This window comes from Glycine soja, chromosome 6, assembly GCF_004193775.1.
Source record: "Glycine soja cultivar W05 chromosome 6, ASM419377v2, whole genome shotgun sequence".
Lineage (NCBI taxonomy): Eukaryota > Viridiplantae > Streptophyta > Magnoliopsida > Fabales > Fabaceae > Glycine > Glycine soja.
The window spans coordinates 30,309,399-30,381,487 of NC_041007.1; positions in this window are offsets into that span (position 1 = coordinate 30,309,399).

Below are 72,089 nucleotides of genomic sequence, written 5' to 3' on the forward strand. Positions count from 1 at the left end.
TACGAATGCTTGACATTTGTGGCACTTCCTCACATGGACACAACAATCACTTTCCATGGTAAGCCAGTAATAACCTGCTCTTAAGATCTTCCTGGCCATAGCATGCCCGTTGGCGTGCGTTCCAAACGAGCCCTCATGGACTTCCTCGATCATGTGATTTGCCTCCTTGGCATCCACACACCGCAGGAGTGTCATGTCGTGATTTCTCTTATACAGCGTGCTTCCGCTCATGAAGAAACTGGCTGCCAACCTCCTCAATGTCCTTTTATCGTTGTCGGCAATCTCTGGCGGGTATTCTTTGCTTACGACATATCGCTTGATGTCGTAATACCAAGGCTTTCCGTCCCGTTCCTCTTCCACTTGGCAACAATGTGCGGGTTTGCCACGACACCAAAATTCAATGTAGGGTAGATCCCCGTGCGGTGTTAGCTGGAACATAGACGCCAACGTGGCAAGTGCATCCGCCATTTGATTTTCCTCGCGGGGAACATGATGGAAGGAGATCTCATCGAAAGTCTTAGCCAATTCCTTGATATAGGCTTTGTAGGGTATCAGCTTGGGATCTCTAGTTTCCCATTCCCTCTCAGCTGATGGATTACCAACGCTGAGTCGCCGTACACCTTGAGTAGTTTGACATTGGAGTCAATTGCTGCCTGGACGGCTAGGGCACATGCTTCATATTCGGCCATGTTGTTGGTGCAGTCGAATCCTAGCCTGGCTGTGAAAGGTACACATTGATTGTCCGGAGAGACCAACACTGCCCCAACGCCCTGACCTAGAATGTTTGACGCTCCGTCAAACCATACAGTCCATTTGTCCCGATCTTCGTCCAACTTTTCCTCGAACAAGGCCATGATGTCCTCATCCGGGAATTCCGGATGCATGGGCTGGTAGTCGTTAAGAGGCTGTTGAGCCAAATAATCTGCCAAAGCGCTTCCTTTTATCGCCTTTTGGGTGACGTAGACTATATCAAACTCAGATAGCAAGACTTGCCACCGGGCGATTCGTCCTGTGAGAGCTGGCTTTTCAAAGATGTACTTAACCGGGTCCATTTTGGATATCAACCAGGTAGTATGGCTCAACATGTACTGCCTTAGGCGATGGGATGCCCATACTAAAGCACAACATGTTCTTTCGAGCAAGGAGTAATTCATCTCACAGGTCGTGAACTTCTTACTTAGGTAGTAAACAGCGCGCTCTTTCTTCCCGGATTCGTCATGTTGCCCCAGCATACACCCCATTGACTCGTCCAAGATTGTCATGTACAAAATGAGAGGCCTTCCAGGTACTGGTGGCATAAGCACGGGAGGATTCATTAGGCACTTTTTGATCCTTCCAAAAGCCTCTTGGCAATCCTCATTCCACCGATCAGTTTGGTTTTTGCGCAAGAGTTTAAACAACGGCTCACAAATGGCGGTGAGCTGCGATATGAATCTGGCAATATAATTCAAGCGCCCCAGGAAACCTCGGACTTGCCTCTCTGTACGGGGTTCTGGCATCTCAAGGATAGCCTTCACTTTTTCGGGGTCTACCTCTATCCCTTTCTGGCTTACAATGAAACCAAGCAATTTCCCTGATTTGACCCCAAAGGTACACTTAGCGGGGTTCAACCTTAATTGATATTTCTTAAGCCTTTCGAACAATTTCCGCAGGTTGACAAGGTGTTCTTCCTCGGATTTAGATTTAGCAATTATGTCGTCCACGTAGACCTCGATCTCTTGATGCATCATATCATGGAACAAAGCTACCATGGCCCGTTGATAAGTTGCCCCGGCATTCTTGAGTCCAAAGGACATCACCTTGTAACAGAACGTTCCCCACAGGGTGACGAAAGTAGTCTTTTCCATATCCTCGGGCGCCATCTTTATCTGATTGTAACCAGAGAAACCGTCCATGAAGGAAAATAAAGCGAAATTGGCCGTGTTATCTACGAGGATATCGATGTGTGGTAAAGGAAAATTGTCCTTGGGACTAGCCCGATTCAGGTCCCGATAGTCTACACACATTCGTACTTTCCCATCTTTTTTAGGAACTGGTACGATGTTGGCAACCCATTCTGGATACCGAGCGACGGCCAGAAATCCAGCGTCAAATTGCTTCTTCACTTCTTCTTTTATCTTCAAGGATGTTTCGGGCTTCATCCTTCTCAGTTTCTGTTTTACCGGGGAACACTCGGGATTTAGAGGTAATCGGTGCTGTACAATGTCAAAACTCAAACCGGGCATATCTTGGTATGACCAAGCAAAGATGTCTTGGTAGTCTTTTAGCAGGATTATTAATTCTTCACGGATAGGTGCGGTAATACCTGTACCTATCTTTACTTCCCTCTTTCCACTGCCAATTCCTAAGTCTACTAGCTCTGTTTCTTCTTGATGAGGCCCCATCTCTTGGTCCTCATGGGCGACCATTCTTTCTAGTTTTGGGGGAAGTCCCACATCCTCATTTCCTTCATCTTCCGTTTGATTCATTTCTTGCTCGAAGTCGATAGACGGGTCCCAGGTATTAGTACCTTCGGGGGACTCGTCATCGGATCTGCCGTTTCAGAAAAAGAAGTAAACATGCAAATGAATGAGAATGGGTAGAGACTAGGAACAGATGAAGAAAGATCCTTGTATTATAAATTCAAAAACAAAAGACACAAAGCCTTAACAAAAGGAAAAACTCTAAAGCCTAGGCCCAACTATAGAGCTTTTAAAACCGTAAAGGTTTACATTATGCTTGTTGCGTAAATGCCGGGGCGTTCCTCCACTCGCCAATTTCCCAGCTGGAAATCAGGAGAGCACGGTCGTACCAAATCCAAGGTACTCGGAACATCATCTTTGCATATCGCGAACACTTGACTTTTGTCTCCCAGACCCGCGCTTATAAAGCTTCTACTTATGTGGCAGGGCGGGCTTCCTTAGCTTTCTTGTCTCCAACGCGAGCTCTGACCGCTGTTCTTCCTTCCCGCGATGCTTCTTTTCATGTCCGCCTGAGTGGGCTTATAGCCCAAACCATACTTCCCACGATTTCCTTGGGTTTTTATCAGGCTAGTTATGCCGCCGTTGTCTTTGCCTAAACCCATCCCGGGTTCATAACCGTTCCCCAACATAACTCGGGCCATCATTACCGCTGCATCGGACAGACAAGGTTGCCCAAAGAGGGAGTCCACGGAGGAAATGCTGACCACCTCAAAAGACTGGAAAGCGGTTTCTAACGATTCTTCTGCGGCTTCCACATAAGGCATGGAGGATGGGCAGCTTACCAAGATATCTTCCTCGCCTGACACGATGACCAAGTGCCCCTCCACTACGAATTTCAGCTTTTGGTGGAGTGTAGATGGCACAACTCCCACTGAGTGGATCCACGGGCGCCCCAACAGGCAGCTGTAGGGGGGATTAATATCCATTATTTGGAAGGTGACTTGACAGGTGTGAGGGCCTATTTGTACAGGGAGATCGATCTCTCCCCTAACCTCTCGGCGAGTGCCGTCGAAGGCCCGAACCACCATTGAGCTTGGTTTTAAGTGGGAAGCATTGAATGGTAACTTCTCCAAAGTGCTCTTAGGCATCACGTTTAAACTGGAACCATTATCGATGAGCACCTTGGCTATGATATGGTCCATACACTTGACTGATACGTGTAAAGCCCTATTATGCCCTCTCCCCTCGGCGGGGATTTCTTCTTCGGCGAAGGCAAGATAGTTGTTGGCAGTGATATTGTTGACCAGCCCTCCGAAACCTTCTACCGAGATATCTTGGGCCACATGAGCCTCGTTTAGCACTTTTACCAGCAGAGCCCGATGAGGCTCGGAGCTCATAAGTAACTCCAACAGCGAGACCCTAGCCGGGGTTTTGTTGAGCTGTTCGATAACCTTGAATTCGCTCTGCTGAATTATCCGAAGGAACTCGCTGGCTTCCTCTAGTGACACCTCCTTTCTACCATCCTTTTTCTCCGGGGGCCCCTTTGCTGGAATATCTTTATTCGAAGCGTGGGGTGCTTCGCCATCTTGTTCCTCCACCACTTTTCCTTTTCCCTTGACGTCGGCGGGTTGGACTGGTAGGTCCGGAGGTGCGAACACACGACCACTACGGGTCACACCACTCAGTCCCGTGATATTTGTTACTTTAGCTGACAGCGAGCTGACGTCAGTGACTTCTTCTTCCTTCTTCCCCGGAGGTGTATATCTCCACGGGACCGCGTGGCTATTTTGGTACGGGAAAGGAACAGGTTTGGCTATCAAAGGGTGTCCGGGCTTTTGCGAAGCTGTGCTTTTAGTGAAGTATATCACCAAGGGTTTGGGCTTCACAACACCGCTCCCCTCCGTAGATTGCATGCATATATGCTGCTCTTCTTTTCCTGCAATGCCGACTTCCAGTCGACCTTGATCTATCATCTGCTGTAATAATTCCTCTACTTCCAAACACGTCTCCATGTCATGCATCTCGCCGGAGTGTAGCAGACAGGAATCCTCCTTACACCCACTATGGGGAATCACACCTCCTTTTTGTAGGGCCTCAAAGATAAACCTCCTAGGGGTTGCCACATCCCTTAAAGGTTTAGACCTGTGCGGCCTATCGGATTCAACTGCATTAACTGCTCCCCCTCCATGATTGGCGAGCGGGTTGGTTCTCACATTGGGCCGATCTTCTTGGAAAGTCAGCCATCCGGCATCCATTAAATGTTGGACCTTGTATTTAAGGGCCAAGCATTTTTCGACGGAATGCCCCGGGACACCCCCATGGTACTTGCAAGTTGCGTTAGGGTCATACCACTTCGGGAAAGGGGGTTCGAGGACCCTTCCGGGAGTTACCACGGCCAAATGATTGGCGATGAGGGATGGTAGAAGATCTTCGTACGTCATTGGGAGCGGGGTGAATTCCGGCAATGGCCTCGGAGGGAAGTTCCTTGTCGTGTTGGAATTACCGGCCAATCGAGTCGTGTTCGGAGTTGGAACTTGGGGAGCTTCCCTCTGAGTGGGTGCCTTAGGCTGCACGGGTGTTGAACTAGAGGCGTTCCCAGCATGAGCCGAGAAACTTGGGTGATGTTGCGCGTACTGTTGGGTACCATGAGGTGTTTGCTGGGGTTTGACCCACGCGGGTGTTGAAGAGACGGCATGGGCATCTCCTTCCTTCCTTTTTGCCCCTGTTGCCCCGATTCTTTTGGCATTCGCGCTTGTGGAGGACACGTAATCAAACTTTCCTCTTTTCAATCCAACCTCGATTCTTTCCCCGGCAAACACCAGATCCGCAAAGCTGGACGGCATGTAACCTACTAGCTTCTCATAGTAGAACACTGGCAGAGTGTCTACCATCATGGTGATCATCTCTCTCTCAACCATGGGAGGAGCTACTTGTGCCGCCAAATCCCTCCATCGCTGCGCATATTCTTTAAAGGTTTCACCCTCTTTCTTGAACATATTCTGCAGCTGAGTACGGTCAGGAGCCATATCAGAATTGTACTGATACTGCCTTAGGAAGGCGGTAATCAGATCCTTCCAAGTACGGATACGGGAAGCTTCCAAATTAGTGTACCACACTACCGCAGCTCCGGCCAAGCTATCCTGAAAGAAGTGTATCAACAGCTTTTCATCTTTAGAGTGGGCGCCCATCTTACGGCAGTACATTTTGAGATGGTTTTTGGGACAAGTCGTCCCTTTATACTTGTCGAAGTCCGGCACTTTGAACTTCGGGGGAATAACAACATCGGGTACTAAGCAAAGATCCGTCATGTCTGCAAACGGATAGTCCCCAAATCCTTCCACAGCCCTCAATCTTTCCTCAAGGAGATCGAGCTTCCTCCTTTCTTCAGTTGCCGGGGGCGGCCCTTCCATGGACAAAACTATTGGCGATGCTGCGATGTTGGGTTGAGGCAACGTGCCTGGTGCCGGCCCTTCGGGGATCGGGGGATAGAACTCGACATCCCTCCGAGCATAATCTTGAGGGTCTTTGTGGACTTCGTCGGGCTGCTGAGGAGGCTCTCTTTCATGGACGGGAGAAGCAATGTGGCCCGCATCTTCTTGCAAGACGGGTGGTGAATAGTTGGGCGGCAATCCATAAGGGTAAGCCGCTCGGTTGTATCCCAGGTGAGGGCTGCCATCGTGCCCCAGTGTGTCCCTTCCCCGTCCTACTATGTTTGAGGGAGGATGGTGCGTAGTTGCCAAGAGAGTCGGGTCTGCTTCGGCAGCCGAACTGACAGCGGCGGCAGTGGCCGCGTTCTTCTCTATGAGCTGCTTCATACTTAACATGGCCTCCATCATGGAGGCCATTTGTTCCTTCAGAGCCGACATGTCGGCTTTCATCTGTTCCTGCGTCTCCTCTTGATCACCCATCGTTCTAGATTTGGATCTGGTGCGATAGGGATCCCTTGCGGCGCGTTTAGTTATGGTGTTTTTCCCTAAAAAACCAAACGTGAGGAGTGGGTAAAGAAAGAAAATGCATGCTAGAGATGAAATGTAGGAGTGATTTGATTTGCATAAGCTTTTTGGAGTAGAAACATGGGACCAACTCATTTTATTTCAAAAAGGAAGTCGTATCCAGTCAAGGTCTGAGAGACCATACAAGTTTCCTAACGATTTCTAATTATGTGGGCCATTAAGTCTATCATATGCTGACAATAGCCGAGAAGCCCATGAATCTCTTCGGGGGTGGAATAGGTGTCTGCCATCGCCTTGGCCTTGGCTAACAAGCGGGGAAGTTCTTGACTCCCGTTCAAGGTAAGAGCAAACCGGTCCATCCACACGGTTGCCTCTTGGTGTAAAGAGTCGATCACCCTTCCTCTAGCCTCTTTTTCCGCATATACTTGAGCATATTCGTCCGCAATCCTATGCTCGTGGGCCGCGGCTAGACCTAACTCTTCTTGGTACTTGGCGATGATGGCTAGCATGTTGGTCTCCGTCTCGCATAAACGCTGAGACAAGCTTCTTTTGGACCTTGAACAGGCAACTAACTCCTCTTTCAAAACCATGCTATGTGCTCGCGACTGGTCCCTTTCTTCCCTTCGCAACTTGAGTTCACTATTGCTACCCCATAGAGCTCCGCGAAATTTGTTCCGGCCATACTCTTCCTTGCGAGCCCTCTTGGTCTCTTGTTCAAGGGCTCTTGCGGTAATTGCATTCTCTTCCCGTAACCCGGCACACTCCTTCTGAACGCGTGTAGCGGCCAACTTGAACTTCTCCTTGGCAAGTTTTGCCTTTCCTAACTCGCTTTTGAGAGCTTGGACTTCTTCATCCTCTTCCGGTGCTTCAAAACTCTCTTTGCTGACGACTTTTAACTTGGCGAGCCAATCTAAACCTCGTATATGAACCTTCAGCCATTCGTGGTACCCACCAATGATGCCATTACGAATGCCTCTAAGCTCTTGATCTTTCCTTAACGGGGTTTCCCATGCCTTATGGATTCTTTGTATAGTCTTGGAATTTTGTGCGCCGAAATCCCTCACAAGGAAAGGAGACGTGCTTTCTTCCGTCGGTGCTCCCCTCATGGGGTACCCTAGTTGTCTTATAGCGAGCGCGGGATTGTAGTTAATACAACCCCTCGTTCCTACCAGCGGAATGTTTGGGTACCCTCCACATGAGAAAAGGACTCCTTCTTTTCCTTCCTTCCATCGGGGGAACCAACTGATTGTTCTACCTCCTATCCCGGCCAAAAGCTGGTCCCAATCTATTCTCCTCTTTTCAGTACACGAACGATGGCTCAGGAGCGGACATGGATGTCTTGTGTCTTGTCGGAACAAGTGCGAAACCAACCAAACACAGAGGGCGGGTAAGCAACAGATGATCCGCGCGCTACTCTTTTCGCACCTTCGGTCAAATGTGTCAAACAGATCCGCCAAGACAGCTACCACCGGACTTTCCTTGCTATGGTGGTAGGCAAGGAAAGCATCGATTGCTGCTAGGTCTACCAAACCATCCACGTTTGGAAAGAGGACGACCCCAAAAATTAGCAAAGCTAACACATCCATAAATGGGACCCAGTCTCCTTGATTGGCCATACCCCTTGCCTTGTCTTCTAGGTACTTCTGTGGTAGGCCCGCTATGCCGTTCCGAGTCTGTTTTATGCGATCCAAACCTCTTGCTGAATCCTTGACCATAGTTGCAATTCTGCTCAAAGAGGGGAGACACCCGGAGGAAAGATATGGTTTTCTTCCCCCGAGAGGACATCCTAGAATTTCCTCAAATTCTTCAATGGTTGGTACTAATTGGAAGTCTCCGAATGTGAAGCACCTCAAAGGCTGGTCGTAGTATTGGGTAAGTGATGCGATGGCTTCTATGGACACCTCTGCTATGGTTAACTCTAAGATCTTTCCGTAAGTCTTGCGGAAGGCTTGCATTTAGAGGGGTTCCATCAACCGCCCTAATTCCTTGATGCTGGTGGTATCTAGGCTTTTGACCTTGACTTGGTAGAACCTCTTGCCGGTTTGATTTGTTCCCATGCTTACTAAAGTGAGACAGAAGCTGGTGCAAATCAAAACTCCGATATCTCATGGGTGGGATGGATGAATGCATGATGGAATGCATATGACACAGATGCAATCTAGGAATGCGGGGGTCCGGGGAATTTGTCCCCTTCTTAGATACGACGTCTAGGGGTAGCAAAATGCCCCAACGCACGTTTTTAAGAAGGCGACACGGACCCTCCGTTGGTTTGTTTACAGTAGGGATCAAGACAGAACCCATATGCAATGTCTATGCAAAAGACACAATGCGGGAATGTGCACAGTATGACAATATTTACCGAACATAAGCAAAAGGGTATATGATACTCATGCATGGTAGTGTGAAAAATGGCACGCAGCGTGTTTGCTTCGTGCCCCTATTTAAGGGACCTATAAGGGAGAGAACTAACTAGGCTTTTAGCAATAACCCCCAAGGTAGTCATATCTCTTTTGATGGTTTCTAGAGGTATCATCCCCTTCGAAGAACATATTGCAGCAGTAGGGACTACTAGCAACAATAAGTTTTCAAAGAGAAAAGCTCTAGATGAGGGTTCACTGTAATCAAGCAAGTCGGAGACCTAGCATGATCACAGATTCACCTCCACTCCTTATGTTCCCATGAACCCGGGTATAGGGCCCTTTTTCAAACTCACAGTGTGTGCAAATAGTGTTCGTGTTTGTGTGCATGAAATGAATAAATATTTACCTCATGCATACATTTTAAAACGCACTAAAAGCAACAAAGAGTTTATATACACAAGAACATAATGAAAGGAAACCAACAAAGGGGTAAGTCACGGTAAAACATTGCACAAAATTAAATGGCCTAACTCTCTAAAAACAGTCCCCAGTGGAGTCGCCAACTGTCGCAACCTACCCTTCGGCGGGAGGGCGACGCGTGACTCGCGGGATGCGTGTTCCACGAAAGGAATACGCGCGGATTCGCCACCAACGTTTATTTGAGGAAAACGTCGGAAAAACCGGAAAAGACGCGATCTACGAACTTTTAAGTGAAAGGTTCGGGAGTTGTATTTACGCACGGGGAAGGTATTAGCACCCCACACGTCCGTCCCAAGGGACGGCAGCCTTTAATCGAATGTGCAAACATGACTTTGATTTTTACGTTCCCTTTTATGTCCTTATATCCTTTTTATATTTTTCCTTTTTTGTGGTCGACAAGGGTGTTTCCCTTTGCTCCTACGTATTCCTCAATTTGGGATGAGAAAATCAGACCTACGTAGTTCTTTCTTATCAAGTGATTCTTTTTTACTTTAAGAGGTGATCATTTTAAGGCGTTGGACCTTAAAAATGATCCATTTTACTTAGTGAGAAAATGAAATGACAAACTTCAAAAGCCTATTTTTATGGACGAGCTTGACTAGGCGAATTGATTTTAGCCTTTAGTTTCACTTTAGTTATTAATCAATTCGATTAAGAATGAGAAATCCCAAAGAGAAAACGTCCGATTGATTTTCCGCTTTATTTTACTAAAAGATGTCTTTTTGATTATTATATTATTTTTTACCTCTTTTTGATTTCCAACGTGGTTACGGCACGACCGAACGGTCGGAATTTATTTTAACCGAAGTTAATGGATAATACAATTCAAACGTTCGGTGGAAAGTTATTTTATCTTTAAGTTAAGCGAGAAATGACTTAAGTAAAATGGCTTAAGCACGTCAACAGGGGGTATAAAAAGTAAACAAAACGAGAATAAAAATGCACGAAAGACAATGTGGACCACTACGGGTACATAGAATGAATCGAAAAGCTTGGTTCGAGGTATTTACCCGTTGAAGATCGAAGAACGATGAAGAACGAATGGAGAACGTCGAAGAACGGTTGAAACCTTTGCGAAATTCTTCACGGAAAACGTTACGGAAACGTTTCGGAAGCGCCTCGGCTTAGATTTTCTTCACGGAAACAATTTTTCCAAGCAAATTCGAAAGAGAGAAAAGTGCCTCAGGGGCTGAACCCCTTCCTTCTTCACTTCCTCCCCTATTTATAGCAAAATAGGGGAGGTGGTTGCCGCCCAGCTCGCCCAGGCGAGCCAGGTTGCTTCCTCCAGAAGCAACAGCCTTCTGGAGGAATCTTCTGGAGGGCCCAAGTGGGCCTGGGTGCTATTTGCACCCCCATTTTTACTAAGTACACCCCCCTTCTATTTTTTGGTGATTCTTTTTTCGTAAAGTTACGGAAACTTACGAATTTCGTAACGATACTTGTTTTCTTTCCGTAATGTTACGGAACCTTGCGGATTACATAACCATCCCCTTTTTGACTTACGGAATGTTACGGAACCTCACTTAATTATGCAACGATGCTTCCATTTGATTTCCGGTGTGTCACGGAAACTTACGGATTGTGCATCAATATTTTTTTGGTTTTTCGGCATGTCCTGGAATTTCACAAATTGCCTAATGATGGATGCCAAGCACCTCACAAGGACCAAAGAAAGGTCGCATGTCATCAAGCAAAGGTCCCCGGACGAAATTAGGGTATGACATCCTCCATCGAAGAGGAAATCAGACCTACGTAGTTCTCGCGAATGCGGTAAAGTTACATGTTGATTTTATGCTTTTGAACAGTCCATGTTATCTGATAAAAGCAAAGAGGATCGTTTAAGGCGTTGGACCCCAAAGCGGTTTTCAGTGATTTTTGCGGACAAAGCTTGATTTGTGAGTTGATTTTATCCTTAGTTTCACTTTAGTTATTGGTCAATTCAATTAAGAAAGAAAAATCCCAAAGAGAAATGTCCGATTGATTTTTTTTTGTTTTATTTTACTAAAAGATTTTTTTATTATTATATTATTATTTTACCTCTTTTTTGGTTTCCAACGCGGTTACGGCATGACCGAACGGTCGGATTTCATTTTAACAGAAATTAATGGATGTTACAATTCGAATGATCGGTGGAAATTTATTTTATTTTTTTATTACGCGAGAAAATGACTTAAATAAATGACTAAAGCACGTCAAAAGGGGGTACGAAAAGTAAATGAAATGAAAATAAAAGTACGCGAAACAAATGGGGACCAGCAAGGGTACATAGAATGAATTAAAAAGTTCGATTTCGGGAACTTACCGGTTGAAGACCGAAGAACGAACGAAAGACGGCGGGAAATCTTCACAGATTTGCTTACGGAAATGTCTCGGACGAGTTACGGAAGCGCCTCGGCTTGGATTTTCTTCACGGAAACGATTTTTTTCACTAATTTCAAGTGATCCCAAGATACGAGGAGGGCTGATCATTTTTCTCCTTCACTCCTCCCCCTATTTATAGGAAAATGAGGGAAGAGCTTGCCACTCAGCCCGCCCAGGCGAGCTAGGTTGCTTCCTCCAGAAGCAACCACCTTTTGGAGGAACATCCTGGAAGGCCCAAGTGGGCCTGGTTGCTATTTGCACCCCCCTATTTACTAAATACACCCCTTCAGAAGCAACCACCTTCCGTAACGATACTTGTTTTCCTTCCGTAATGTTACGGAACCTTACGGATCACGTAATCATCCCTTTTTTGGCTTTCAGAATGTTACGGAACCTCACGGATTGCGTAACAATGCTTCCTTTTGATTTTCGACATGTTACGGAATTTCACGGATCATGCAACAATGCTCTCTTTTGACTTCTGGCACGTTATGGAACTTTACGTATTGTGCAACAATGGGTGTCAAGTACCTCGAAGCGGTCAAGCAAAGGTTGCATGCCATTAAACAATGGTCCCCGGACGAAATTAGGGTTTGACAAAATTGATAGTGTTTGAGATTGGATCAGAGAGAGAATGGTAATGATGATGTGGAAAAAAAGTGTTTATGTTGTTAGTGACTAGGTGTGTTGACGTGGCATTCCATCTATCATGTCATCACTTAATGGATGCAGCCTGACGGCAGGTACTAAAATGAAATGCAAAAATTTTCTAGGTATCTGGGGGGAAAATGAATGTTAGGTTGATTTTTGAAAACGAGCTCTATTTAAGGTATGAAAAACTTAATTAAGCCTATTTTTATACTAAAGTTTTAAAGATGTTTTCATTCTTGGGGCGACTTCCCCTGCAACAATAAATGTATTTTCGCCCTGAAGTGCATCCTTTCTTGCATACAATTCATTTAAATATGATTGCTTTGTTAGAATATTTTTAACCTTTAATCCTTATTTTTATTCTTTATGCCAAAGTTAAAAACTCATAGGTGTATAATCTTGGACAATTCACCCAAAAGGTCTTAGGATCTACAACATGCTTGAGTATTAAAGATTAGATAAAATATCGAGATCTATAATTGATTCTTGATCAAAGCATTCATTGACATTTGTTCAATCACGAACAACCAATGACATTATGGTTTTCCTCATCTAGAGCCTCTTTATTTCTCAATAAGACCTTCATAACTCTTCAGATGGGGAGAAGAGAAACTATATGTGACAGTTCAGTATATTAGGTACCATAGCCTTCTTATAGCATTTTAACCTAAATATGATTCTTAGTATCCCCTAATGAGCCAACACTGGCATATATTCATTTAAGTCTATATCACCTTATTATTAGTCTAATGGACTCACTTAATTCGACCACATAAAATAAAACTCAATAATGACAAATAACTAATACAATTGTCTTGTACTATTAGCCCACATTAACCATGGGAATATAAAATTCCAGCATTCTCTCACTTGGGCTACATATTATAAAAATTATATCACAATTCTTTAGTCATGCGTCTGCATGCTATTTATCTCCAGACTTTCGTTTTAACAATATGGTTCATCTCATGAATCAATTATTGAACCACCACAACTTTCGTCACTACAAGAAATGTGACTAGACCCCAATGACTACCTGTCGCAACCTACCCTTTGGCGGGAGGACGACGCGAGGCTCACGGGAGCATCTTTCAAGGAGGGAAAACGCACGGAGTCGCCACCAACTTTAAGAATAAAGGTTTGGGAATTGTTTTTTATGCATGGGGAAGGTATTAGCACCCCCATGCGTCCGTCACGAGGGACGACAACATTTAATCAAATGTGCCAAATCATGACTTTTAATTCATTTATTTTTCCCTTTTTTATGTATCTTTTTCCTTTTTTATGTTTTTTACTTTTTTGGGATCAACAAAAGTAGGGCTTTTGCTCCTATGTATCCTCAATTGCGATGAGGAACTCAGACCTACGCAGTTCTTTGGAAAGGAAGAAAGTTATGCGGGGTGTTGATTTTAGACATTTAAGTGGTTTGTTTTAACCGATAAAAGTAAAAAAGGACCGTTAAGGCATTGGACCTTGAAACGGTTTCAAATGACCTTTTTGCGGGCAAAAGCTTGATTTGTGAGTTGATTTTAGCCTTAGTTTCACTTCGTTATTTCTCAACTCATTAAAAGAGAACTTTCAAAGTAAATGTTCGGTTGAAACTTGCCTTTTTGATGATTAACCGATGTTACAGCATAAATGATCGGTTGAATTTGTTTTAAAGGCGATTAAACGAGATTACAACACAAACCTTCGGTTGAAATTCATTTTTACATTGGTTAAGTGAGGTTATGGATAAAACGATCAGTCGAAACTCGCTTAAAATGAAGAAAAAGAATACCAAAAGTAGACAAGATGAAGATGAAAACATACAAAGCAAGAATGAATTCAAAGCTTCAAAATCGAAAACTACACGATTGAAGATCGACAAATGATGAAGATCGAACGAAGAACGACAATGAATGGTGAAGAACATTCACGAAATTGATCACGAAAATGTTACGGAAGCGTTACGGAAGCGTTACGGAAGTGCCTCGGCCTTGATTTTTTCCTTCTTTCTTCTTCTCCTCACTAATTTTAAGTGAAATTTGTCGCAAAATCTTATGGATCGCGCGACAATTGGCATTAAGAAGCTCAATGTGACTAGCAAGAATCCGCATGTCGACAAAGAATTGTCCCTAGACAAAATTAGGGTATGATAGTTGCCCCTTTTTACTTATCTTTTATTGGATATAAAAGGGAAGTAAAGATAAGACACTAATTTCGTTCGAGCCGAATTTTCACCTAACCAACCATTAGCTCAATCAGCGAAACCTGTCAAAAGAAAGAGCATAAAAGACATTAGGTGCATCAACAAACGCCTTGGTGCCTTGAAATTGATAAAAAAATGTATAACAGTGATGGTCTCCATATGCTATCGGACTCGCTCGTCTCGGGATAGCAGGGGAGACTTTAGTAGCTTTGGTTGATAGACATTGAATCTTTCGCCAAGGGAAGCAGACGACTATGTTTGTGCCTGCGTGCCATCGGACTTGATTGTCTTCGGATAGAAAAAGGGACTACAACAATCTCAAATGAAAACAATTAGAAACGGACGACATCATCGTCCCTGCATACCATCAGACTTGCTTGTCTCTGGATGATAGGGGACTTTGATAGTGTCGGAACAACGAGAGTGTGCAACCATTACAGTCTCCGCACGCCATCAGACTTGAATGCCTTTGGATGACGTAATGGAGACTGCAATAGTCTCGGTCAAAAGACATTGAGGGTCATCGAACGACCATATTGGTCTCTGCGTGTCATCGGACTCGCTTGCCTCTGGATGACGAGGGGAGACTTCAGTAGTCTCGGTCAACAAACATTGAGTCTTCGACAAAGGGTGTAGGCGACCATGTTGGTCTCTACGTGTCATTGAACTTGATTGCCTCTAGAAGACAAGGGGAGACTTCAGTAGTCTCAGTCAACAGACATTGAGTCTTCGACAAAGGGTGCAGATGACCATGTTGGTCTTTGCGTGTCATTGGACTTGATTTCCTCTGGATGACGTGGGGAGACTTCAGTAGTCTCGGTCAATAGATGCTGAGTCTTCGACGAAGGATGCAGATGACCATGTTAGTCTCTACGTGTCAATGGGCTCGCTTGCCTCTGGATGACGAGGGGAGACTTTAGTAGTCTTCGTCGACAGACGTTGAGTCTTCAACAAAAGGTGCAGACGACCATATTGGTCTCTGCATGTCATCGGACTTGATTGTCTCTGGAGAGGAGACTAAAGTAGTCTCGTTATTCTTTCACTAAAATGCGTACACGCGTAGCAAAGAAACAAACCTTCAAACTGGTCAGAGCAACATGTATTTTTGAAGAAAAACAATGTGTCTATTGGGGAATGGAAGCATGTTGATAAAAATTTTCTCATAACCACTGTCGCAACATACCCTTCAGCGGGAGGGCGATGTGAGGGCTCACGGGTGCTTCTTTCAAGAAAGGAAAATGCGCGGAGTCGCCACCAACGTTTATTCGAGGAAAATGTCGAAAAAACCGGAAAGGTGTGGTCTACGAACTTTAAGTGAAAGGTTCGGGAGTTATATTTACGCACGGGGAAGGTATTAGCACCCCATGCGCCCGTCACAAGGGACGGCAGCCTTTAATCAAGGGTGCAAATATGACTTCAATTTTGTTTTATGTTCCCTTTTACGACTTTATGTCTTTTTGTGCCTTTTGTATTTTTTATCCTTTTGTGGTCGACAAGGGTGTTTCCCTTGCTCCTACGATTCCTCAATTGTGATAAGGAAATCAGACCTACGTAGTTCTTTGAGAACTGAACGTTGGTTAAGTTGTTTTTTATCCTTTTTTGCAAGATATATTTTGACCAAACAAAAGGTCATTTTAAGGCGTTTAGACCATTTAAACGATCTTTTGGTTCTTTTTGAAAGGGGAGAAAACATTAAGGCATTGGACCATTAATGATCTCTTGGTTTCTTGAAAGTAGTGACAAAGTTATGCGTTGGCTTTAGGCTTTCAAAAGTTCATTTTTAACCAAATAAAAGCGAAGAGGACCATTCAAGGCGTTGGACCTTAAAATGGTTTTTAGGTGGTTTTTTATGACAAAGCTTGATTTGTGAGTTAATTTTAGCCTTAGTTTCACTTTGGTTGTTAGTCATCTCAATTAAGAAAAATCCCAAAAGAAGAACGTCCGATTGATTTTTTTTATTATTTTATTCAAAAGATATTTTTGATTATTTTATTATTATTTTGCCTCTTTTTGGTTTTAAACGTGGTTACGACGTGAAAGATCGGTTAGATTTTATTCTAACAAAGATTAACAGATATTACAACTCAAATGATCGGTGCAAAAATATTTTATTTTTGATTAGGCGAGAAAACAGCTTAAATACGTGATTAAAGCACGTCAAAAGGGGGTACGGAATGCAAACGAAATAAAAATAAAAGCACGCGAAACAAGTGGGGACCACTAAGGGCACATAGAATGAATTGAAAGGTTCGATTTTGGGAACTTACCGGTTGAAGAAAGAAGAACGACGAAGAACGAACGAAGAACGATGAAGAACTGCGGAAAACCTTCGCGAAATCGCCCATAGAAATGTCTCGGAAGCGTTACGGAAGCGCCTCGACTTGGATTTTCTTCACGGAAACAATTTTTCTCACTAATTTTAATTGAATCTCAGATACCAGGAGGGTTGAACGAATTTGTTCTGCCCTTCTTCCCCTATTTATAGGGGAAAAGAGGGAGGTGATGTGAACCTTACGGGGCGAATCGCTTGATACAGGCTACGGGATCTGGATGATGCCACTTCCAGTGAAGGAAGATAAGTCAGGGTAGACGCCACTTCCGGTGAAGGAAGATAAGTCAGGGTAAACGCTACTTCCGGTGAAGGAAGATATGTCAGGATAGACGCCACAAGGATTACCTTGATAAGTCTAATAATTAGTTCAACAAGGAACCCAGAGAGAAACTCTCACTAAATTTTATGGAAATGCCAAAAGTTTTTTTATTCAAAACAAAAACCAATACTTATAGTGTATCTGAACTAAAAGTTAAAAATAGACATGGGCCTTCTAAATAGTTTGGGCCAAACTTACAATAAATAAAAATTACAACTAAAAAACATATTTAACTTGGGCCTTCAAATTAATCTGGGCCTTCAGCAACAATTAATAGTCTTGATAGTGTCTCTGCCTCTGGGCCTTCATCCTTCTCCACTCGGGGGCTTTATCCTTCTCCACTTGGGCCTTTAGCCTGTATTTGGCCAATTTCAGGATTCTCATCAGGAGATGGTTGCCGCCCAGGCGAGCTGGGTTGCTTCCACCAGTAGGCACTGCCTTCTGTTGGAACATCCTGGAAGGCCCAAGTGGGCCTGATTGCTATTTGCATACCCCTATTTACTAAATACACCCCCTTTATTTTTTTTGCTGAATCTTTTTCTGTAACGTTATGGAACTTTGTGAACTACATAACGATACTTGTTTTCCTTCCGTAATGTTACGAAACTTTACAGACTATGCAACAACCCCTTCTTTGACTTCTGGAATGTTGCGAAACTTTACGGATTGCGCAACAATGCTTCCCTTCAACTTCCGGCATGTCGCGGAACTCCACGGATTGCCTAACGATGGGTGTTAAGTACCCCAAAGCGGTCAAGCGAGGGTCGCATGCTATCAAACAGATGGTCCCCAGACGAAATTAGGGTATGACAATTTCCCCTCTTTACTTGTCTTTTATTGGAGATAAAAGGGAAGTAAAGATAAGACACTAATTTCGTTCAAGCGGAACATCATTCGGTCGGTCGATATCCCCGCCAGCGGAACCTATCGTTCAAAAAGAAAAGAAAATGCATCAGAAGCGTCAACAAACTTCAGCGTCTTGAAAACGACAAGGTAGAACAACCACGACACTTCCCTTCGCCATCGCACTCGATCGTCCCTGCCCAGCAAAGAAGAATCTCGCGCGTCATTGAGCTTGAATGTTTCCAGACGACGAGAATGAAAACCTACAAAAAATTTGAAAATGATCAGCACCGAACGGCCAACATCATCCTGATACCGTCGAAGTCGTTCCCCTCGATTGACGAAAGGCGCCGATGACCATAAGGTATCTCCGCCTGCCACCTGACTTGATGTCCCTGGATGGCAAAGAGTGTAGAAGACGATGTCAGTCTCTTCGCGTCAACGGGCTCGTTTGCCCCCGGTTTGATGAAAGGTGCAGGTAACCATGAGGTAATCCCGCATATCACCTGACTTCATGGGTCAGGACGACAAAAGGTGCGGGAGACAATGTTAGTCTCTGTACGTCAACGGGCTCGTTTGCCCCTGGTTGACGAAAGGTGCGGGTAACCATAAGGTAACCCTGTATGTCACCTGACTTCACGAGTCAGGACGACAAAAGGTGTAGGAGACGATGTTAGTCTCTGCGCGTCAACGGGCTTGTTTGCCCCTGGTTGATGAAAGATGCGGGTAACCATAAGGTAACCCTGTATGTCACCTGACCTCACAGGTCAGGACGACAAAAGGTGCGGGAGACGATGTTAGTCTCTGCGCGTCAACGGGCTCGTTTGCCCCCGGTTGACGAAAGGTGCGGGTGTCATACCCTAATTTTGTCCGGGGACCATCCGTTGTTGGGATGCGACCCTCGTTTGACCACTTTGAGGTATTTGGCACCCATCGTTAGGCAATTTGTGAAGTTCCGAGACATACCGGAAGCCAAAACAAAAGCATTGTAGCACAATCCGTGAAGTTTCGTGACATGCCGGAAATTAAAAGGAAGTGTTAGTGCGTAATCCGTAAGGTTTCGTAACGTTCCAGAAGGTAAAAAAGGGATGATTACGTAATCCGTAAGGTTCCGCAACATTACGGAAAGAAAACAAGTATCATTACAAAATTCGTAAGTTTCCGTAACTTTACGAAAAAAGAATCACCAAAAAAAGGCAGGGGGTGTATTTAGTAAAAATGGGGGTTCAAATAGCAACCAGACCCACTTGGGCCTTCCAGAAGGCGGTTGCTTCTGGAGGAAGCAACCTAGCTCGCCTAGGCGAGCTGGGTGGCAAGCATCTCCTTCCTTTCCCTTTAAATAGGGGAAGGAGGGAAAAACAAAAATGTTCAACCCTCCTGGTATCTGAGATTCACTTAAAATTAGTGAGAAAAATTATTTCCGTGAAGAAAATCCAAGCCGAGGCGCTTCCGTAACGTTTCCGTGGGTGATTTCGCGAAGAGTTTCAACCGTTCTTCGACGTTCTTCGTTCGTTCTTTGGTCTTCAACTAGTAAGTTCCCGAAATCGAACTTTTCAATTCATTCTATGTACCCTTAGTGGTCCTCATTTGTTTTCATGTGCTTTTATTTTCATTTCATTTACTTTCCGTACCCCCTTTTGACGTGCTTTAGTCATTTACTTAAGTCATTTTCTCGCCTAATCAAAAATAAAATAAATTTCCACCGATCATTCGTATTGTAACATCTGTTAATTTCTGTTAAAATGAAATCCGGCCGTTCAGTCATGCTGTAACCTCGTTGGAAACCAAAAAGAGGTAAAATAATAATATAATAATCAAAAATATCTTTTAGTAAAATAAATCAAAAAAAATCAATCGGACGTTTTTCTTCGGGATTTCTCTTTCTTAAATCGAATCGACTAATAACCAAAGTGAAACTAAGGCTAAAATCAATTCATAAACCAAACTTTTGTGATCGCCTAAAAAAGCCAGTTTCAAAGGTCCAACGCCTTGAAATGGTCTTTTCCGCTTTTATTGGTTAAGTGTAGATTTCTAAAAAGCCTAAAATCAATATGTAACTTTGTTACCTCTTTCAAAAATAAAGAAATCATTAATGGTCCAATGCCTTAATGTTTTCTCACTTTTCAAAAGAATCGAAAGATTGTCTAATGGTCCAACGCCTTAAATGACCTTTCATTCAATAAAAACATATCTTGCAAAAAAGGATAAAAAATAACTTAACCAAAACGCTTTGTTCACAAAAGAACTACGTAGGTCTGATTTTCTCATCACAATTGAGGAATACGTAGGAGCAAAGGGAAACGCCCTTGTCGACCACAAAAAGATAAAAATATAAAAAGGCATAAAAAAGTCATAAGAACGTAAAAAGGGAAGATAACATAAATTGAAGTCATATTTGCACATTTGATTAAAGGTTGCCATCTCTTGTGACGGACGTGTGGGGTGCTAATACCTTCCCCGTGCATAAATACAACTCCCGAACCATTCACTTAAAGTTCGTAGATCACGTCTTTTCCGGTTTTTCCGACGTTTTCCTGAAATAAATGTTGGTGGTGACTCCGCGCGTATTCCTTTCTTGGAACATGCACCCGTGAGTCACGCGTCGCCCTCCCGCCAAAGGGTAGGTTGTGACAGCGGGTAACCATAAGGTAACCCTGTATGTCAGCTGACTTCACGGGTCAGGACGACAAAAAGTGCAGGAGACGATGTTAGTCTCTGCCCGTCAACGGGCTCGTTTGCCCCCGGTTGATGAAAGGTGTGGGTAACCATAAGGTAACCCTGTATGTCATCTGACTTCACGGGTCAGGACGAGAAAAGGTGCAGGAGACAATGTTAGTCTCTACAAGCTATCATGCGTTGAGTCTTACAGATAGCAAAAGAAAGTTTATACGGATAACCACTTGGGTTTCTCTGCCTGCCCCCTAACTTCACGGGTTAGTGTTTGACAAAGTTAGTCTACGCGGAAGATGATGTAAATCTCCGCGTGCCAACAGACTTGTTGGCCGTGATTGACAAAGGGTGCAGAAGAAGACGTTAGTCTCTGCGTGCTTTCATGCCTTGAGTCTTAGAGATAGCACAAGACAGTTTATACGGATAACCACTTGGGTTTCTCCGCCTGCCCCCTAACTTCATGGGTTAGTGTTTGACAGAGGTAGTCTACATCGAAGATGATGTAAATCTCCGCGTGTCAACGGGCTTGTTGGTCGTGATTGACAAAGGGTGCAGAAGATGACGTTAGTCTCTGCGTGCTATCATGCGTTGAGTCTTAGAGATAACAAAAGAAAGTTTATACAGATAACCACTTGGGTTTCTACGCCTGCCCCTAACTTCAGGGGTTAGTGTTTGACAGAGCTAGATGGTGCGGAGAAACTGCTTTTGTATCTCCGCACGTCACTTGACTTCAGGGTCAGTGTGACAGAAATTATGGGCGGCTGACAAAAGCGAGGCTCATGCTCCTACGTGTCCTCAATTTGTGATGAGGAACTCAGACCTTCGTAGTTCTTGATAACTGTGAGACTAAAAATAGTCTCGGTGTTTTCTTTCCTAAAAAGAGAACATGCTTTAGCAAAGAGACAAAACTTCCAACTAATCAGAACAACATATGCTTTTTGGATGAAAAACAACGTGTCTATCGGGGAAGGAGAGCATGCTGATGAACTTTTCTCATAACTATGAATGAGATTTTGGATGTTAGCATTTAGTTTCTAAATGACCATTTAGAGGAAACACTGGGTTCAACAAAAATAGAAGAAAATCACTCAAAGTGTATCAATCTCACATAGGTAAGTGTTTCATCCTAATTCCAAATCATAGATATGTCATGACTTGATTTTGCAAATCATTTCCTATCAAATCAAAGATTACATGTGTGATCATGGATCAATAGGACTTTTTCTTGGGAATGGTTTGTTTTTTTTTTTGTGGGAAATTTGGCTTTGAGTGTTCTTGGCCTTTTCCTTTTTTGTTTTTGTTTAGTGTGAGGTGAACAAGTCACCGACGCACAGGATTTTGGTTGGCAATCAAAGGGAGAAGACCACTTTAGGTCGTGGTTTCCTTTCTTTTCTTGTTTACTTGGTGACAATTCATGTATTGTTCAGATGTTGTCTGGTCCAAAGACCTTTCTGCATATTTCTTTTGTTTTCTTCCGATGTTTGATCGGCAATTTTCTTTCTTTTTTGCTTTCTCCCACTCTTTGATCGGGAATTTTCTTTCCTTTTTTTGCTTTCTTCCGATTCTTTTGATGAGGAATTTTCTCCTTTTCTCTCTTTTTTTTTGTTTTCTTCTGAGGGCGAGGATTGACATTCTCACCCTGGGTCAAGGTTTATGGTAAGTTGGGATTTTGGCTCAAGGCTTGTAGAACGGCTGGACATGATATATGTCAGGGTTTGGCCAGCTGTTCGGGGATAAAGGGAATGTCCCACATTATTTCCATGATACACATGCAATAATGATGATTAGGAAATTTCATGCAAAACTGGTCATGCATGCACCCATGTGGACACTCAAGCATCAAGTTTTTATGGTCACGTGATACTAGGGTTCAGGATTCATTTTTCCTATTTAAGTCAACCCAGTATTTCCAAAACATGTTCTTTTATCAATTCATGCATTCATCCGAGTCTATTTTGTGCGTTCGGGAAAATTTTCACAGCATTCACGCTTTAAGTGTATACACATTTTTTCAAAAACTGGTTATGATCAGTTAAAATTTTTTTTCAAAGAAAAGGTTGAAGCTATCTCTATTCAAAAGCACGTTGGTTTTTTCGGCCAGATAACTTATTTTCTTTTTCCTCCTTTTTTTTCTTTTTAGTTATTATCGTTTTTTTATTTCCTTTTTTTCTCTTTTACTCTTTGAAAAGGTCGTACAGATGAAGGCGTACACTACCTACTCACGCCTAATCACAAGGTAAATGAAAAACACACAATGGTAAGTTGCAATAAAAATAGTGACAAAAGAACTGAGAGCCATAACGCAAAAATTCTAACAAAAACGAAAATAGTAACAGCGACGTTAGTAATCATATAGACAATGACAGAAAACAGTAATGTCAATAGCAATATAGACAATAACAGAAAACAGTAATGTCAATAGCAAATGTGTGGTGACCTCGGTCACGTGGCTCCGCTTCCTCCCAAGAAACCGAGCAAGTCAGTCATATCTTCATCCATACGGGCCTCCTCCGCCTCATCGGGGGATCCTGTAGGCCCCTCTCCTGCCTGGGCATCGGGCCAGTCTCCAGGCCATGCGACTTCAGCCCTAAACTGCTCCGGGGTAGGGCATACAAAAGGAGTGAAACCCTGCCCCTGCTGACTGAGGCTGAACCGGTAGAGACACTCATGTATCTACACCTGCCCACGGTGGTTGGCCGCCTGCTGGCGAACCAAATGCTGTAGATAACGCTCCATGCCTAGTGATCCAGCGGGATCGGCCTACCGAGGTGGTCGTGGTCGGATTACTTTACTGGGGGTGATGGGAACTCTGAAGGACTGGCAGAGGCCCGTGATCAGTGTCAGAAACCCCAGGGCCATGTTAGACTTATCCGGGTCCAAAGGGTGCCTAGTGGGTGGCATACCAGCAAACAAATAGATGGCGTCAGCAATCACCTGGGCCACGTGGACGCTCATCCGTGTTAGGATGGCATACACCAACTGGCACTTAGGTAGAGGGAGATCGGAGTTATGATCGCTAGGCAAGACATTGCTGAGTAGCAGTGTCATCCACGTCTGGGTCAAAGTGGTCATGCTGGTGCGCATGATCCGCACCTGCCTCCCTGCAGTGGTTCGGGCAAAATCCTGCCCCGGTGTGCATAACAGCTGTGCAATAGCCTCTTCGTCGAATCCATCGGCCCTATTCCTCCTCTGGCTGAACTCACACTGCTGGCCTTCCTCCAAAACTAGCGGGTCACCCAGGAACTGGCTGAGGGCATCTGTGTCAAAGGGAATCCACTAATCCCTCACCCATGAACGCATGTCTCGCACTCCCTTCTCTGTGGGCCAAGCATTAGCATAGAACTCTAGGACTATCTCAGGGTCAAACTTGGCCATGGGAGTCACCATCGGCGTCCAACGTCTGCGAGCTATCTCCTCCTGAAAGTCCGTATACTCATCCTCCCTGAGCTGGACACGCCTCTCTCTGTGGAACGACCATCCTCTAATGGCCTCGAAGCCCTGCTGGTGCTTGGCGCTCCGGAAACGATGACTATCAAACTCGGGGGCAGCACTGGACCCTTCTGCTGCGGCATCTCTTCTAAACCTCTTCATGGAGAGTTTCTTCGGAGCCATTTCCTGCAAAGACGTTTGGAAAGTTAGTTCAAGAAAAACTTAATCAAAACGAAAGCCAGATCAAGCCAAATAGCGTACCCTTTTTCCAACAAAGCATGAGCATCCATATGAATTTGAAAGGAATGCTTACACGTTAATGTGCGGGTTCTCCTAGGATATTCATTCATTTATACCTATTTTCCCTCGATGAACGGCACCCTACAAGATGCACCTATTTTTTTGGCAAATAAATTCCTTACGCTTATGTGTCAAACTATCCATACATATTTTCCAAGGCTTTGGCTACCCACCTACACCATTCTTTTTGCTATATATGTTCATACATTTGAGAGGCAACTTCATGTTATATATTCGCACATGTTTACACTCATTTGAAAACAATTTTATGTCGCACCTTCATTGAAAAAGAAATTTTTGTACTACTCATTCACATTCTTGAAAGGCAATTTCATATCATACGTTCCTACTTTGAGAAGCACTTTCGTGCCATTTTCAACATATATGCACATTTTGCAAAGCATTTAGCTACCTATTCAACATACACATGTACATGGTGAACAACATTTTCACACTATCTAGGTACAAGGATAACATGGTGCAGCCTAAACCAAGTGCTAGCCTAAAGGGGAAACCTCACCAACATGCTCTCACTCATCATAGCTTCTTGTATTTTCAACAAACAAAGGCTTGGCCTCCCCTAGGCCTAAGTCATGTTTTGGCTTTTATCCTAATTTTCGCAAGCTGTCCGCATCCAAAAATGGTAATCATACATACAGAAATCCAATCAATTCAAAGAAATAAAGCATAAACTTGCCCTCAAATTCAAAGAAATAAAGCATAAACTTGCCTCAAATTGTCTCACGGAATTAGTCAAATTATGTACCATTCAAAGTATAAAAGGCATCAATGGAAAGCTAGAAACCAAAGGATAATGCACTTGTATGGAGTGACCAAAAACACTAAAAACGGAAGCAAAAGCGCAAAAATGGTGGCCTAGGGGCAAAAATCTGCAAAACCCGTGGGTGCTGCATTTTTTGAATGAGGGAGGGGAGTTTTGGGTGGAGAGAAACTCCCCCTCCCTCATTTTTATGTTTCCAGGTGCAGGGGTGCTCGTCCAGGCGAGCTAATCCCTTCTTTTTTTTGGGAAGACACGGGTATACGCTCTCTGTGGGTCGGCGTTCGCTTACTCGAACCCCCTTAGGGTAAATTAGGCATTCGACATTTATCTTAAAGACACAACAATAATAATTACTGGGAATTTAAAGGATACTAGGCTGCCTCCCAGCTGCGCTTCCCGCTTGTCCAGAACTGGGCATGGGACGATGATCCATCGATCATGGTCCTAGCCTCTACTCGTGTTCGTCCCTAAGTACCTGAAAGCAGGAAACGACATTGCGCAACAAACTGTGACCACGTTACCATTTACCTCGATTGGTCTCTGTCTTTGGATTTGGCCCAGTATTTGACCATCGCCTAAGACGATTCTGCTCCTATCATAAGATAACAAAATATGCATGTGTATGCGCATGAATGAGCATTTTCAAATGCAATAATCTTTTTAGCGAAAGCTGGTCAGGTTTAGTTTTAATTAAGCACTTGGGGCATCCCATGGACTGAGCGAAAAGGCTCAGGTTCATCAAATACTGCACATATTTTAAAGCACAAAGTGAGGACCGGAACCATAATCCCACATTCTTTCTTTTAAAAGACCGTGACAAGAAAATTACAGAGGACAGGAATCTCTAGGGGAAACCAAGAAGAACACACAAAAATAAAAGAACATGCAACAACATCCTCAATTGCCCCAGATCCTAAGCGTAGTATCGCTTGACAACATCGGAGTTCACAGGTGAAGGTAGCTCCTCACAATCCATGTTGGTGAGCACCAGGGCCCCTCCGGAGAAAGCCCTTTTTACAACGAAAGGCCCTTCGTAGTTCGGGGCCCACTTTCCTCTGTTGTCTTTCAGAGCTTGGGAGACTTTCTTTAGCACCAAGTCCCCTTCGCTGAACCGGCGCATGCGTACTTTTTTGTCAAAAGCATTCTTCACTCATTTCTGATATAAACGCCCATGACTCATGGCGGCCAAACTCTTGCCTTCAATGAGATTAAGCTGATTGAAACGTGCTTGGGCCCACTCCGATTCCTTTAATCCGGATTCCGCCATGATCCTTAATGACAGGACTTCCACCTCAAACGGTAGCACAACCTCCATTCCATATACCAATGAGAATGGTGTTGCCCCGGTTGACGTGCACACTGAGGTTCAGTAACCATGTAACGCGAATGGGAGCTTCTCGTGCCAATCCTTGTATGACACAATCATCTTCTGGATAATCTTCTTGATATTCTTATTGGCTACCTCCACAGCTCCGTTCATCTTTGGTCGGTAGGGTGTGGAATTGTGATGTTGGATCTTAAAATACTCGCACATCTCCCCCATCATCTTGTTATTCAAGTTGGTGCAATTGTCCGTGATAATCTTCCTCGGCAAACCATATCGGCAGATGATTTCTCTCTTGATGAACCTGACCACTACACTCCTGGTGACGCTAGCGTACGACGCGACTTCGACCCACTTAGTGAAGCAATCGATCGCCACTAGGATGAAATGATGTCCATTCACAGCCTTGGGCTTTATGGCCCCAATCACATCTATTCCCCACATGGAAAACGGCCATGGCGTGGCCAAGACATTCAGAGCAACGGTGGAGCGTTGACATTGTCTGCAAACGTCTGGCATTTGTGACATTTCCTCACATGGAGACAGCAATCGCTCTCCATGGTGAGCCAATAGTAACCCGCCCTTAAGATCTTTCTAGCCATGGCGTGCCCATTAGCGTGCGTACCAAAAGAGCCCCCATGGACCTCTCTCAACATGTTTTCAGCTTCCATAGCGTTCACGCAGCGTAGCAGAACCATGTCATGGTTTCTCTTGTATAGTATGTTTCTGCTCATGAAGAAGCCGGCCGCCAATCTCCTCAATGTACTTTTGTCATTGTCGGAAGCCTCCGATGGGTACTCTTTGCTTTCAACCTATTGCTTGATATCGAAATACCAAGGCCTACCGTCCCGTTCCTCTTCCACCAGACAACAATGTGTGGGTCTGCCATGACACCTGAACTCAATGTACGGTAGGTCCCCGTGCGGTGTTAGCTGGAACATGGAAGCTAAAGTGGCAAGCGTAGCTGCCATTTGATTTTCCTCTCGGGGAATGTGATGGAAGGAGATCTCATCGAATAAACCAGCCAATTCCTTGATATAGGCTTGGTAGGGTATCAGCTTGTGGTCTCTGGTTTCCCATTCACCTCTCAGCTGGTGAATCACCAGTGCTGAGTCCCCGTACACCTTGAGTAGCTTGACATTGAAGTCAATCGCTGCCTGGACGGCCAGGGCGCATGCTTCATACTCAGCCAAGTTTCTGGTGCAGTCGAACCCCAGCCTGGCCGTGAAAGGTATACATTGATTATCCGGAGAGACCATTGCGGCCCCAACGCCATGGCCTAGAACGTTTGACGCTCCATCAAACCACATGATCCACTTGTCCCGGTCCTCGTCTAGCTTTTCCTCAAACAAGGCCATGATGTCCTCATCCGGGAACTCGAGATGCATGGGTTGATAGTCGTTGAGAGGCTGTTGAGCCAAATAATCCGCCAAGGCGCTTCCCTTTATCGCCTTTTGGGTGACGTAGACTATATCGAACTCGGATAACAACACCTCCCACTTAGCGATTCGCCCGTTGAGGGCAGGCTTCTCAAAGATGTACTTGACCGAGTCCATTTTGGATATCAACCAGGTGGTATGGCTCAACATGTATTGTCTTAGACGGTGGGATGCCCAGACTAAAGCACAACATGTTATTTCCAGTAGGGAGTAGTTCATTTCACAAGCCGTGAACTTCTTACTCAAGTAGTAGACAACGCGCTCTCTTTTCCCAGACTCGTCATGTTGCCCCAGCATACATCCCATCGACTCGTCCAAAATCGTCATATACAAGATGAGAGGTCTTCCGGGCGTCGGCGGCATCAGCACGGGAGGGTTCATGAGACACTGTTTGATCCTTCCAAACGCCTTTTGACAATCCTTGTTCCAACGGACAAATTGGTTTTTGCGTAAGAGTTTGAACAACGGCTCACAGATAGCGGTGAGCTGTGATATGAATCTGGCAATGTAGTTCAAACGCCCCAGGAAACCTCGGACCTGCTTCTCGGTACGCGGTTCTGGCATTTCAAGGATGGTTTTCACCTTTTCGGGGTCCACCTCTATCCCTTTTTGGCTTACAATGAAACCCAAAAATTTCCCTGACTTGACCCTGAAGGTACACATAGCGGGGTTTAACCTCAATCGATACTTCCTAAGCCTTTCGAACAACTTCTGCAAGTTGACAAGGTGTTCCTCCTTGGTTTTAGACTTGGCGATCATGTCGTCCACATAGACCTCAATTTCTCGGTGCATCATATCGTGGAACAAGGCCACCATAGCCCGTTGATAAGTTGCCCCGACAGTCTTGAGCCCTAAGGACATCACCTTATAGCAGAACGTCCCCCACAAGGTGACGAAGGTAGTCTTTTCCATATCCTCTGGGGCCATCTTTATCTGATTGTAACCGGAGAACCCATCCATGAAGGAAAACAGAGCAAAATTGGTCGTATTGTCCACGAGGATATCGATGTGCGGCAGAGGAAAATTGTCCATGGGACTAGCTCGATTCAGGTCTCGATAATCTACACACATTCATACCTTCCCATCCTTCTTAGGGATAGGTACAATGTTGGAAACCCATTCCGGGTACTGAGCGACAGCCAAAAAACCAGCGTCAAATTGTTTCTTTACCTCTTCTTTTATTTTCAAGGACGTCTCGAGCTTCATCCTCCTCAGCTTTTGTTTTACCGGGGAACACTCAGGATTTAGAGGTAATTTGTGTTGTACGATGTCAGAACTCAAACGGGGCATATCTTGGTATGACCGGGCAAAGATGTCTTGGTAGTTCTTTAGCAAGGCCATCAATTCTTCACGGATGGGTGTGGTCATACTCGTGCTTATTTGTACTTCCTTTTTCCTACTATCGGTCCCTAAGTCTACTAGTTCTATCTCTTCTTGATGAGGCCCCATCTCTCGGTCCCCCTGAGCGACTATCCTCTCCAACTCTGGGGTAAGTCCCATATCCTCGTCCTCTTCACTCTCTATCTGACCCTCTTCTTGCTTGAAATCGATGGCCAGGTCCCGGGTATTAGTACCTTCGAGGGGCTCGTCATCGGATCTGGCATTTTAAGCGTAAAGAAATAAACATGCAAATGAATGAGGATGGGTAGAGGCATATGAACAAATGAGGAACAATCTTTATATTATAAATTCTGGAACAAAAGACATAATGCCTTAACAAAAGGAAACTCTAAGGCCTAGGCCCAACCGTAGAGTTTAAAAACCACAAAGGGTTACATTATGTTTGTTGCGTAAACGTCCGGGCGTTCCTCCACTCACCAATTTCCTAGTCGGAAGCTAGGAGGACATGGCTGTACCAAAAACCGATCCCCTCGGGGGGTCATCCTCGCATATCGCGGTGACTTGGCCCTCGTGTCTTAGACCCGCACTTATAAAGGTTCTACTGATGTGGCAGGGTGGGGCCCTTTCGACTTGTCGTCCCAATTGCGAACCTTGGCCTCTGCTCTTCCTTTCCGCGACACTTTTCCTTATGTCCGCTTGCGTTGGTTTATAGCCTAATCCAAACTTCTCGCTGTTTCCTCTGGTGCTTACCAGGCTGGTTCTGCCGCCGTTGTTCTTGCCTAAACCCATTCCGAGCTCGTAGCCATTCCCCAACATCACTCGGGCCACCGTCATTGCCGTATCAGACAAGCAAGGTTTCCCAGAGAGGGAATCTACAGAGGCAATGCTTACTACCTCAAAAGATTGGATGGCCGTTTCCAATGACTCCTCTGCGGCTTCCACATATGGCATAGAGGACGGGCAACTTACCAAGATGTCTTCCTCCCCCGATACAATGACCAAATGCCCTTCCACTACGAACTTCAATTTTTGGTGGAGTGTAGAGGGAACGACTCCCACCGAGTGGATCCACGGGCGTCCTAAAAGACAGTTGTAAGCCGGGTTAATATCCATTACTTGGAACGTAACCTGACAGGTTTGGGGGCCTATCTGCACAGGGAGGTCGATCTCTCCCCTCACCTCTCGACGGGTGCCGTCGAAGGCACGGACCACCATGGAACTTGGCCTTAGATGGGAAGCGTTAAACGGAAATTTCTCCAACGTGCTTTTGGGCATTACGTTTAAACTGGACCCGTTATCGATGAGTACCTTGGCCACGACGTGGCCTATGCATTTGACTGACACATGTAAAGCCCTGTTATGTCCCCTTCCCTCACCAAGGATTTCTTCTTCATCGAAAGCAAGATAGTTGTTGACGGTGATGTTATTGACGAGTCCCCCAAAGCCTTCTACAGAGATTTCCCGAGCTACATGAGCTTCGTTCAAGACCTTTACTAGCAAAGCCCAATGAGGCTCAGAGCTCATGAGCAGTTCCATAAGAGAGACTCTGGCCGGGGTTTTGTTGAGCTGCTCGATGACCTTGAACTCGCTTTGTTGAATAATGTGGAGGAACTCGCTTGCATCCTCTATCGATACTTCTTTCTTGCCACAACCCTCCTTTTTCTCCGAAAAACCTTTCATTAGAATATTCTCGTTTGGAGCAGGGATCACTTTGTCATTTTGTTCTTCTGCTATCTTCGCGCTCCCATTAGCGTTTGTGGGTTGTGTTGGCAGGTAAGGGGGCGCGAACACACGACCGCTGCGGGTCACGCCGCTCAGTCCTTGATATTGGTTACCCTAGCCGACAACGAGCTGATGTTGGTGGCTTCTTCCTTCCTTTCGCTTGGAGGCGCATACCGCCACGGAACTGCGTGGCTGTTTTGGTATGGAAACAGAAGAGGTTTAACTACCGAGGGGTATTGGGGCGTTTGGGGAGCCGCGCCTCTGGTGAAATATACCACCAAAGGCTTAGGCTTCCTTAGACCTTCTTCATTTGTGGACTACATACATATGTGCTGCTCTTCACCTCCCTCATTGTCGACTTCCAGCCAGCCTTGGTCCATCATCTGTTGCAACAGGTCCTCTACTGTTAAACATGCTTCCATGTTATGTAGCGCGTCGAGATGCATTAAACAGGAATCTTCCTCGTGCCCACCGCGGGGAAGTATGCCCCCCTCTTGTAGGGACTCGTAGATAAACCTTATGGGGGTCATCACGTCTTTCAAAGGTTTGGACCTACGCGGCCTACCCTTCTCGACGGCATTAACCGCTCCCCCTCCATGATTAGCGAGCGGGTTTGTTTTTACGTTGGGCCGATCTTCTTGAAACGTCAGCCATCCGACTTCTATCAAACTTTGGGCTTTGTGTTTAAAGGCCAGGCACTGTTCGGTTGAGTGGCCTGGGGTCTTCCCATGGTATGCACAGGTCGTGTCAGGGTTGTACCACTTTGGGAAAGGAGGCTGGTAGATCCTTCCGGGAGATATCACAGCCATCCGATTAGCGATAAGAGATGGTAAGAGGTCTTCGTACGTCATTGGGATCGGGGTAAATCCTGTTGGCCTTGGGGGAAAGTTCCTTGTCGCGTTGGAATCGACGCTGAAGTGGGTATTGCTGGCTGGGCGAGTCGGGGTTGGAGCCGGAGCTTGGGGAGGCTCCCTTTGGGTGGGTGCATGCACCCTAGTTTGTACGGGTGCTGAGTTGGAGGAGTCCCCGACATGAGCCGAGAAGCTCGGGTGATGTTGCGCGTACTGATGGGTACCGTGGGAGATCTGCGGCGGCTTGATCCATGCGGGCGTTGAAGTGACAACATGGGTATCTCCTTCCTTCTTCTTTGCCCCAGTTACTCCGATCCTCCTAGCGTTGGTACCTGTGGAGGAGACAAAATCGAACTTCCTTCTCTTCAAGCCCATTTCGATTCTTTCCCCGGCGAACATCAAGTCTGCGAAGCTGGAGGGCATGCAGCCCACCAATTTATCATAGTAAAACACCGGCAAGGTGTCTACCATCATGGTAATCATTTCCCTTTCAACCATGGGAGGGGCTACTTGCGCTACTAGATCCCTCCAACGCTGAGCGTACTCCTTAAGGGACTCGCTTTCCCTCTTAACCATGTTATGTAGTTGAGTCCGGTCAGGAGCCATATCAGAATTGTACTGATACTGCCTAAGGAAGGCGGTAATCAGATCCTTCCAAGTGCGGACATGGGAAGCTTCTAGATAGGTGTACCAGACGATCGCAGCCCCAGCCAAGCTATCTTGGAAGAAGTGCATCAACAACTTCTCATCCCTGGAATTCCCTCCCATCTTGCGACAATACATTTTGAGATGGTTCTTAGGGCAAGTTGTCCGCTTGTTCCTATCGAAGTCAGGTATCTTAAATTTCGGGGGGATGATGACGTCTGGTACTAAGCAAAGATCAGTCATGTCTGCAAACGGATAGTCGCCAAAGCCTTCAACAGCCCTTAATCTCTCTTCGATGAGATCGAGCTTCCTCCTTTCTTCGGCTGTCGGGGGTGGCCCGTCTGCGGAAAAGAATATTGGTTGTGCTGAGGGGTTTCGAGGTTCTCCCATGAGGTTGGGCTGAGGTAGTGTGTTGGGAGCCAACCCCTCGGCGGGGAACGGGGAGTGGGAATCGATGTCTCCTTGGGCATGCTCCCAACGATCCTCGTGGACCTCGTCCGACTGTTGAGGAGGTTCCCCTTCAAGGATGGGGGGAGGGATACGACCCGCGTCATCACGTATGACTGGTGGTGTGTAATTAGGTGGCAATCCATAAGGGTAAGCCACTCGGTTGTATCCCAGATAGGGGTTGCTGATGTGCCCCAGTGTGCTTCTTTCTTGTCCTACCATGTCTAGGATAGGGTGGTGCGCGATAGCTGGGAGAGTTGGGTCTGCTTTGGCAGCCAAACTAACAGCGACAGCGGTGGCCGCGTTCTTCTCCATTAGTTGCCTCATTCCTAGCATGGCATCCGTCATGGAAGCCATTTGCTCTTTCAAAGCCGACATGTCGGCAATCATCTGTTCTTGTACCTCCTCTTGGTCTCCCATCATCCTAGATTTTGATCTGGTGCGATAGGGATGCCTTGGGGCACGTTTAGTTATGGCATTTTTCTTAAAAAACCAAACATGAGGGGTATGTAAAGAAAATGAATGCATGCTACAGATAAAATGCGGGAGTGATTTGATTCGCACTAATTTTGGAGTAAAAACGTGAGATAAACTCATTTTATTCAGAAAGTTATAACTAGTCAAGATCTGAGCGACAATACAAACTTCCTAGCGGTTCCTAATTATATGGGCCATTAAGTCTATCATGTGCTGACAATAGCTGAGGAGTTTGTGGATCTCCTCGGGGGCGGAGTAGGTGTCCACCATTGCTTTGGCCCTGGCTAGCAATTGGGAAGTTCTTGACTCCCGTTCAAAGTAAGAGCAAATCGGTCCATCCACATTGTCGCCTCTTGATGTAACGAGTCTATCACTCTCCCTCTAACTTCTTTTTCCGCATACACTCAAGCATATTCGTCCGCCACTTTGTGCTCGTGGGCCATGGCTAGATTTAATTCTTCTTGGTACCTACTGATGATGGCTAACATGTTGGTCTTTGTCTCACATAAACGCTGAGACAAGCTTCTCTTGGACCTTAGGCAAACCTTTAGCTCATCCTTCAAGATCAAACTGTCTACTCGTGATTGGTCCTTTTCCTCTCTCCGGAGCTTAAGCTCGCTGTTACTGCCCCATAGAACACCTCAGAATTTTTTCCGGTCGTATTCCTCCATACGAGCCCTTTTGGTCTCTCGTTCCAAGGCCTTGGTGGTAGCTTTATTTACGTCTCTCAGTTCGGCATTCTCCTTTCGGATCTCAAGAGATGCTGATTTGAACCTTTCTTTGACTGATTGGGCTTGCTCGAGTTCTGCCCTAAGGGCCTGCACCTTTCTAAGTTTTTGAATTATCTTTAACAAATCTGAATGTTTGATAATGCTTGTGATCTATATCCTTCAATCCTTGTATAATTCTTGTTTGATATGTTTAAATTACTTGATTGATTGTTCAAAATATTTTTTATGCTTTTCAAAATTATTATATTGTATTTCAAACAAAATTATTTTGATATGATAAAACATTCTATGATAATAAAAACTCATCTTGGTAAGTGTTGATAGTCAATTAGCACTTAGTCTTAGGAAAAATGTGATTGTGTTTTAAAAACTTTATAGACACTAAAAACCAACTTGCAGATATCTTTACAAAACCACTAACCAAAGACTCTTTCTACACCATTAGAAGAGAATTAGGACTTCTAGATACAAGTGACTTAGACAAATGATTTATATTTTGATGACTTATGACTTATTTGTTATTTATGCACATATGCTTCTATTATAATGTGAGGATGATTTATTATCTTGTTTGATTTTTATAAGTTTTTCTCTCTTGTATGAATACATGTATTGTATGTTTATCCATTTTTATATAATTTGACATGATTAGATTTATGTCAAAATTATATTAATATGCTAAAATAATTGAGATAAGTAATGAGTTACCATGTATGTGTTCATAACTAATTTTTGTTACTTAGAATTAAGTTTTGATTCTCTGATAATAGATTTAGATTATAATTATATTTTGTTTTTTAAAAACCTTGTATTTGGCTGTGTTTTTATGACATTTGAACACTTAAGTTTTTTTTAATACTTGCTTAGTATGACTGAACATGATGATTATATTGACTTGCTCTTGGTTGTTTATGATTGTGTGTTTTAAACTTAATTACTTTGATAATATATGACTAGTGGTATGCACTTACATTTGATATTGTGTTTTATATTTTTTTTAATTATTCATATATGTTTTATTTGAATATTATGAATAACTTTCTGAATTATATGATATTCTATGAAGTATTATCTTTCTAAGATTGATGAATGGTTAAGTTATCTTGTTTGATTATTTTCTATTCTTTTGTATGACATTTATGTATGGTTTCTATATTTCTTACCTTTCTAAGTTTGATGAATTTATCTTGTTTAATTGTTCTCTATTCTCTTGTATGATTAGTCATTTATGTATGTTTTATATTTGTTACGCACTTTGGCTTTTTGTTGATGCCAAAGGGGGAGAGAAATGGGATTAAATCAAGAATTCACATGAGTAATCAACTTATTTTTAAGATAAGCATAAATTCAAAAACAAAGGGGGAGAATTTATGAGAGTAATCGACTAGGAAAAAGTGTGTATGTGTTTCTTGATTTCAGAAGTTGTCATCATCAAAAAGGGGGAGATTGTAGAAGCAAGGCTTCATGGTGAATATGATTCAAAGGTGTTTTGATGATAACAATGATGACAACAAAAGATGATGACAAAGGTGATGAACAAAAAGCTCAAAGATCAAAGAACAACTCAAGAGAATCAAAGAACATCTCAAGTGAATCAAGAACAAGTCAAGAGTTCAAGAATCAAGAAGAATTCAAGACTCAAGAAGAAAGCCTAGAATCAAGAATCAAGATTCAAGATTCAAGATTCAAGATCTCAAGAATCAAGATCAAGACTCAAGACTCAAGATTCAATAATGAAGAAAAGACCCAATCAAGATAAGTATTAAAAAGTTTTTTCAAAACTTTGAATAGCACATGAGTTTTTGACAAAACCTTTACCAAAGAGTTTTTTACTCTCTGGTAATCGATTACCATCTTATTGTAATCGATTACCAGTAGCAAAATGAGTTTGAAAAAGTTTTCAAACTGAATTTACAACGTTCCAAATATTTTCAAAAGGCTGTAATCAATTACAATGTTTTGGTAATCGATTACCAGTGTCCTTGATCATTGAAATTCAAATTTAATAGTGAAGTGTCACATTGTTTCACTCAAAAGCTTTGGGTAATCGATTACACTTATTTGGTAATCGATTACCTGTGACTATTTCTGAAAAAATCAAAAGATGTAACTCTTCAAAAAGGTTTTGACTTTTTCAAATGGGTTTTAAGTTTTTCTAAAAGTTATAACTCTTTTGAATGGTCTTCTTGACCAGACATGGAGAGTCTATAAAAGCAAGACTTTGTTTTGCATTTCAACATCTTGAATACTTTTCCAATCAATTCTTTACAAGCCTTGAATATCTTTGAACTTCTTCTTCTTCTTTGTACCAAAAGCTTTCTGAAGTTTTCTGGTTTTCCAAACCTCGAAAACTTGTGCTATTCATCTTTTCATTCTCTTCTCCCTTTGCCAAAAAGAATTCACCAAGGACTAACCGCCTGAATTCTTTTTGTGTCTCTCTTCTCCCTTTTCCAAAAGAACAAAGGACTAACCGCCTGAATTCTTTTGTGTCTCCCTTCTCCCTTGTCAAAGAATTCAAAACGACACAGTCTGAGAATTCTTTTGATTCTTCCCATTCCCTAATACAAAAGCGTTCAAAGGTTTAACCGCCTGAGAATTCTTTTGTATCCCTATTCACAAAGTATCAAAGGTTTAACAGCCTGAGATCTTTGTCTTAACACATTGGAGGGTACATCCTTTGTGGTACAAGTAGAGGGTACATCTACTTGGGTTTGACTGAGAACAAGAGAGGGTACATCTCTTGTGGATCAGTTCTAGTGGAGGGTACATCCACTAGGGTTTCAAAGAGAACAAGGGAGGGTACATCCCTTGTGGATCTTTGCTTGTAAAAGGTTTTTTACAAGGTTGAAAGAAAATCTCAAGGACCGCAGGTCGCTTGGAGACTGGTGGTAGGCACGGGTTATTGCCGAACCAGTATAAAAACTCTTGTGTGTTTGTTTCCTTCTTCCCTACTCTTTTACTTCCCGCTGTGCATTTATTTTTCGCTTTTACTTTCTGTTAAGTTTCTCTTCTACTCCATATTCTCTTGACAACATAAGTAAAAGCCTTAGAAGAGTAATTTTTTAATTAGTAAAGGTTTAGGAATAATTAATTCAACCCCCCCCCCTTCTTAATTATTTTGAGGCCACTCGATCCAACACTCTCTTTGCTCATCTTCGTGGTGAAGCTCCTTCCTGGCTTATTCCCTAGTGGATGGCGCCGCCTCTTACCTCTTCTCCTTTGTCTTCCGCTGCATCTCCATGGTGGAAAATCACCATTAAAGGACCTCATTGAAGCTCAAAGATCCAGCCTCCATAGAAGCTCCACAAGCAAGCTTCCATCAAAACTTATCAAAATGGGGGGGTGCAAATAGCAATTTTCAAATTTTGATTTGGGCCTTCCAGACTGTTTTTCAAAGCTCGATTGCTTATGGAGGAAGCAACCCTGCTCGCCTGGGCGAGCAGGGTGGCAACCTCCTCCCCCTTTTTCCTATAGAAAGGCAAAAGGGGGTTGTTCTAAGGGTCCCTGATACCCCTAGCTATGCATTTCAACTGTTTTGGGTGAAAAAAATTGTTTCCGTGAAGAAAATCCAAGCCGAGGTGCTTCCGTAAGCAAATCCGTGAAGGTTTTCATCCGTTCTTCACCGTTCTTCATCCGTTCTTCGTTCTTCAATGGGTAAGTTTCCAAATCTAAGACTTTTAATTTATTTCTTGTTTTTTTGGCTTTCATCTTTATTTCGTTCATTTTCGGTTTCTTTTCTTCCGTTTTTAACGTGCTTTAATGGTTTATTTAAGCCATTTTCTCACATAATAAATGATAAAATGAATTTCAACCGATCATTTGCGTTGTAAACTCGTTTAATCACTGTTAAAACAAAATCTAACGGATCATTCACGCTGTAATCTCGGTTAAACCAAAAAAAGCAAAATAAGAATAAAATAACCAAAATATCTTGAAAAATAATAATAAAATAATCAAAATATCTTTGAATAAAATAATCAAAAAAATCAATCGGACACTTTTCTTTGGAAGTTTCCTTGGATCAATTAACTAATAACCAAAGTGAAACTAAGGCTAAAATCAACTTACAAATCAAGCTTTATCCGCAAAAAATCACTGAAAACCGTTTTAAGGTCCAACGCCTTAAACAGTCATCTTTGCTTTTATCGGTTAACATGGATCGTTGAAAAGCATAAAAAATCAACACATCAATTTACTGCCTTTTGCAAAAACTACGTAGGTCTGATTTCCTCTTCGATGGAGGATACGTAGGAGCAAAAGCCCCGCTTTTGTCGACCTCGTGAGATGGTTAGAGGTCCAACGCCTTAGCTTTCTCACCAAGTAAAATGGATCATTTTAAGGTCCAACGCCTTAAATGACCCCCTTCCAAGTAAAAAGAATCACTTGATTCGCCCCTTTTGAAAGAACTACGTAGGTCTGATTTCCTCTTCAACGGAGGGTACGTAGGAGCAAGAGCCCCGCTTTTGTCGACCTCAAAAATAAAAAAGAAATAAAAGTTTAGATACATAACTTCACACAATTCTAATCTAAGGCTGTTGTCCTTTGGGACAAACGTGAGAGGTGCTAATACCTTCCTCAAACGTAAAGATAACTCCCGAATCTGGAATATTCTTCATGACCGGTTTCCTTTGGTTTTTCTAATGTTTTCCTCTCAATAAACGTTGGTGGTGACTCCGCGCATTTTCCTCCTATGGAAGACGCACCCGTGAGCCTCGCCTCGCTCTCCCGCAAAAGGGTAGGTTGCGACAGTTGGTGACTCCACTGGGGACTATTTTTGTGAGTTAGGCCTATTTTAGGAAAGTGTGGAATTATGAAACTTTGTGTGTGCGTTTTTTCTTGAACTGTATAAAAATAATAAATGTTGTCTTTTCCACATTTTTACACCGCAATCTAAGCACCCACGGGTTTGAGTAAAAAAGGGGCCATATACCCGGGTTCATAGAAATCTAAGGAGTGGAGGTGGACCTATGGTCATGCTAGGTCTCCGACTTGCTTGATAATAGTGAAACCTCGTCTAGAGCTTTCTCTCTTTATAATGTGTTGTCGCTGGTATTCCATACCGCCGCAATATGATTATCTTGAGTGATGATACATCTAGAAAGCAGCCATGTGAGATATGGATCGTTGGGAGTAGTTATTAGAGACCCCTAGATATTATCCTGTAGGTCCCTAAAATAGGGGCACGGAGCAAACACGCTGCGTGTCTTTTAAACACTATCATGCATATAACCTAAATGTCATGTACGCCTTTGCTGTATGATTATTTGAGGATATTGCCATACTATGTGCATCCCCGTGTTGTGCATTTTCGTTCGCGTCTGCATCATGTCGTCATGCACGCGTTGTATGTTGTTCTCGTCTTTTGTCATGGGAAGCCGAAAGATCCATATCACCTTCTTAACTACACACATGGGGCACTGCACCCCCAAATGTACAAGTAAGAAGAGATGATTTTCCGGGCTTTCGTGTCCGTAAATGCATTCATATCATGCATCGCATAAGCATCTCTTCATGGCATCATAATGAACATATCGTTCCTGCATTTGTCCGTTATCATATTCCAGCATCACATTTTGCATAAGTCATTGCATCATCATGCATATGCGTTCAACATACTTTTTGTTCTACAAACTGCATACCTTTTGTTTTCATGTTTGTTCATGCATGATCCTTGCAGTTTCCTCTGCAAAATGAAAACAAAAAAAGGAAGCGTGAAAATTCACACTACATTCTTAGTTGCATGTGTTAGGTACCATAAGCCAACCATGTTGGGATCATAAACCCATTTCTAAAAAAACCAAACAAAATGATTGAGCATGGTACCTAATGTGTGGTTAACTAGGAAATGATGTTTCTTCGAGCATCTCAATTCCATAATTACATTTTCCATCCATAGCATACGTATTCCCGAGTCTTTCATCCCTATGAAATGTTGTTGAAGTATTGGCGATCAGAATTTCCATTCCTTGGATTACGGGGTTGAACCAAGCTCATGCTTTTACGAAAAGGTTCATCAAGTCAAGTTGAAGTATAGAAGTAACCATCTTGCAAAAAATTGGGGCAAAAGATGGATCGACTTACATCGATGCTTCATCTACTGCCAAACACATTTAGGACTGTTGATGTCCTTGTTACTTCCACTTTCACCTTGACAGAGATGTCATGGACCATGTTAAAAATCTAAATTGATTCAACCCCATGTCCTGTGTAAAAATTCGTAATACTTCAACTGTGCATCATTCATATACATCCATGCTTTTTATTGGTTGCATTGCTCATTGCATTCTTTCCTTGAAAAAAAAAGAATTTAATCATTGTTATCAAAAAGAAAAGAACACGCTTTACGGCGCCCTTACCAAGCCCGTGCTAGAGCTAGAGTAATGGGTGAAGTAGAGGAGGTGCAAGAGCAGATGAAGGCCGACATGGAGGCCATGTAAGAGAAAATGGCCACAATGATGGAGGCCATGATGAGCATGAAGAAGATAATGGAAGCCAATGCGGTTACAATTGCCGCTACCAGCACTGTTGCTAAGGTGAACCCAATGCCCCCATCTGGCCTCAACCAAATGAATCATCCAACCTTAGTGTCGCAACCTACCCTTCGGCGGGAGGGCGACGCGTGACTCGCGGGATGCGTGTTCCACGAAAGGAATACGCGCGGAGTCGCCACCAACGTTTATTTGAGGAAAACGTCGGAAAAACCGGAAAAGACGCGATCTACGAAATTTTAAGTGAAAGGTTCGGGAGTTGTATTTACGCACGGGGAAGGTATTAGCACCCCACACGTCCGTCCCAAGGGACGGCAGCCTTTAATCGAATGTGCAAACATGACTTTGATTTTTTATGTTCCCTTTTTATGTTCTTATATCCTTTATACCCTTTTTATATTTTTTCCTTTTTGTGGTCGACAAGGGTGTTTCCCTTTGCTCCTACGTATTCCTCAATTGCGATGAGGAAATCAGACCTACGTAGTTCTTTCGGAACAAAGTGTTTGGTTAAGTTGTTTTTGTCTTTTTTGCAAAATATGTTTTTATTGAAAAAAAGGTCATTTAAGGTGTTGAACCATTAAACGGTCTTTTTATTTTGAAAGGGGAGAAACGTTAAGGCGTTGGACCATTAACGATCTCTTGTTTTTGAAAGGAGAGAAACGTTAAGGCATTGGACCATTAACGATCTCTTGGGGTGGTCGACAAAAGCGGGGCTTTTGCTCCTACGTATCCTCAATGAGGAACTCAGACCTACGTAGTTCTTTCTTTTTGTCAAGTGATTCTTTTTTACTTAAGTGGTGATCATTTTAAGGCGTTGGACCTTAAAAAATGATCCATTTTACTTAGTGAGAAATTGAAATAACAAACTTCAAAAGCCTATTTTTGTGGACGAGCTTGACTAGGCGAGTTGATTTTAGCCTTAGTTTCACTTTAGTTATTAATCAATTCGATTAAGAATGAGAAATCCCAAAGAGAAAACGTCCGATTGATTTTCCGCTTTATTTTACTAAAAGATGTCTTTTTGATTATTATATTATTTTTTACCTCTTTTTTGATTTCCAATGTGGTTACGGCACGACCGAACGGTCGGAATTCATTTTAACCGAAGTTAACGGATAATACAATTCAAACGTTCGGTGGAAATTTATTTTATTTTTAAGTTAAGCGAGAAATGACTTAAGTAAAATGGCTTAAGCACGTCAACAGGGGGTATAAAAAGTAAACAAAACGAGAATAAAAATGCACGAAACACAATGTGGACCACTACGGGTACATAGAATGAATCGAAAAGCTTGGTTCGAGGTACTTACCCGTTGAAGATCGAAGAACGATGAAGAACGAATGAAGAACGTCGAAGAACGGTTGAAACCTTTGCGAAATTCTTCACGGAAAACGTTACGGAAACGTTTCGGAAGCGCCTCGGCTTAGATTTTCTTCACGGAAACAATTTTTCCAAGCAAATTCGAAAGAGAGAGAAGTGCCTAAGGGGCTGAACCCCTTCCTTCTTGCCTTCCTCCCCTATTTATAGCAAAATAGGGGAGGTGGTTGCCGCCCAGCTCGCCCAGGTGAGCAGGGTTGCTTCCTCCAGAAGCAACCGCCTTCTGGAGGAATATTCCGGAGGGCCCAAGTGGGCCTGGGTGCTATTTGCACCCCCATTTTTACTAAGTACACCCCCCTCTGCTGTTTTTTGGTGATTCTTTTTTCGTAAAGTTACGAAAACTTACGAATTTCGTAACGATACTTGTTTTCTTTCCGTAATGTTACGGAACCTTGCGGATTACATAATCATCCCCTTTTTGACTTACGGAATGTTACGGAACCTCACTTAATTATGCAACGATGCTTCCATTTGATTTCCGGTGTGTCACGGAAACTTACGGATTGTGCATCAATATTTTTTTGGTTTTTCGGCATGTCCTGGAATTTCACAAATTGCCTAATGATGGGTGCCAAGCACCTCACGAGGACCAAAGAATGGTCGCACGTCATCGAGCAAAGGTCCCCGGACGAAATTAGGGTATGACAGTTGCCCCTCTTTACTTGTCTTTTATTGGAGATAAAAGGAAAGTAAAGATAAGACACTAATTTCGTTCCTCTCGATTTGACGAGAGTCGCAGGTGACCATAAAATCTCCACATGCAAATGACTTGTTGTTCCCAAAATTTCACAAATTGCCTAATGATGGGTGCCAAGCACCTCACAAGGACCAAAGAATGGTCGCTTGTCATCAAGCAAAGGTCCCCGAAAATCAGTGTATGACACTAATTTCGTTCCTCTCGGTTGACGAGAGTCGCGGGTGACCATGACTTGTCGCTCCTAGAATTTCACAAATTGCCTAATGACGGATGCCAAGCACCTCACAAGGACCAAAGAATGGTCGCATGTCATCAAGCAAAGGTCCCCGAAAATCAGTGTATGACACTAATTTCGCTCCTCTCGGTTGACGAGAGTCGCGGGCGACCATGAAATTTCCGCATGTAAATGACTTGTTGTTCCCGGAGGAACAAAAGGTGCAGAAGACTATGTCAGCCTCTGCATGCTATCAAGCGTTCTGTCTTACAGATAGCAAAAGAATGTTTATACGGATAACCACTCGGGTATTTCCGCGTATCATCGGGCCCGCCGCCTCTGGATGATACAAGGGTGCAGAATGACCAAACTTGGTCTCTGCTTGTCATCGGGCCCGCCGCCTCTGGATGACAAATGGGTGCGAATAACCGTAAGGTATCTCTGCGTATCATCGGGCCCGCCGCCTCTGGATGATACAAGGGTGCAGAATGACCAAACTTGGTCTCTGCTTGTCATCGGGCCCGCCGCCTCTGGATGACAAAAGGGTGCGAATAACCGTAAGGTATCTCCGCGTATCATCGGGCCCGCCGCCTCTGGATGATACAAGGGTGCAGAATGACCAAACTTGGTCTCTGCTTGTCATCGGGCCCGCTGCCTCTGGATGACAAAAGGGTGCGGATAACCGTAAGGTATCTCCGCGTATCATCGGGCCCGCCGCCTCTGGATGATACAAGGGTGCAGAATGACCAAACTTGGTCTCTGCTTGTCATCGGGCCCGCCGCCTCTGGATGACAAAAGGGTGCGGATAACCGTAAGGTATCTCCGCGTATCATCGGGCCCGCCGCCTCTGGATGATACAAGGGTGCTGAATGACCAAACTTGGTCTCTGCTTGTCATCGGGCCCGCCGCCTCTGGATGACAAAAGGGTGCGAATAACCGTAAGGTATCTCCGCGTATCATCGGGCCCGCCGCCTCTGGATGATACAAGGGTGCAGAATGACCAAACTTGGTCTCTGCTTGTCATCGGGCCCGCCGCCTCTGGATGACAAAAGGGTGCGAATAACCGTAAGGTATCTCCGCGTATCATCGGGCCCGCCGCCTCTGGATGATACAAGGGTGCAGAATGACCAAACTTGGTCTCTGCTTGTCATCGGACCCGCTGCCTCTGGATGACAAAAGGGTGCGGATAACCGTAAGGTATCTCCGCGTATCATCGGGCCCGCCGCCTCTGGATGATACAAGGGTGCAGAATGACCAAACTTGGTCTCTGCTTGTCATCGGGCCCGCTGCCTCTGGATGACAAAAGGGTGCGGATAACCGTAAGGTATCTCCGCGTATCATCGGGCCCGCCGCCTCTGGATGATACAAGGGTGCAGAATGACCAAACTTGGTCTCTGCTTGTCATCGGGCCCGCCGCCTCTGGATGACAAAAGGGTGCGGATAACCGTAAGGTATCTCCACGTATCATCGGGCCTGCCGCCTCTGGATGATACAAGGGTGCACGTCACATGACCTCAGGGTCAGTATGACAAAGATTATGGGGCGGCCGACAAAAGCAAGGCTCTTGCTCCTACGTATCCTCCAATGAGGAACTCAGACCTACGTAGTTCTAGATAACTTGTGAGACTTGAAAAGTCTCCATCGGAAAATGCTGACATCTCCGGAAAGGGCGCAGATGACCATATTGGTCTCTGCTCGTGAATCACACTTGGGGTCACTGAATGACGAGGTGCGGATAACCGTAAGGTGTCTCCGCGGGCTACCAGCTCTTGAGTCATGGCAACAAAAGGCGGTGTGGTCGACAAAAGCGAGGCTCTTGCTCCTACGTATCCTCCAATGAGGAACTCAGACCTACGTAGTTCTGGATAACTTGTGAGACTTGAAAAGTCTCGGTGTTTTCTCCACTAAAATGCAAACATGCTTTAGCAAAGAGACAAATATTCCAACTGATTTAGAGCAGCATATGCTTTTTTGAGTGAAAAACAATGCGTCTACCGGGGAAGGAGAGTCTGCTGATGAAATCTCCTATAACCATAAATGAGATTTTGGATGTTAGCATTTCGTTTCTAAATGACCATTTAGAGGAAACACTGGGTCCGACAAAAATAGAAGAAATCCACTCAAAGTGTATCAATCTCGCACAGGTAAGTGTTTCATCCTAATTCCGAACCATAGATATGTCATGACTTGACTTTGCAAATTATTTCCTATCAAATCAAAAATTACACGCGTGATCATGGATCAATAGGGCTTCCCTTGGGAATGGGTTCTTTTGGTGGTTTCTTCTTTCGGCTTTTGTGTGTTTTTGGCTTTTGATTTTTCTGGCTTTTTTCTTTTTCTGTTTTTTTTTGTTTAGTGCGGGGCGAGAAAAAAGTCGCTAGCGCACGGGATTTTGGTTGGTAATCAAAGGGAGAAGACTATTTTAGGTCGTGGTTCCCTTTCCCTCTTTTTTTGTTCATTTGGTGACAATTCTGTATTGTTCAGATATTGTCCGGTCCAAAGACCTCTCTGCACATTTCTTCTGGTTTCTTTTGACCAGGAGCTTCCTTCTTTTTTACTTTCTCCCATTCTTTGGTTGGGAATTTTCTTTCTTTTCTTTTTTTCTTTCTCCCACTCTTTGATTGGGAATTTCCTTTCTTTTCTTTTTTCTCTTTCTCCCACTCTTTGATTGGGAATTTCCTTTCCTTCCTTTTTTGCTTTCTCTTTGATTGGAAATTTCCTTTCCTTCCCTTTTTTTGCTTCCGAGGGTAAGGTTTATGGTGAGTCAGGATTTTGGCTCAAGGCTTGTAGAATGGCTAGACATGATACATGTCAGGGTTTGGTTTGGTTCAAGGATAAAAAGGGATGCCCCACATTATTTCCATGACACAAATGCAAAAATGATGATTTGGAAACTTCATGCAAAACTGGTCATGCATGCACCTATGCGGACACTCAAGTGTCAAATTTTTATGGTCATGTGATGCTAGGGCTCAGGATTCATTTCCTCTATTTTAGTCAACCCAACGTTTCCAAAATATGTTCTTTTATCAATTTGTGCATTCATCCGAGTCCATTTTGGGCGTCTGGGAAAATCTTCACAGCATTCACCCTTCAGGTGTATACACATTTTTTCAAAAACTAGTTATGATCAGTGAATTTTTCCAAAGAAAAGTTGGAAGTCATCTCTTTTCAAAAGCATGTTGGTTTTTCAGCTTGACAACTTATTTTTCTTTTTTCTCCTTCTTTTTTTTTTTATCATTATCATTTGTTTATTTCTTTTTCTTGTTTGTTTTTTTTTTCTTTTTTTTTTCATGAGGTATTTTGCTACCTAAACATGTGCATATTTTTGTGAGGTATTTTTGCTATATACATGCATATCCAAGGTATCTTGCCACCTAAACATACATATATATGTTTTGTGAGGTATTTTTTTGTTTACATACACGCATATCTAAGGTATCTCTCTACCTAAACATACATATATATATTTTGTGAAGTGTTTTTTTGTTTACATACATGCACATCTAAGGTATCTCTCTACCTAAACATACATATATATATTTTGTGAAGTATTTTTTTGTTTACATACATGCATATCTAAGGTATCTTTCTACCTAAACATACATATATATATATTTTGTGAGGTATGACTACCTTTCGAGCTTGCGCTTGTTTTATTTAAATCCCCAGGATCATGAGCAACTAGGTGCGTCCTACTATAAAAAGTGATCAAATAACAAGCATAGATTCAAAAGGTACTAGGTTGCCTCCTAGTAGCGCTTCTTTAACGTCTTTAGCTGGACGCCTTATGACTTGTCGGTCACTGACCTAGTACTTTGCTTACCTTTGGCTTTGGACTTGGTCGCCTATGGGTCGGCCATGTGTCGTAGGCAACGCTCTAACTTTTTTGTGGATGAGCAGAGGTGAACTCTAAAGGTGGTGGCGGTGCGTCTATTGCCCGCTACCGGCCATCCTAATGCTACTGTGGTGTCTCGCCCTGCGTCTGCCTGGGGGCGCAGTACTTCTTGATGAAAGCTCGATTAGTAGGGGGCCTGATGCCCTTGCTGGAGGTGACAGGTACTCCGTAGAACTGACAGAGACCCGTAATTAGAGCTTGACAACTCCAAGACCCTGTTGGACTTCTTCGGGTCCACTGGGTGTCTTGCAGGCGCAATCCTTGCAAACAATAGATGAAATCAGAAATCAGTTGAGCGATGTGCATACTTACCTATGATGACGTGACCTTGCCGGGGGGGTACGGGCACCCTGTAGGACTGACAGAGGCCCGTAACCAGAGCTGGAAACCCCAGGGCCCTGTTGGACTTCTTCAGGTTCACTGGGTGTCTTTGTGGGTGCGATCCCTGCAAACAAATAAATGGTATCAGAAATCAGTTGAACCATATGCATACTTACCCATGTCGGGACGGCACAGACCAACTGATACTTCCGCAGGGGGAGATTGGCATTGCGGTCGCTGGGCAGAATGTTGCTAAGTAGCAATGTCATCTATATCTGTGTAAGAGTGGTCATGTTGGTGCGCATGATCCGCACTCGTCTCTTTGCAGCGGCACGGGTGAAATCTTGCCCCGGTATGCATAGTAGCTGTGTGATAGCCTCCCTCTCTGGTTGTGCTCGCACAGTTGGCCCTCCTCCAATATCAGGGGGTGGCCCAGGAACCGTTAAAAGGAAACTACTGGTCCCTTAACCGGGAGTGCAAGTCTCGGTTAAGCATTTAAGGACAGAGGACCTTAAATTATCTTAAGGTGTGGATATGGAGCCCACTGAAAGTGAGGACGCGTAGTCCTCTAAAGGCGAGGGCGTGTAGCCCTCTGAAGTTCAGGACGTGTCACCTTTCGAAGGCGAGGGAGTGTAGTCCTATGATGGCAAGGACGTGCAATCCTCTAAAGGTGAGGGCATGCCCCCCTTTGAAAATGGGGAACATGTAGTCCTCTGATGGCGAGGACGTGTAGTCCTCTAAAGGTGAGGACGTGTAGTCCTCTGAAGGTGAGGGCGTGTAGCCCTACAAAGGTGAAGGCACATGACCCTTTGACGGCGAGGACGTGTAGTCCTTTGAAGTTGAAGGTACATGACCCTTTGAAGGCGAGGACGTGTAGTCCTCTGAAGGTGAAGGTAACTAGTACCCAAGGTGAGGGCGTGTAGCCCTCTCAAGGCGAGGACTTATAGTCCTCTGGAGGTGAGGGCGTGCAGCCCTCTGGTGGTGAGGACGTGTAGTCCTCTCAAGGCGAGGACGTGTAGTCCTCTGACGGTGAGGGTAACTAGTACCCAAGGTGAGGGCGTGTAGCCCTCTCAAGGCAAGGACATGTAGTCCTCTGGAGGTAAGGGCGTGCAGCCCTCTGATGGTGAGGACGTGTAATCCTCTCAAGGCGAGGACGTGTAGTCCTCTGACGGTGAGGGTAACTAGTACCCAAGGTGAGGGCGTGTAGCCCTCTCAAGGCGAGGACATGTAGTCCTCTGGAGGTAAGGGCGTGCAGCCCTCTGATGGTGAGGATGTGTAGTCCTCTCAAGGCGAGGACGTGTAGTCCTCTCAACGGTGAGGGTAACTAGTACCCAAGGTGAGGGCGTGTAGCCCTCTCAAGGCGAGGACATGTAGTCCTCTGGAGGTAAGGGCGTGCAGCCCTCTGATGGTGAGGACGTGTAGTCCTCTCAAGGCGAGGACGTGTAGTCCTCTCAACGGCGAGGGTAACTAGTACCCAAGATGAGGGCGTGTAGCCCTCTCAAGGCGAGGACGTGTAGTCCTCTGATGGTGAGGGCGTGCAACCCTCTGATGGTGAGGACGTGTACTCCTCTCAAGGTGAGGACGTGTAGTCCTCTCAACGGTGAGGGTATCTATTACCCAAGGTGTGGGCGTGTAGCCCTCTCAAGGCGAGGACTTATAGTCCTCTGGAGGTGAGGGCGTGCAGCCCTCTGATGGTGAGGACGTGTAGTCCTCTCAACGGTGAGGGTAACTATTACCCAAGGTGAGGGCGTGTAGCCCTCTCAAGGCGAGGACTTATAGTCCTCTGGAGGTGAGGGCGTGCAGCCCTCTGATGGTGAGGACGTGTAGTCCTCTCAACGGTGAGGGTAACTAGTACCCAAGATGAGGGCGTGTAGCCCTCTCAAGGCGAGGACGTGTAGTCCTCTCATGGTGAGGGCGTGCAGCCCTCTGATGGTGAGGACGCATAGTCCTCTCAAGGCGAGGACGTGTAGTCCTCTCAACGGTGAGGGTAACTAGTACCCAAGATGAGGGCGTGTAGCCCTCTCAAGGCGAGGACGTGTAGTCCTCTGATGGTGAGGGCGTGCAGCCCTCTGATGGTGAGGACGCGTAGTCCTCTCAAGGCGAGGACGTGTAGTCCTCTCAACGGTGAGGGTAACTAGTACCCAAGATGAGGGCGTGTAGCCCTCTCAAGGCGAGGACGTGTAGTCCTCTGATGGTGAGGGCGTGCAGCCCTCTGATGGTGAAGACGTGTAGTCCTCTCAAGGCGAGGACGTGTAGGCCTCTCAACGGTGAGGGTAACTAGTACCCAAGGTGAGGGCGTGTAGCCCTCTCAAGGCGAGGACGTGTAGTCCTCTGATGGTGAGGGCGTGCAGCCCTCTGATGGTGAGGACGTGTAGTCCTCTCAAGGCGAGGACGTGTAGGCCTCTCAACGGTGAGGGTAACTAGTACCCAAGGTGAGGGCGTGTAGCCCTCTCAAGGCGAGGACGTGTAGTCCTCTGATGGCGAGGGCGTGTAGCCCTCTGAAGTTGAGGACATGCAGTCCTCTGATGGCGAGGACACGTAGTCCTCTCATGGTGATAGGTACAAGTACCCAAGGGTCCACCCTTATGAGAAAGCAAGAGATCGACTCATCGAGAGGGCCGGTCATCCCAAATCCACAAGATTTGGACATTAGATGTAGGAAATCTATGCAGTTAACATGATTTTTAGGGATGCAGATGCATGCAACCTTTGTCGTGAAATTTGGTAAATGCGGACTTCATATGAAACAATGCAATGTAATGGAAATTTGTACAATGTTCATGACATTCTTTCCCTATTTTGTGATTTTGATTTTGATTTATTTTTTTTGGAAAACACAGATTGACTGTCCTTTTGAAAGAGGTGATAATTCATGCAACCTCATCCTATCTTTTTTGCAAATCTCTCCGGGAACTCCCTCAGAGTGTGTGTTCTGTTTGATTTAGTCACTTGACCATTTTGGAGTGACGGCAATGGAGTCGTTTGATGTTTGATCAATCCATTGAAATCCTAGGGTTTGTCCCCCTTTTTTTTTTTTTTTTGTTAAAAACATCGATGGGTGAGAACTTTTGATCGACCCCTATGTTCACTTGAGGCTCATGCACGGTGCCCCTCATTGCCCCAGTGTAAGGCTTTGAGGCATCAATCGTTGCCTTTCGTCATGACCTTGTAGGAGGGAACCTATTGGGTGAATACTTCTAATCTGCCCCTAGGTTCGCTTGAGGTTTTTGCATGGTGCCTTTCGTTGCCCCAGTGTAGGGCTTAGAGGTACCAATTGTTGTCTTGTTTTCACAACCTCGTAGTAAGGAAGAATGAAAGAAGCAATTGATTTTTGCAAAAAGAATTTTCCAAGGACGAGAAATAGTTGAAGGATTTTTTTCAGTTGATGGATTAAGTCAAATGACTCCTATGTAGAAGCAAGATGTTTTGATGTTTCGATGATGCCAAAGGATCAAGTGCTTCCAAGTTTTATTCAAGACAAGAATCCAAGAAAATCAAGATATATGATCAAGTTGATCTCTAGAATCTTAGGAAGAAGTTTCCAAATTGAAGAAGCAAAAGGTTTGACCAAGGAATTCTATCCTTTCAAATTGAGATTTGCTCTCTGGTAATCGATTACCAGCAGTTTGAAAATGTTTTAATTCAAATTTTTAAAACCTGTAATCGATTACATAAGTCTTGTAATTGATTACCAGAGGGGATTTTCAGAAAATAATTTCCAAGAGACATATCTATTCAAATGTTTTATGAACGGCCATTCAAATGTTTTAAAGAGAGTTTTTATTGCCCAAACAGTTTTATCCTCTCGAAAGATCAAGAGTTTTTTTTCTGAACTGAAATGTCTTATCCTCTCAAAAAGATTCCTTGGTCAACCACTTGCTTATTCAATAAGGAATTTTTGCTTGATCTTCATTTTACAATCTACCTCTTTTACGAGAGACCTCTTCTTCTCTTTTTCTTATTTCTGAAAAGGGATTAAGAGACCGTGGGTCTCTTGTTGTAGAGGATTCCTGAACACAAGGGAAGGGTTATCCCTGTATGCATTGTTAATCCGAAAAGAGAGATTGATAGTTCAATTGGGGAATAGTCTTTGCATCTTAATTCAACCCCCCTTTTTCTTAAGGTAACTGAGGCCATTTGTCCAACACCCTATTCTTGATAACTCACTTCTCTCTAAAAAGACAAAATGAGGTCACATGAACGTCTATATTGAAAACACAGTCAATCAAATGCCTTTTTATTTTTTATTTTGAAACTTATTTTTTATTTTGAAATTTATTTGTTTTGAACTTTGCTCGTTGTTTTACGGCACCCCCACCAACGTGCAAGATGAGTAATCTCTGATTGAACGGTCTTGGAAGTCAACACTTAGGAGCGCAGGTTGCTTGAGCAAACAGACCAATGGCTTACACCCACATTCCGGTGAAAGTTGAATAAGCAAACATGCGTTTGTGAGAGGATGAGGGACAAAGATATCAACTTTATCCATTTCTTTTAACATTGTAGCTGTGGGTTACAATAATGGCATAAACTTGGAAACCCTGATGAGTCATTAGGGACACCTAACAACAGCTTTCAAAATTGCCCCATGTGTGGCATCTCTTGTCAATGTCGCAATTCTCCTCAAATTTCAGCCAGCCCGCATCAATTAGACCTTGCACCTTATGCTTCAGAGCCCTACCATGCTCAATGGAACGCCCCGGGGCTTCTCCATGACAAGCACACGCTGCGTTTGAGTCGTATTCTCGGAGAAATGGAGGTTAATGAACCTTGGCTAGGGTTATGGCTACCATTGAATTATCAAGTAGATATGGGAGCAAGTCAGCATATGACAACGGAATTTGAGGTGAACCCTACAGGCTTTTTGCTGCAAAATCTTTTTGTTGGTGTTTTTGTTTTTTTTTTTTGGTTTGTGCTACAGGTGGTCTTCGTCATTGGAAGTGCGGTAGACAGACTTTGTGGTTGATTTAGGGATGGCCTTTGTGGATAACTGGGTGGTGGGTAAGGAGGAGGTTTGTTATTGGCTGAGTAATGACATTGTTGGGTTGGTGGGAAACTTGGCCGTATAGGAATGGCAGTCACAGCATGGGTTTCTCCCTCTTTCTCACCCTCTTCATTTGCCCCAGTTTTCTCAGTCGTCCTAGTAGGATGATCAAATTTGCCTCTTTTCGGATCCACTTCGATCTTTTTGCTGGTGAAGACCAAATCTGTAAAACTTGAAGGTGTGTAACCCACCATTTTTTTCATAGTAGAACACCGGTCACGTGTCTACTATCATTGTGATAATCTCTTTCTCTGTTTTTGGGGGTGCTACTTGAGTTGCCAAGTCTCTCCATCTTTGGGCGTATTCTTTGAAAGATTCGTGCCCCCTTTTTGCACACTTTTTGTAGTTGCATCCTATCCGGAACCATATCAAAATTGTACTGATACTGCCTAACAAAGGCAACCATTAGGTCCTTCCAAGAATGGACTCGGGAAGGTTCCAAGTTAGTGTACCAGGTAACAGCTACCCTAGTAAGACTTTCTTGGAAGGAATGTATCAGCAATTCCTCATCTTTTGCGTATTCCCCCATCTTCTGACAATACATCTTTAGATGGTTCTTGAGACAAGTAGTCCCCTTGTACTTGTCAAAGTCCAGCACCTTGAACTTGGGAATGACCATGTTTGGGTATTAGGAACAACTTTTCTAGGTTAGCAAAGGCATAATCTTCACCTCCTTCAATGGCCCTGAGCCTTTCCTTTGGATGATCCGCCTTTCCCTTTTCGGCCATAGCAGGAGGGGCTCTTCCCCCCGCAAAATGCAATGGTTGTGGTTGTGGGCGAAACTGAGGGCCCTCCAAAGTGTTTTCAAAGGGTATAACACCAACTGCTTGCCCTTCAGTGGCATATTCGAGCCAAGGCTCGAAGTCAGCTAGATTGTGGTGGGGAATTTCATGTGTCTCCCCCATGGTTTGAGAGATATGTGCCTGATGAGGTTATTGGCTCTTAATGAGTATGGGAGTGGAGTTATTGACATCCTCATTGGGAATGTACACCACATTGGGTGGTGTATAGTTTGGGAGGCAAACCATATGGCGGGAAGGCGTGCTTGTTTTGAATTTGCACATCATGGGGTCATCCGTACTTCCCAAATCTTTGCCTACCATATTTGAGGTTGGATGATTCATTTGCTTGAGGCCAGATGGGAGCATCGGGTTCACCTTAGCGACAGCGCTAGTAGCGGCAACTATAACCGCATTGGCTTCCATTATCTTCTTCATGCTCATCATGGCCTCCATCATTGTGGCCATTTGCTCTTTCATGGCCTCCATGTCGGCCTTCATCTTCTCTTGTATCTCCTCTACTTCACCCATTACTCTAGCTCTAGCACAAGTTCGGTGAGGACGCCGTAAAGCATGTTTTTTTCTTTTTTATAACAATGATTAAGTTCATTTTATTTTATTTTTCAAGGAAAGAATGCAACGAGCAATGCAACCAATGAAAAGCATGGATGCATGCGAATGATGTACAGTTGAAGTATTGCGAATTTTTACGCAAGATATGGGGTTGAATCAATTTAGATTTTCAACATGGTCCATGACATCTTTGTCAAGGTGAAACTGGAAGTAACAAGGACATCAATAATCCTAAATATGTTTGGCAGTAGACGAAGCAGTGATGTGACTCGATTCATCTTTTGCCCCAATTTTGCAAGACGGTTACTTCCATATTTCAACTTGACTTGATGAACCTTTTTGTAAAAGCGTGAGCTTGGTTCAACCCTATAATCCAAGGAATGGCAATTCTGATCGCCAATACTTCAACAACATCTCATAGGGATGAATGACTCGGGCATACTTTAAGCTTATGCACGGAAAATGTAATTATGAAATTGAGATGCCCGAAGAAACACCATTTCCTAGTTAACCATGCATTAGGTACCATGTTCAATTATTTTGTTTTTTAAGTGAAATGGGTTTATGATCCCAACATGGTTGGCTCGTGGTGCCTAACACATGAAACTAAGAATGTAGTGTGAAGTTTCACGCTTCCCCCTTTTTTGTTTTTGTTTTGTAGAGGAAAACGCAAGGATGAGCAAACATGAAAACAAATGGTATGCAATTTTGCAGATCAAAAAGTTTGTTGAACGCATATGCATGATGATGCCATGACTCATGCAAAATGTGAGGCTGGAATATGATAACGGACAAATGCAGGATATGTCCATTATGATGTTATGAAGAGATGCTTATGCGATGCATGATATGAATGCATTTTACGGACACGAGAGCCCGGAAAATTATCTCTTCTTACTTGCGCTTTTGGGGGCGCAGTGCCCCATGTGTACAATTAAGAAGGTGATATGGACCTTCCGGCTTCCCGTGACAAAGGACGAGACCAACATACAATGCATGCTAGAGATAAAATGCGGAAGTGACTTGATTCGTACTGATTTTTGGAGTAAAAACGTGGGATAAACTCATTTTATTCAAAAAGTTATAACTAGTCAAGATCTGAGCGACAATACAAACTTCCTAGCGGTTTCTAATCATATGGTCCATTAAGTCTATCATATGTTGACAATAGCTGAGAAGTCCGTGGATCTTCTTGGGGGCGGAGTAGGTGTCCGCCATTGCTTTGGCCTTGGCTAGCAATCGGGGAAGTTCTTGACTCCTGTTCAAAGTAAGAGCAAATCGGTCCGTCCACATTGTTGCCTCTTGGTGCCATGAATCAATTACCCTCTCCCTTGCTTCGCTTTCTGCTGATATCTTGGCGTACTCATCCTCTAGCCTTTGCTCGTGAGTCGCCGCTAGATTTAGCTTCTCTTTGCACTCATCGATGATGGCCCACATATTCCCTTCAGTCTCGCTTAACTGTTGGGACAAATTTCTTTTCGACCTAAGGCAAACCTTTAGCTCGTCCTTCAAGATCATGCCTTTGACCCGTGATGAATCCTTTCACCTCTTCGGAGATCATGCCTTTGACCCGTGATGATTCCTTTCACCTCTTCGTTCCAAGGCTTCAGCTGTGGCCATATTGACGTCCCTTAGTTCATCATACTATTTTCAGACTTTGATGGCTATGGACTTGAACTTCTCTTCGACTACCCGGGCTCTTCCAAGCTCTGCCTTTAGGGCTTGTACCTCATCACTTTCTTCCGAAGCTTTAACCTCATCGTCCCTCACAGTCTTTAGATTTGGGAGCCAATCCAATCCTTGTGTTCGGACTCTCAGCCACTTATGATAGCCGCCGATGATCCCATTACTGCTTCCCCTAAGCTCTCTGTCCTTTCTTCACGCCGCATCCCATGCCTTGCGAACTCCTTGGAGTACCTTTGCATTGGGGTCACTGAAACCCCGTGTAATGAAAGGCGTGATGCTTTTGTCTAATGGCGCTCCTCTCATGGGGTAGCCAAGCTGTCTTATGGCGAGGACGGGATTATAATTAATACAACCCCATGTTCTCATCTAGGGAACATTTGGACATCCTTCGCATGAAGATACAATCCTGATTCTTCCTTCCTTCTAGCGAGGGAACCAATTAACAGACGCCCCTCCATGCTAGCCAAGAGTTGGTCCCAATTCGCCTTTCCTTTTTCGACGCACGAGCGGTGACCTTGTAGCGGATAGACGGGCCTACCTTCTTGGAGAAAAAGGGGTGAAACTAACCACACATAGAGAGCCAGTGCACAACAAACAATTTTTGCGCTGCTCTTTTCACATCCCCGGTCGAACGTGTCATATAGGTCGGCTAGCATAGCGACAACCGGGCTTTCCTTGTGGTTATGATAGGCGAGAAAAGCGTCGATCGCTGCCAGGTCCACCAACCCATCCACATTCGAAAAGAGGACTCCTCCAAAGATCAACAGTGCGAGAACGTCTATGAACGGGGCCCATTCATTTCTACCTGCCAAGATTCTTGCTTTTGCCTCCAAACATTTTCTCGGTATCCCGACCACCCCATTTTCGACTTGCTTTTGGTGGTCTAATTCCTTCGCCAAGATTTGGAATATTTTAGAAATTCTAGCTAATGAGGGATAGAACCCTGAGAAGAGGTATGGTTTCCTTCCCCCTAGAGGACATCCTAGAATTTCTTCGAATTCTTCCACCATGGGTGATAGTTGGAAGTCCCCAAAAGTGAAGCACCTCAACGGATTATCATAATACTGGGCAAGGGAGGCAATGGACTCTGTGGAGACTTCTACCCTAGCTAGGTCCCAAATCTTACCATAGGCTTTGCGGAAGGCTTGCCGTTGAAGTTGACCCACTAATTGCCCCAACTCTCGTAAACTAGTGACCTCTAAGCTCTTGATTTTGACTTGATAGAACCTCTTTTTAAACGAAGGCTTTTGACTTGATCCCATGTTTTACTAAAGTGAAATAAAATCTAGTGCGAATCAAAACTCCGACATCTATCATGGGTGGAATGGATGAATGCATGAAGAAATGCATATGACACAGATGCAATTTACGAATACGGGAGCCCGAGAAACTGTCTCCTTCTTAGATACAACGTCTAGGGGTAGCAAAGTGCCCCAACGTATGTATTTAAAACGGTGACACGGACCCTTCGTTGGTTTGCTAAAGTGAGGGGATCAAAGACGAAACCTACGCATGATGCATATGCGAAAGGCACAACACGGGGATGTACATAGTACGACAATATTCACAAACAAATATAAGCAAAAGGGTATATGATACTTATGCATGGCAGTGTGAAAAATGGCACGCAACGTGTTTGCTCCGTGCCTCTATTTAAGGGACCTATAAGGGAAAGAGCTAACTAGGCTTTTAGTAATAATCCCCAAGGTAGTCATATCTCTCTTGATGGTTTCTAGAGGTATCATCCCCTTCGAAGAACATATTGCAGCAGTAGGGACTACTAGCAACAATAAGTTTTCAAAGAGAAAAGCTCTAGATGAGGGTTCACTGTAATCAAGCAAGTCGGAGACCTAGCATGATCACAGATTCACCTCTGAAATTCTGATACAGAGGTCAGATGTCGTACCAGATGTCACGACATCACGCTTCAGAACATGCAGATGATGTTTGACTGTATGAACAGATTAAACAAGTAAATAACACAAGAGAATTGTTAACCCAGTTCGGTGCAACGTCACCTACATCTGGGGGCTACCAAGCCAGGGAGGAAATCCACTAAAATAGTGTTAGTTCGAAGATCTAACAGCCACTGTTTACAACCTTCTCACCTAACCACTACCCGTGCAATCTCTACCTAAGAGCCACTCTTAGATATGAGAACCCCTCTCACTCCCTCTCAATCACTCTCCCGTGTTTACAAATAAATCCAAGACACACCAGAGATTGCTCTCTGAACAAAGAGATCAACTCTACACACTCAGGTCCAACACTTGATGTTAGGGTAACATCAAGGTGGCTCACAAAACACTCAAGTCCCAAAACTCACAAAATAACTCTTCAATCCCGGACTTGGTAGAAAACTCGTGCAGCCTTCATGTTTATATAGCAGTGTGCGTATCTGGGCTGCAACAGCTTGCGCTGGATGAGATCTATCATTCTCCTGAAAAATCTGCACTTAAAGATCTAAAAGATCAAGTTTGATCTTTTAGTTTTTATCTTTAATCTTTAATCCCTGAACGAACTATTCAAGTTTGTAATTCGAACTTTAATTATCTTTTAATTCGTTCCTAAAGATAGATCGCCAAATCTGTTGCTATCTGCACATTAATCTGTTAAAGATATAACAGATTTATGTGTCCAGTATTTTCGGGCCGGATGTCAGGACATCGTGTCCGACATCGTGGATCCTGCAGCTTCAATTCTTCATTTGACATTTTATCTTGCCTTGTGCATTGTGCAGCCCAATCTGATTCCTTGACATAACGTTGGACATCATGTGCAGCAACTCCAGCTTTCCTTCATTGTCTAAGTGCTTATGTTTTAACAAAATTTTAGCCAATCTTTTAAAGCTCAGTAAAGCTAAGCACTAACAATCTCCCCCTTTGGAAAATTTTGTCTAAAACATACTTAGACACTTCCTGAGCAGGTACGAGCAGTTATGCAAGTGGGATCAGCAACTTTCATTATCAGAGTAATCAAGCACAGCGGTATCTGTAGTGGCGACAGCAAAATTCTGCAAGTTGCAAGTCGTTTCCAGGATGTCAAGACATCTCACGTGACATCAGCTTTCTGCTCCCCCTGTCTCCATGCTCCTACTGCTGTGAAGCAGTTCACGGCAGCATCTTCTATCAGCTACTAGTCTTTTCCAGGATGTCAAGACATCTCATGTGACATCAGCGTTCTGCTCCCCCTGTCTCCATGCTCTTACTGCAGCATCTTCTATTAGCTACTAGTAGTTACAGTAGCTTACATCAGTCATCATCAGCAGCAGTCTCCCCCTCAAAATCATATACATACAACTCCCCCTCAAAATCATGAATCATGCATACATCGTATCCTACTTACTCAAGATCATAAATCATGCATAATACTATTACTCCCCCTTTTTAGACAGAATTTGACAAAAGTAGAATGCATGCAAATATTACAGACCAATAGCAATCAATTGTTCAAAGGGACATGCCCCTATAGCTAGTAAGAGTAAAAAGCAAAAATAAAGGTCTGATGGTCATGGGGTGGCCTCAGAATCATCATCATCTGATTCTGTATCCTCAGCTGCTTCTTCTTCCTCAGCTTCTTCTTCTTCCTCAGCTGCTTCTCCATCATCAATGCCACTTTCTGAGAGTCTTTTGATCAGGCGTTCCAGCTCCATTTTCTTCTCTGTGGTGGCTTTGATGGTTGCTTCCAGCACCTTGCATGTGTCCTTGAGTTCAGCAATCAAAGCATCCTTGGACACAGCACCTGAAGCAGCAGCTTTCCCTGATGTCGAGACAATGTCTGGGACATGTGTCCCCTCAAGCAGTTTGTAATGCAGGGATAGAGCCGATTCTCTCTTCATCACAGAGTCAATGTTGTTTAAAATATTGGGATGTTGACTCAACATAATGCCACACAATACAGTTGGGAAGGCAATGGGTAATTTGACAGCAAACGATTCTGAATGCTTAACAGTTTGATCAAAAATGTAGTTTCCAAAATTAAATTTGGACTTGGTTCCAACAGCATACAGAAATTTACCCAAACCTGTGGCAACAGTGGAAGTATGATTGGTGGGTTCCCAGTTTGCAGCGCCAATCCTGTGCAGGATTGCATACTTCACACTTAGCTTCCCTGCAGAAAGCTTCCCTTTCTTTGGCCACTGCTGGACTTGTTTGGCAGTGATTTCCTTGGCAATCTGATGCTCAGAAACATCAATATCCACCACTCCTTCAGTTGGTCTGCCCAGGTATTTGTTGATTACAGCAGGGGAGAATCTAACACATTTTCCTCTGACAAACACTTTCTGATACTCATCACTCTTTCTGTTTGTTATGTCAGAGGGAATGTTGACAATGAATTCCCTGACTAGACTTTCATAGCAATCTCCCAACTTGGTGACAGTTTTCAGCAGTCCAGCAGCCTTGATGAGGTCCATGATCTCCTTGCAATCCAAGGCATTTCTTCCCAGTTCTCTTTCTAAAGCAAGCCTTCGTTGATATACAAATTTCCACCTTTCAACATTGCCAATGGAGTGGAATGAGATGTTGTCCAATGGTGCATCAGGGACATTTCCAGGCACCTTTTTCCCTGATTTCTTGGCCCTCTTGATGTCGGGAACATCTAGTTCGACATCATCATCAGAATCAGATGAGGAAATTTCTTTCCTCTTCTTGGAAGGGATTGCAACTTTGCTCCATCTGGATGTGGTAGGAGTGATTGATGTGCTCTTCTTCTGTGCCATAGTTTTGATTCGTCCAGACCTAGTAATGGGGGGTTTTCCCTTTCTGCTTTGTAATCTTTCTGCAATGCCAGGTGCCAACTTGTTGGCAATGGGTTCCTCATCAGATTCTACTTCTTCTAGGTCAATGAGGTTACCTGGAGCAGGTTCTGGTGCCCTTGGTGCAGGGGTCTCCTCTGAGGCTTGATCCTCTTCCTCTGTTGATTCTTCTTTGCTGGATGAAGAGAGGACTTCAGCATTTGGGGTGGAAGATGTTGGAACATCTTTAGCAGCATCAGGGACAGAAACATTTGGGGTGCAAGATGTTGGAACATCTTTATCAGCATCAGGGACAGAGGCATCTTTCAAAATGCTACTCACAATACTGCGAATCTTCTTATCCATCTCCATGTCTACTTCCCTACGACTTGTTGCAAGGCTAGGGTTTTCAGAAGTCTTCACTCCCTGTTGTCTTTTGGGGACCAGTTTTTCAGGAACAGGGGCTGAACCAGGAATCATTTGTATGGGTTGGATATTGAATTCAGGTCGTTCCTGGTTTGATGGTGCTTTGGTGGATGATGGAGATGATGGTACAGAGGGTGAACCAGGAGCTGAAGTTTCTTTTGGTGCGGTAGCCATGGAGAAGCAGAGCCTTTGGAATGGTTTCGTGAATTTCTGAGAGCTGTTGGGGAATGCTGAAAACGGGATTACCACGAAAATATAAGTTTGAATGAGGAATGTAAAGGGACGTGTGAAGCAACGGTCGAATTTGTTTTGGCCCAGTAGAGAACGCGCTATTAACGTTTGAGCACGTTCAGATAAAAGTAATTGCTATAAATCCTCTAGCAGACAAATGCCCAGCTTGCCCCTCAGTTTTTCAAACTGATTTGCATCCAATGCCTTTGTGAAAATATCTGCTATTTGTTCCTCAGTGTCAACATGCTCCAGTGTGATAACTTTATCATCAACAAGCTCTCTAATATAGTGATGTCTAATGTCAATGTGCTTGGTTCTGCTGTGTTGAACAGGATTTTAGAAATATTAATAGCACTCAAGTTGTCACAGTACAATGTCATGACATCTTGTTCGACATTGTACTCCTTCAGCATCTGCTTCATCCAAACTAGTTGTGAACAGCTGCTTCCTGCTGCAATATACTCTGCTTCAGCAATAGATAGGGACACACAGTTCTGCTTCTTGCTGAACCATGAAATAAGATTGTTTCCCAAATAGAAACATCCACCAGAAGTGCTTTTTCTGTCATCTGCACTTCCAGCCCAATCAGCATCACAATACCCAATCAGCATTGAACCTGAACAATGACAGTACATAATCCCATAGTCACTGGTGCCATTTACATATTTCAGAATTCTCTTTACTTGATTCAAGTGACTTATCTTGGGATTGGCTTGATATCTTGCACAAACACCTACTGCATAGGTGATGTCAGGTCTGCTAGCTGTTAAATATAGTAAGCTCCCAATCATGCTTCTGTACAGACTTTGATCAACACTGGTGCCAGCTTCATCTTTTGACAGCTTCAAGTGAGTAGGTGCAGGTGTTCTTTTATGGCTGGCATTTTCCATCCCAAACTTTTTGACAATGTTCTTTGCATACTTGCTTTGTGAGAGGAATATGGAGTCTTCCATCTGCTTCACTTGGAGTCCCAGAAAATAAGTCAGCTCTCCAACAAGACTCATCTCAAATTCAGATTGCATCTGTTGGACAAAATGTCGAAGCATCTCATTCGACATCCCTCCAAACACAATGTCATCAACATATATCTGTGCTATCATCAAGTTATCAGCATCTTGTTTGACAAAGAGAGTCTTGTCAATTCCTCCCTTCCTATACCCTTGCTGAGTAAGGAACTCTGTTAGCCTTTCATACCAAGCTCTTGGAGCTTGCTTCAATCCATAGAGAGCCTTCTTGAGCCTGTATACATGATCTGGATGAGTTGGATCTACAAATCCCTTTGGCTGCTCCACATAGACTTCTTCATTCAAGTATCCATTCAGAAACGCGCTCTTCACATCCATCTGGTACAGCTTGAATTTGAGGATGCAAGCTACACCAAGTAACAATCTGATGGACTCAAGTCTAGCAACAGGGGCGAAGGTTTCATCAAAGTCTACACCTTCAATCTGAGTGTAGCCTTGAGCAACAAGTCTGGCCTTGTTTCTGGTTATAACACCTTCTTCATTGGTTTTGTTCTTGAAGATCCACTTGGTGCCAATCACATTAGTTCCCTCGGGTCTAGGAACTAGCTCCCAAACTTCATTCCTTTTGAATTGCTCCAATTCTTCTTGCATAGCATTGATCCAGAACTCATCAGTCAGTGCCTCTTTCACATTCTTGGGCTCAATTTTGGAGACAAAACATGAATTGGAGACAATCTCAATCTCCCTTGATCTTGTAGTGACTCCTCTGTTTGGATCTCCTATAATCAGCTCCTTGGGGTGCATCTTCTGGATTCTAATGGAGGGTCTCTTGTCAGGTTGATTGATGTTTGGTTCATCTGTAGCAGAATCAGAGTTTTCTGCATTTTCTGCACTTTTAGCTGTATCTGCTACATTGTCTCCCGATGTTCTGACATCTTCTTCGACATCCTTCTTTCTTGCTGGAGTTAGATCATCAACAACCACATTGATGGATTCCATCACAGTTCTGGTTCTGGAATTGAATACTCTATATGCTCTGCTATTTGTAGAGTATCCCAAGAATATCCCTGCATCACTCTTGGGATCCATCTTTCTCCTTTGCTCTCTATCTGCCAAAATGTAACATGGACTTCCAAAGATGTGGAAGTGCTTGACAGTTGGCTTCCTCCCTTTCCAGATTTCATACAGTGTGGTTGGAGTCCCTCTTCTAAGTGTGACTCTGTTGTGGATGTAGCATGCTGTGTTCATAGCTTCAGCCCAGAGATTATAGGGAAGTTCTTTGGCATGAAGCATGACCCTAGCAGCTTCTTGCAAAGTCCTGTTTTTCCTTTCAACTATGCCATTTTGCTGTGGTGTAATGGCTGCAGAGAACTCATGAGTGATGCCTTCAGATGTGCAGAATTCAGTAAACTTGCTGTTTTCAAACTCTCTGCCATGGTCACTCCTGATTCTCTTGATGACACAGTCTTTTTCTCTTTGAAGTCTTAGACTCAACTCCTTGAATACTTCAAAGGTGTCTGATTTTTCTCTGATAAAGTTGACCCAGGTAAATCTGGAGAAATCATCCACAACAACATAGGCATACCTCTTTCCTCCAAGGCTTTCAACTTGCATAGGCCCCATCAAGTCCATGTGAAGTAGTTCCAGTACCCTGGAAGTGGTCTGATGTTGAAGCTTCTGGTGGGACATCTTGACTTGCTTTCCAATCTGACATTCACCACAGATTCTGCCTTCTTCTATTTTCAGATTGGGAATGCCTCTAACAGCACCTTTGTCAATGATTTTCTTCATGCCTCTTAAGTACAGATGTCCGAATCTTTGATGCCATATTTTGACTTCATCTTCTTTGGAGAATAGACATGTGGAGGAGTAACTGGTTTCTTGAGGTGTCCATAGGTAACAGTTGTCCTTTGATCTGCTGCCCTTCATTAGAACTTCACTCTTCTCATTTGTCACCAAGCATTCTGACTTTGTGAAGTTTACATTGAATCCTTCATCACACAACTGACTGATGCTGATCAGGTTTGCAGTCAGTCCCTTCACCAGCAGTACTTTGTTCAGACTAGGAAGTCCATCATGGGCTAGCTTTCCCATTCCAGTGATCTTTCCTTTAGAGCCATCTCCAAATGTCACATAGCTAGTGGAGCAAGGTTCAATGTTCACCAGGAATTCTTTAACTCCTGTCATGTGTCTGGAACAGCCGCTATCTAGGTACCAATCTTCCTTAGCTGATGCTCTAAATGAAGTATGAACAACAAGACTAACAGTCTTGTGTTTTGGAACCCACATCATCTTCCTTCCACTGCTGCTACTTTGAGTTCCATGATGTGGATGGCCATGTAAATGATAGCAAAAGGGCTTTATGTGACCATACTTGCCACAGTAGTGACACCTCCACTTCTTTCTTTTGCTCCTTTTCTGCTGCGTTCCATGATGTCGAGACCGATGTTGTGACATCGTGGCTCCAGTGCTGTTTTTGGCAGGAACAAATTCTGTCATGGTTGTTCTGCCAGCAGATTTATGATTAAATCCAAGTCCTCTCTGGTTTCCAACATTCTTCCCAAGCTGTAGCACCTCATCAAGCAAATCTGAGCCTTTATTCAGCATCTTTATTGATTTTGTCATGTTTTCCAGTTTAGAGTTCAGAAAACCAATTTCTCCTTTAAGTTCAGAGATTTCCTCTAAATGTGCCTCCTTCTCAGCCTCCAGATTTGCAATGACCTTCTTTAGTTGTGCTTCTTGCTGAAGAATCTTCTCACTTTTGATGCATAGTTCTCTATAGGATATAGCAAGCTCATCAAAAGTGATTTCACTATCTGTATCGCTTGAATCTTCAGCAGATTCAAATCTCCCAGTGAGTGCATTCACATCTCTGTCAGAGTCACTTTCTTGTTCACTCTCTGTATCATCAGACCGACATACAGAAAGTCCTTTCCTCTGCTTCTTGAGATGAGTGGGACATTCAGCTTTGATGTGTCCATAGCCTTCACACCCATGGCATTGAACTCCTTTGCTGTGACTGGGCTTTTCTTCTGACCTTTTCTGGTATTCACTACCTTTCCTGATGTCGAAAGGGATGTTTCGGACATGTGGTTTCTGCCTCCTGTCCATTCTGTTCAGTACTTTGTTGAACTGTTTTCCAAGGAGCACAACTGCGTTAGTCAGACCTTCATCAGTATCCAGGTCATACTCGTCTTCTTCTCCTTCATCATTGGACACGAACGCCAGATTCTTGCTCTTCTTTTCAATCCTATCCGAGAGTCCTAGCTCAAAGGTTTGAAGGGAACCAATGAGTTCATCTACTCTCATGTTGCAAATGTCTTGGGCCTCCTCTATTGTAGTGACTTTCATGTCAAATCTCTTTGGCAAAGATCTGAGGATCTTTCTCACCAGCTTTTCATCTGTCATCCTTTCTCCCAAGGCAGTGCAAGCATTGGCAATTTCAAGAATGTTCATGTGGAAGTCATGAATACATTCTTCCTCCTTCATCTTCAGATTTTCGAATTTTGTAGCCAATAGTTGCAATCTGGACATCTTTACTTTGGAGGTTCCTTCATGAGTGGTTTTCAGGATCTCCCATGCATCCTTGGCCACTGTGCATGTGTTGATCAGTCTGAAGATATTCTTGTCAACTCCATTGAATAGAGCATTCAAGGCTTTGGAGTTTCCAAGTGCCAATTCGTCTTCTTCTTTTGTCCAGTCTTCTTCTGGCTTTAATTCATTAGTGGGCTTTCCTTCTGTGTCCAGCATCTTGGGATGATCCCAGCCTTTGATGACAGCTTTCCAGGTTCTGCTATCCAGTGATTTGAGGAAGGCCACCATCCTTGCTTTCCAGTATTCATAGTTGGTTCCATCCAGAATTGGTGGTCTGTTCACTGGTCCTCCTTCTTTCTCCATGTTCATCAGAATTTATCTCCCTAGATCTCACTCAGTGATTTAGAGTGCCTGCTCTGATACCAATTGAAATTCTGATACAGAGGTCAGATGTCGTACCAGATGTCACGACATCACGCTTCAGAACATGCAGATGATGTTTGACTGTATGAACAGATTAAACAAGTAAATAACACAAGAGAATTGTTAACCCAGTTCGGTGCAACGTCACCTACATCTGGGGGCTACCAAGCCAGGGAGGAAATCCACTAAAATAGTGTTAGTTCGAAGATCTAACAGCCACTGTTTACAACCTTCTCACCTAACCACTACCCGTGCAATCTCTACCTAAGAGCCACTCTTAGATATGAGAACCCCTCTCACTCCCTCTCAATCACTCTCCCGTGTTTACAAATAAATCCAAGACACACCAGAGATTGCTCTCTGAACAAAGAGATCAACTCTACACACTCAGGTCCAACACTTGATGTTAGGGTAACATCAAGGTGGCTCACAAAACACTCAAGTCCCAAAACTCACAAAATAACTCTTCAATCCCGGACTTGGTAGAAAACTCGTGCAGCCTTCATGTTTATATAGCAGTGTGCGTATCTGGGCTGCAACAGCTTGCGCTGGATGAGATCTATCATTCTCCTGAAAAATCTGCACTTAAAGATCTAAAAGATCAAGTTTGATCTTTTAGTTTTTATCTTTAATCTTTAATCCCTGAACGAACTATTCAAGTTTGTAATTCGAACTTTAATTATCTTTTAATTCGTTCCTAAAGATAGATCGCCAAATCTGTTGCTAACTGCACATTAATCTGTTAAAGATATAACAGATTTATGTGTCCAGTATTTTCGGGCCGGATGTCAGGACATCGTGTCCGACATCGTGGATCCTGCAGCTTCAATTCTTCATTTGACATTTTATCTTGCCTTGTGCATTGTGCAGCCCAATCTGATTCCTTGACATAACGTTGGACATCATGTGCAGCAACTCCAGCTTTCCTTCATTGTCTAAGTGCTTATGTTTTAACAAAATTTTAGCCAATCTTTTAAAGCTCAGTAAAGCTAAGCACTAACAACCTCCACTCCTTATGTTCCCATGAACCCGGGTATAGGGCCCTTTTTCACTCACAGTGTGTGCAAATAGTGTCGGTGTTTGTGTGCATCAAATGAATAAATATTTACTTCATGCATACATTTAAAACGCACTAAAAGCAACAAAGAGTTTATATACACAAGAACATAATGAAAGGAAACCAACAAAGGGGTAAGTCACGGTAAAACATTGCACAAAATTAAATGGCCTAACTCTCTAAAAACAGTCCCCAGTGGAGTCGCCAACTGTCGCAACCTACCCTTCGGCGGGAGGGCGACGCGTGACTCGCGGGATGCGTGTTCCACGAAAGGAATACGCGCGGAGTCGCCACCAACGTTTATTTGAGGAAAACGTCGGAAAAACCGGAAAAGACGCGATCTACGAACTTTTAAGTGAAAGGTTCGGGAGTTGTATTTACGCACGGGGAAGGTATTAGCACCCCACACGTCCGTCCCAAGGGACGGCAGCCTTTAATCGAATGTGCAAACATGACTTTGATTTTTTATGTTCCCTTTTTATGTTCTTATATCCTTTATACCCTTTTTATATTTTTTCCTTTTTGTGGTCGACAAGGGTGTTTCCCTTTGCTCCTACGTATTCCTCAATTACCGATGAGGAAATCAGACCTACGTAGTTCTTTCGGAACAAAGTGTTTGGTTAAGTTGTTTTTGTCTTTTTTGCAAAATATGTTTTTATTGAAAAAAAGGTCATTTAAGGTGTTGAACCATTAAACGGTCTTTTGATTTTGAAAGGGGAGAAACGTTAAGGCGTTGGACCATTAACGATCTCTTGTTTTTGAAAGGAGAGAAACGTTAAGGCATTGGATCATTAACGATCTCTTGGGGTGGTCGACAAAAGCGGGGCTTTTGCTCCTACGTATCCTCAATGAGGAACTCAGACCTACGTAGTTCTTTCTTTTTGTCAAGTGATTCTTTTTTACTTAAGTGGTGATCATTTTAAGGCGTTGGACCTTAAAAAATGATCCATTTTACTTAGTGAGAAATTGAAATAACAAACTTCAAAAGCCTATTTTTGTGGACGAGCTTGACTAGGCGAGTTGATTTTAGCCTTAGTTTCACTTTAGTTATTAATCAATTCGATTAAGAATGAGAAATCCCAAAGAGAAAACGTCCGATTGATTTTCCGCTTTATTTTACTAAAAGATGTCTTTTTGATTATTATATTATTTTTTACCTCTTTTTTGATTTCCAATGTGGTTACGGCACGACCGAACGGTCGGAATTCATTTTAACCGAAGTTAACGGATAATACAATTCAAACGTTCGGTGGAAATTTATTTTATTTTTAAGTTAAGCGAGAAATGACTTAAGTAAAATGGCTTAAGCACGTCAACAGGGGGTATAAAAAGTAAACAAAACGAGAATAAAAATGCACGAAACACAATGTGGACCACTACGGGTACATAGAATGAATCGAAAAGCTTGGTTCGAGGTACTTACCCGTTGAAGATCGAAGAACGATAAAGAACGAATGAAGAACGTCGAAGAACGGTTGAAACCTTTGCGAAATTCTTCACGGAAAACGTTACGGAAACGTTTCGGAAGCGCCTCGGCTTAGATTTTCTTCACGGAAACAATTTTTCCAAGCAAATTCGAAAGAGAGAGAAGTGCCTAAGGGGCTGAACCCCTTCCTTCTTGCCTTCCTCCCCTATTTATAGCAAAATAGGGGAGGTGGTTGCCGCCCAGCTCGCCCAGGCGAGCTCAGCTCGCCCAGGCGAGCAGGGTTGCTTCCTCCAGAAGCAACCGCCTTCTGGAGGAATATTCCGGAGGGCCCAAGTGGGCCTGGGTGCTATTTGCACCCCCATTTTTACTAAGTACACCCCCCTCTGCTGTTTTTTGGTGATTCTTTTTTCGTAAAGTTACGGAAACTTACGAATTTTGTAACGATACTTGTTTTCTTTCCGTAATGTTACGGAACCTTGCGGATTACATAATCATCCCCTTTTTGACTTACGGAATGTTACGGAACCTCACTTAATTATGCAACGATGCTTCCATTTGATTTCCGGTGTGTCACGGAAACTTACGGATTGTGCATCAATATTTTTTTGGTTTTTCGGCATGTCCTGGAATTTCACAAATTGCCTAATGATGGGTGCCAAGCACCTCACGAGGACCAAAGAATGGTCGCACGTCATCGAGCAAAGGTCCCCGGACGAAATTAGGGTATGACACTTAGCTATGGTAGGCAAAGATTTGGGAAGTACGAATGGCCCCATGATGTGCAAATTCAAAACGAGCACGCCTTCCCGCCATATGGCTTGCCTCCCAACTTACACCAGCCAATGTGGCGTACACTCCCAATGAGAATGTCAATAACTCCACTCCTATACTTATTGAGATCCAACAACCTCAATCTGATCATGCACATGTCTCTTGACCCATGGGGGAGGCATATAAAATGCCCCACCAGAATCTAGCCGACTTCAAGCCTTGCCTCGGATATGCCACTGAACGGCAAGCAGTTGGTGATATACCCCTGCAAAACACTTTGGAGGGCCCTCAGTATCACCAACAACCATACCCCTCACATTCCACAACGATTAAAAACCCTCATGCTATGGCGGAAATGGGAAAGTTGGATCATCTAGAGGAAAGGCTCAGGGCCATTGAAGGAGGTAAAGATTATGCCTTTGCTAACCTAGAAGAGTTGTTCCTAGTACCCAATATCATCACCCCCTCCCAAGTTCAAGGTGCTGGACTTTGACAAGTACAAGGGGACTACTTGCCCAAAGAACCATCTAAAGATGTATTGTCGGAAGATAGGGGCATACGCAAAAGATGAGGAATTGCTGATAAATTACTTCCAAGAAAGTCTTACTGGGGTAGCTGTTACCTGGTACACTTACTTGGAACCTTTCCCGAGTCCATTCTTGGAAGGACCTAATGGTTGCCTTCGTTAGGCAGTGTCAATATAATGTCTTCGGATAGGATGCAACTACAGAACATGTGCAAAAAGGGGGCACGGATCTTTTAAAGAATACGCCCAAAGGTGGAGGGATCTGGCAGCCCAAGTGTTTCCCTTAATGACAAAGAAAGAAATAATAACAATGATAGTAGACATATTACTAGTGTTCTATTATGGAAAATGGTGGGTTACACACCTTCAAGCTTTGCGGATTTGGTCTTCCCTGGCAAAATGATTGAAGTGGGTCTAAAAAGAGGCAAATCTGATCATCATGCTTTGATAAATGGCAAAAAAACTGGGGCAATGAAAGGCACCATGCACAAACCTCAAACGAACCTAGGGGCAGATTAGAATTTCTCACCCAATAGGTTCCCAGCTACAAGGTCATGATGAAAGATAACAATTGATACCTCAAAGCCTTACACTGGGGCAATGAGGGGCATCGTGCATGAGCCTCAAGTGAACATAGGGGCAGATCAAAAGCTCTCACCTGTCGATGTTTTTAAACAAAAAAAGGGGGACAAACCCTAGAATTTCAATGGATTGATTAAACGTCAAACGGCTCCATTGTCGTCACTCCAAAATGGTCAAGTGACTAAATCAAACAAAACAAACACTCTGAGGGAGTTCCTGGAGAGATTTGCAAAGATAGGATAAGGTTGCATGAATTATCGCCTCTTTCAAAAGGACAGTCAATCTGTGTTTTCCAAAAAAAAAAATCAAAATCAAAATCACTAAATAGGGAAATAATGTCATGAACATTGTACAACTTTCCATTGCATTGCATTGTTTCATATGAGGTCCGCATTAACCAAATTTTACAACAAAGGTTGCATGCATCTGCATCCCTAAAAATCATGTTAACTGTATAGATTTCCTACATCTAATGTCCAATCTTTTGAATTTGGGATGATCGGCCCTCTCGATGAGTCAATCTCTTGCTTTCTCATAAGGATGGACCCTTGGGTACACGCCCTCGCCTTCAGAGGACTACACGTCTTTGCCTTCAAAGGGCTACGCACTCTCGCCTTCAGTGGGCTTCATATCCGCACCTTAAGAGAATTTAAGGTCCTCTACCTTAATGCTTAACCGAGACTTGCGCTCCCAGTTAAGGGGCCAGTAGTTTCCTTTTATCAGTTCATGGGCCACCCCCTGATATTGGAGGGCGACCAACTATGCGAGCACAACCAGAGGAGGAGGCTACCACATAGCTACTGTGCATACCGACGCAAGATTTCACCCGTGCCACTGCAAAGAGACGAGTGCGGATCATGCGCACCAACATGACCACTCTTACACAGATATAGATGATGTTGCTACTTAGCAACATTCTACCCAGCGACCGCAATGCCGATATCCCCCTACAAAATTATTGGTTGGTCTGTGCCATCCCGACATAGGTAAGTATGCACATCGCTCAACTGATTTATGATGTCATCTATTATTTGCAGGGGTCACACCCACAAGACACCCAATGGACCCGGAGGAGCCCAACAGGGCCCTGGGGTTTCCAGCTCGGATTACGAGCCTATGTCAGTCCTACAGGGTGCCCGTCCCCCCAGCAAGGTCATACCATCGTGACATAGGTAAGTATGCATTTCTCTCAACTGATTTTTGATGTCATCTATTGTCTGCAGGGATCGCGCCCGCAAGACACCCGTGGACCCGAAGAAGTCCAACAGGTTCTTGGAGTTGCCAGCTCTGATTACGGGCCTCTATCAGTTCTATGGAGTGCCTATCGCCCCCAGCAAGGTCATCAGGCCCCCTACTAATCGAGCTTTCATCAAGAAGTACTGCGCCCCCAGGCAAGCGCAGGGCGAAACACCACAGCAGTCTGGGGATGGCCGGCAGCGGGCAACAGACGCACTGCCACCACCTCTAGAGTTCACCTCAGCTCATCCACAAAAAGGTTAGAGCGTTGCCTACGACACAAGGCTGACCAATAGGCGACCAAGTCCAAAGCCAAAGGTAAGCAAAGTACTAGGTCCGTGATTGACAAGTCATAAGGCGTCCAGCTCAAGACGTTAAAGAAGCGCTACTAGGAGGCAACCTAGTAACTTTTAAATCTCTGCTTGTTATTTGATCACCTTTGTTTCTCAAGACATAGTAGGACACACCTAGTTGCTCATGATCCTAGGAACTTAAATAAAACAAGCACAAGCTCAGAAGGTAGTCATACCTCACAAAATATATGTATGTGTGTTTAGGTAGTGAAAATACCTTAGATATGCATGTATATAGCAAAAATACCTCACAAAATATATGTATGTATGTTTAGGTAGCAAGATACCTTGGATATGCATGTATATAGCAAAAATACCTCACAAAAATATACACATGTTTAGGTAGCAAAATACCTCATGGAAAAAAAAAACAAAAACAAAAAGAGAACAAAAAATATATCTTTCGGCTGAAAAGCCAACATGCTTTTGAAGAGAAATAACTTGCAACTTTTCTTTGAAAAAAGATTCACTGATCATAACCAGTTTTTTTAAATAATGTGTATACATCTGAAGGGTGAATGCTGTGAAAATTTTCCCGAACATCCAAAATGGACTAGGATGAATTCATGAATTGATAAAAGAACATATTTTGGAAGCACTGGGTTGACTTAAATAGGGAAAATGAATCCTGAGCCCTAGTGTCACATGACCATAAAAACTTGATGCTTGAGTGTCCACATGGGTGCATGCATGACCA